The sequence below is a fragment of the Nomascus leucogenys genome, chromosome 22a, assembly GCF_006542625.1.
Source record: "Nomascus leucogenys isolate Asia chromosome 22a, Asia_NLE_v1, whole genome shotgun sequence".
Classification (NCBI taxonomy): Eukaryota; Metazoa; Chordata; class Mammalia; order Primates; family Hylobatidae; genus Nomascus; species Nomascus leucogenys.
Window position 1 is genome coordinate 50,700,588 of NC_044402.1, and position 61,479 is coordinate 50,762,066.

At 44.0% G+C, this 61,479-nt stretch overlaps 2 protein-coding genes, 1 long non-coding RNA gene and 1 pseudogene across 4 annotated transcripts; 3 read left to right on the plus strand and 1 right to left on the minus strand.

Annotated features, from left to right (window-relative positions):
- Positions 1-7,425: 7,425 nt before the first annotated feature.
- On the plus strand, positions 7,426-11,567 carry LOC105739032. Its single transcript, XR_001114888.2, has 3 exons — positions 7,426-7,604; positions 7,969-8,064; positions 9,047-11,567. It is a non-coding gene; the product is annotated as an uncharacterized LOC105739032 (long non-coding RNA).
- Positions 11,568-23,614: 12,047 nt separating this feature from the next.
- On the plus strand, positions 23,615-24,589 carry LOC100584297 (annotated as a pseudogene). The gene has a single exon (XR_004027994.1). The product of XR_004027994.1 is annotated as a protein lin-28 homolog A pseudogene (transcript).
- Positions 24,590-53,521: 28,932 nt separating this feature from the next.
- Positions 53,522-54,842, plus strand: LOC100584630 (putative olfactory receptor 2I1). Its single transcript, XM_003272005.4, is given in 2 exon segments — positions 53,522-53,541; positions 53,912-54,842. Coding segments are annotated over 2 exon segments (951 nt in total).
- Positions 54,843-56,280: 1,438 nt separating this feature from the next.
- On the minus strand, positions 56,281-60,597 carry UBD (ubiquitin D). The gene is made up of 2 exons (XM_003272006.3): positions 60,347-60,597; positions 56,281-57,019 (listed from the first exon to the last, which is right to left on the minus strand). Exons 1-2 carry the CDS (start codon positions 60,371-60,373, stop codon positions 56,549-56,551), a joined length of 498 nt encoding a protein of 165 aa, XP_003272054.1. The 5' UTR covers positions 60,374-60,597; the 3' UTR covers positions 56,281-56,548.
- Positions 60,598-61,479: the final 882 nt, after the last annotated feature.

A 61,479-nucleotide genomic window follows, 5' to 3' on the forward strand; every position in this document is an offset into this window, starting at 1 on the left:
CATGCAAGCCCTACAGAAGCAGGAGCTGTGTCCAGCATGTTCACCAGGGTATCTTCCAAGTGTATCACATGATACTAGGTGCTCCGTAGACACCTGCTCAATGTCATACAGGTTCTTGATCTTCTCTTCCAAATAAGGTAGAATAGTTATTTTTCATTTTACAGGTGAGAACATTCAAGTTGAAAAAAATGAAGAGAATATTTGATGTCCCGCAATACAGGGGAAAGCCGTTACTGCATCCCAGGAATGTTTGACCATAAAGCCCTTCCTTGCCCACTTGGCCAGGTATGTCCCATCATAGAGCCCCTCACCCCACTTGCAGGTTACCCTTCCAAAGTGCTGTTCCAAAAAAGCTCACCGAGACAAGGTGATATTGGAGAAGTGATAGACACATAGATCTATGGAAGACATTGGGAAGCTTGGGAATAAACCCACACAATTATGGCTAATTATTGACAAAGGAACAGCAGCAATTCAACAGAGAAAGGAAGGTCTTTTCAACAGGATCCTGTGTTTCATGAGTGCAGTTTCTTTTGATTATCATCTTCTCCCAGTTCTGAAGATAAGGTTTTAGAAGCTTTCAGTGTTTAAGATTTAGCAGGACTTGGTGTCCTTTTTAGATGCAGGAGTCAAAGCACTCAACAGAACAAGGACTTTAAAAGCAATACAGAACATTATATGGATGTTAATAACTTTAATTTTTTAAATCTCAGTTTTCCTAGGCAAATAAAAAACTTAGTGACATATGAATTGTTTCAATAAAATATAAAATCTGTTTGTTAGGCCAGTTACCAAAAGGCAAAAAACAAATAAAAGACCTTCTGCAACAATTGCTTTTCCCTAGCCTTCAAGTCAAAACTAATGAAAATGATACTTGAATTACTTAGATATAGGAAGGGTGTGTCTTGTGTCATAAGTGAAAATTTTCAGTTTCATAGAACAACTTCAAACCAAGAGCACAGAATGTTATATTGGAAGAAAATATTTCCTTTAGACCTTTAAGATAAAACACTTTTAGCATCATGTCACAGTAGCAGTTAGAACCTGAGGAAAAAAAATTATAGAAGCTGACAAGAAAGTTGGAGAGAGCTATTATCTCAGGACTTATGAAGGGGAGAGAAAGGTGCAAACAGTGAGATTCAATAAAAGTTGAAATCTGGGGTAAAAAAATTAAAATGTCTTGTAATTTGTTAAGAGTAAATTAATATCTTAAGAAAATTTTGTTCTTCTAGCCCATTCTTGAGTGGATTAGCGTATTTTTAATATACACTAAGTGCAAAAGCACAATCTCTAGAAAGACTAATTTCCTTTTAATTATAGCCAACTTGATCAAATAAATTCTTTTCTCATAAAGTCTCTTTTTACGAGCCTTACTATGACTTACACAAGCCACTTATGACGTGCCTAGACTTTATCCTAAACATCCTTCTTTCCTAAATAATCAATCATTTTATCTTTTTCTTTTTTTTTAAGATTTCTTTGTTGTTGCTGTTGTTGTTGCTGCTGTTGTTTCCTTGAGACAAGGTCTCTCTCTCTCTGTCACCCAGACTGGGGTGTAGTGGCATGATCACAGCTCACTGCAGCCTTGACCCACCCAGGCTCAAGCAATCCTCTCATTTCAACCTCCCAGGTAGCTGGGACTATAGATGTGCCCCAGCATGCTCAGTTAATTTTCTGTGTTTTTTGTATATACAGGGTTTTACCATGTTGCCCAGGCTGGTCTGGAACTCCCAGGCTCAAGCAATCTGCTCACCTCAGCCTTACAAAGTGCTAGGATTATATGCATGAGCCATTTGCACCCAGCCATTTTATTTTAGAACAAACATTTACCATGCAAGATTTTTTTCTCATATAAAATTTTCCTTTTAACCTTTCTTACCAAAATTATCTCTTTATATTTTTAACTTTCTTTATATCTCTCTTATTTTGTGGTTCCTTTTATCTTGTTTCATAACCTTTAAATAACCTTTGAATTCAACAAAAATTATTTTCCTTTAAATAAGAACATATTCTTAGCAAAATGTTTTTCTATAATTTTTTTAATTGTGAATGACCCAGACATTTAATAAACACCTGTTATGTAATATAACTTTAGATTCTAAATTATATTATGTTTATTTACAAGCATTTCTTCCATTACATTTACCTAATTGACTTATTTTTAATAGTTTACCTAGATTACTTATGAAAACTGTGATCATCATCATTTAAAGGTATTTTCCTGTTAATCATTTATATAGCCTGTGAATTTCAGGTATTTACTTAAGTAAGAAGCTTAAGGTTAAACAAATGAGTTTTTTGCTAATAACTCAGGATAAATGACTTATTTATCAAAAAAAATTACACAAGGATAATTATCTTTTGAGTTACATTTATAATTTTATAACCCTCATGTCAAATTTTGACACCTTATGTATGGTATTAGCATTTAATCAAGCTGACTTTTAACCACTGAGCTTTAAAAGTCCTTTAAAATCTCATTGCTGTAACCGAGTACACCCATTTTCCTGAGACATCAAGTATTTTTTTTCCTCTCCTTTTCTTGTTCCTTCAGTTCCCCACTTCCTACTTACGCTTTTAGGAATGCAAATATAGCCTTTTACCTCCCCATTACCGGACTCTCCCTACAGTGCAAGTTCATCTAACTACACGCTCAAACTGGAAAGTCAACTTGAGAATTAACAGTTGATTTATAAACCAATCATGCCCACTGTGGAACTCTCACTCTTTAGGGGGTTGTCTCAAGAGATAACAGCCTGCCCATGAAGGTGTCAGCAGTCACAAGCTGATTGCCCAGTAGATAAGGCACAAGAGCTAGCATGGACCCCCCCACCACCCTTGCTCACTTCCTCCCCCGCTTTTTAAAAGTGAAGCCATATGGAGGACACCTGCATTTCTTCCCCTAAGCTAGTTTTGGAAATAAATTACTTTCTTTATACCAGACTTCACTTTTGTTAATTGGACTCTGCAAGCAACAAGCGACTAACCTGCATTTTGGTTACATTACCATGTTTTAGGTGGGACAAACTTCTAATATTTCAAATGTAACACAAATATCAAACCAGAAAAGACTTTATTTAGGAACCAAACCCAGGCTGCCATGGTGGCAAAAGGGCAGAATCTTAGCTACTGAACTACAGCATGGGGCAACCACTATTGCTCTTTCAGTTTGGCTTGGCTAGCAAAGGGTTGTTTTGTTATGTAAATAAAGCCCTTCAGGTAATTGAAATCTTTCTTGTTTCGATGGCTGATTTTTCTTTTTTTTTTTTTTCTTTTTCCAGCTTCAGGAATTTAGCCAGTTCAGAGGTCTTGTTCCCCATAATTTAGAACTTTCCTTCAGGTTTGACCAAGTCAACTAGAGTGGTCAAACCCAATGGAAAAAAGACTAAAACAACAAAAACAGAACCAAACAAACAACAAAAAAAAGTAAAGCAAAACAAATGATTGCACAATTTATAAGATTACTGAGCACTCTAATGGTAAGGAGAAATCAAGACCAGCTGGTAGTTAATCTTAACTTTTAGTTATTAAGGAGAATTTCCAAGACAAACCCCATTTCAGCTACTTATGTAGGAATAAGGCCCAGGTTGAAGACTGCTCTCTATCATCCTAGAAGCAGGAAAAAACTCAAAACTCATCTTCCCTGTTTGAAGCAAGGTGAAACTCCAGAAAGGAGTTGCCTGCTTTCCATTATCATGATTCAGAAAAACTCATCTTTGTTGGATGCAAGTAAAACTCCAGAAAAGGAGTTGAACAGCAAAATAAACCTTAGATCTCAACAGCATTTTGAGAAATCAGGGATTCTCTGGAGATGGTACCTCCTAGGCCTCAGCAAATTGTCCTATTGGTTTTGTTACTGGCAGCAAATCCATACGGGTTTGCAGCAATCTCAGTGCTTGCCTTCTCAGAAGAAAGAATTCGACTGAGGGGCATAAGGCAGAGTGAAAGATTGAGGCAAGTTTTAGAGCCAAGAGTGAAAGTTTATTAAAAAGCTTTAGAGCAGGAACTAAAGTAAAGTCCACTTGAAAGAGGGCCGAGTGGGTGACTTGAGAGATCGAGTTAATGGCTTGATCTTTGACTTGGGGTTTCATACATTGGCATGCCTCTCGGGGGGCGGGGGGTGGAGTTTGCATCCCTTCTCCCTTGATTCTTCCCTTGGGGTGGGCTGTCCACGTGCACAGTGGCCTGCCAGCACTTGGAAGGGGCAACATACACATTGTGTTTACCAAAATTGTACAATGCTCACTTAAGGCATTCTTCCCTTACCAGCCGAGTGTTTCTGGAGAAAGGTTATATACTGGTTCAACTCTGCCATTTTGCCTGTTAGTGCACATGCTTAAACCCATTAGCCCAACTCCGGAGATCTTATTGGGAAGCTGCTGATTACCAACTTGAGGTGTTTCTATTGTGAGGCTGCCGTTCCCTGGCACCAGCTGCAACCAATTATTATTTTCAACAGGCAGTTTAACAACCTCCTGACCATCATCTGATAGTTGCCTGACATTCCTGGGCGAGGGTCCTTCTCCTGCCCTGTTCATGTCTGATTAATTACCTACTGTAACAGTTTGAACAATAAAGATAGCTCAAGGCCAGACATGGTGGTTCATGCCTGTAATCCCCGCACTTTGGGAGGCCTTGCAAGCCCAGAGGATTGCTTGAGCCCAGGAGTTCAAGACCAGCCTGGGCAACAAGGCAAAACCCTGTCTCTATGAAAATTACAAAAATTAGCCAGGTGTGGTGGCATAAGCCTGTAGTCCCAGCTACTCAGGAGGCTGAGGTGGAAGGATCACCTGAGCCCGGGAGGTGGAGGCTACAGTGAGAAGTGATCGTGCCACTGCACTTCAACCTGGGTGACAGAGTGAGACACTGTCTCAAAATTAAAACAGATAAAATAAAAACATAGCTTATACTGGTACCAAGCACCAATAGATTTGTCAAAGGTCAGGGTCACCTTCACTCAGAGTCTCTTCCATTGGCTGCCAACTTGTAAATGAAAAAGTATGTAAGATAGGTCTCAATCAGTTTAGAATTTTCATTTTGCCAACGTTAAGGACGCACGCAGGAAACAGGTATATGTGCCTTTCTCCAAGACGATTGTGAGGGCTTCAATATTTAAAGGTGAGAAGTGGGCTGGAGGGGAAAGAGGGTGTGGTTATCCACATGTTGCAAGAGAAAACAAGCAGGCAGGAAAACAGTCAATAATGGATTCATCTCACACTCAGTAATAGGCCCTTTACATAAGGTGAACATAAGACTAGCTACCTGAGGAGCTATTTAACCTTCTATCTGTAGCTATCTGCTGAGGAACAAAAGGAAAGACAGTTTTTTGCATGACTCAGCTTTCAGCTTAATTTCTTCCTTTTGGCATAGTGAATTGGAGTCCTTAGTTTTATTTTCCTTTTCCACCTCAAACCCCACAAGCTTTGCATTGTTGCAGATTGTTCCTCTCAGAATATTTTACAAGTTGGTGAAGTACCTAATGGACATTTCTTTTGTCATAAAGTGAGTTTGGATCCTGAAGAAGCCATCTTCTTAATCAGGCTTTGGGATCAAAATTCCCCCTCACCCGAACCCTGAACAGCACAGCAGACAGGGAAGGATTTACTGAGATGGCTGCTCCCACTCTCCAGCCCCCACTTTCCAGACCATTCCTGGCAGGAAGAGCTGCTGAGCAGGCTCCGTGGGCTGCCCACACAGGGTCTGAACCTAGCTGTCTTCCTGTGCCCAGCAGCCTGTGAGCCATCCCAGGCCCCTATGTGCAGTGGTCAGCACCCACAAGCCAGGCTTCATAGGGATTCAGTTCATGTGTGTTGCCCTGAGCCTGGCACAGTGGCCTCCCCAGCTTAGCTTCTGCAGTTTGGGTCAGGGTGGTCTTAACGGCCCTAACCTATGCCCTTTCTGGCCACACATGAGTTTGGATGAAGCAGGAGTCTCTTCCGTAGCTCCTTGTCAACTGAGATGTCCATGACTGGCTCAAGTGAACCGCAGTGTCAGGAGAGGGGCACGGAAGCTGCACTCTAAATTCCCTGGGACCTGTGGCAGGCCTCCCCGGTGACCTCTGCCTTCTCAGGAGACTTCTGCCCTCGTGTGTGACATTAGTTCTCCCCTCTCAAGTGACCTGTGCCTTCCTAGGTTACCTCAGCTCTCCCAGGTGACCTCTGCCTTTCCAGATGACTTCAGTCTTTTCAGGTGACCTCAGCCCTCCTAAGTGACATTAGTCCTCCCTGGTTATCTCTGCCCTTCCTGTGAATTCAGGTCTTCCAGGGGACCTCTGCTTTCCCAGATGTTCTCTGCCCTTTCAGGTGACATTAGTCCTCCTAGGGGATATTACCTCTCCCAAGTGACCTCTTCCCTTCCAAGTGACCTGTTTCCTCAGGTGACCTCAGCTCTGCCAGGGGACTTCTGCCTTTCCAAGTAACCTCTGCCCTCTTGGTGACATAGTGTGCTCAGGTGACATTAGCCCTCTCAGGTGACCTCAACCCTCCAAGGTGACATCAGCCTTGGTGAAGTCTTTCCATGATGACTGGCTTTTGCCAGAGGTAGGCTCCTGCGGGGAAATGAGCCATATCATGGCATGAGCCACTATCCTGCTCATGTTCCAGAATGAGGAGACATCTGGGTGCTGGCCCAGATGCTGGCCAATGAGAGGCTTGCCAAGCATGGTACGCTCCCAGGTGACCTCTGCCCTCTCAGGTGACACAGTCTTCCCATGTGACATTAGCCCACAGTGGACAGCTACCCACGAGGCATCACACAGCCAGGACAGGGGATGGCCACACTGGCTGGGTAATTGTGACTTACAGACAAGGCACCTTCTGTCCCCTGCTCATTTTGAGCCTCCAGGATATCCCCTGCTGAGAGTCCCACAGGAGCCTGTGACTGGCCAGGGACCCGACACCCCAAGTCAGAGGCCTCTTGTCCCCATCAGCAAACGGGATCACAGCTGCCCTGTGACCACCTTCTGCATCCTGGTGCCACAACCTTCTGGCCCTGACCTTATGCAGGGGACTCTTACAACCCTGCTGGTCCTTCCACCTCCCAGCTGGCCACCCTCCCAACCACCCTCCCTGCCCATGGCTAGACCAAGCCCAGATGACAGCTTCTCTCTGTCCTGTGTCCCCTGCCCTGACCCCACATCCAGGAGAAGGCCACGCACCCTCCAGCACCCCTGGTCACCCCACCAGCTCCCACCTGTCCTCACTGCTTCAAAGGCAGGCCTGCCCTTCTGGAACCATGGCCCAGGAAGACACTAAGCAGTGCCTCCAGCCAGGCCCCAGGGGCATTCCCACCCCTCCTCTCCTGGCCGAGACCACATGACGGGGTCACTGGATGGGAGAGTGAAAGGCCTTGGGGTCTGGAAGTAACCACCACTGCCCAACTGCCACTGCCCAACCCCTGCTGCCCAACTGCCACTGCCCAACTGCCACTGCCCAACTGCCACTGCCCAGCCTGATGGCTCCACATCTCAGGAGTAGGCTCTGATTCCTTGGGGCCCCAGGAACCTCTCAGGAGTCTACATCCCAAGATGTTCTAACTTCCAGAGTCTCCAAGCCCATCAAGAGCAAGTTTTGCTAAAAGTGTTCTGAGAGCTTATGAAGCACATGGTGAGTGGACAGTCCCTCAGCTCTTCCCCAGAGGCCCTGCGTCCCATGGGGTTAGCGGGGACAGGGGAAGCCTGGGGCTGGTGAGAGGCCAACTTCCAGCCAGGGCTTGATCTGGTTTTCAGTGGATTCAAAGTTTGGTCTCCTTTTCCTTACCTGGAAGGGACAGAGGCACTGGGACCAGGCCAAGCGCTGGCTGAGCCAGGGCTAAGGGAAGTACAGCCACTGGGGGCCCATGCCATGGGGAGGTGTTGGGGCACAGCCACCACTGTTCTACCTCTTGGGGAAGGGTCTGCAGTGGGGCCTGGAATACAGAGGTTTTCACGGAAGCCCAGGGTTCCCTGAACACTTCTACTCCTTCTGTCAGGACAAGGAAGAGTTGTGCATCCAGCTTTCCACCTTAAACTGGTTTCTGTGGTGCTTCATTGATGGGATAAGGATGCACAAGGAGACCCCAGGCCAGGTACATTCTTTTCCCCAGCCCAGGGGTCTGGCTTCCCCAGGAGGACCCAGCTCACCCCCACCCCACAGGAGGCACAGGCAGGTCTCTGCGGGGCACACAAGCCAGGACCTGTCTGATGGGAGCATCACACACCAGACACCAGGGAATTCTGGGCGGACCGGGCCAGGACCCATCTTGGAAGAGCCAGAGGAGCCAGAGAAGCCACAAGGCCTCAGGAAGCCCCTTATTCTGGGAGGCACATTTCTGCTGAGATGAGTCCATCCCCATGAAGAGCTGCTGGACTTTGTCTGACCCAGCCTTACGGAAGATGGAGCGGGTCTCTTCCCAAGCAGAGGGAGCCTCAGGAAGTCCAGACTGAGGCCCTGCTCAAGCCACCAGCCCCCAAGCTGGAAAGGCCAGGTCCTCCCACACCTGCTGTTCCCACAGACTTCCTTCATGCTCATCCTGAGGCTCTGGGATGTCTACCTCCTGGAAGGTGAGTGTGTGGTGACAACTATGGTATACATGGCCTTCATAGCACACATAATTAAGTCCCTGGGTCACCAATGGTGCCCAGAAGGAGCATGCAGGACAGACCCTGGATCCTATAGCCAGGACAGATCCCTGGCTTCTGGTGTGTGATGACCTGAGGGCAGCATCCACACTGTCCTCATGGCTCTCTGCTCCAGCCCAGAGGTAGGGCCAGACCAGGCCTGGTGGGCCGGGCAGGGAGTGGACCCAGGTACCAAACCCATTCCTGACACAACCCAGATGAAAGGCAAGAGTGTGTTGAGCACTTCCCTGCCCAGGCCTTCCTCCAGCTGTGGTTTTCTGTGAACATCTGGACCTCTGGGGCAGCCACAGTAGGATCCAGTGCTACCCAGTGGAAGGTGCCTGGGGCGGGAACAAGGTGCAGAAACTGACTCTCCCACAGACCCCTCCCAGCCTGATAGTCACCCTGTCCCTAGAACACCCCCTGAAGCTGTTCCTGTTTGGCCTGCAGCAGTTCCTTCAGGACACACTGTCCTAGGCCTGGGCCCTGGAGGAGGACGTGGTGATGAGGCACCCTGAGGCCTCCATGGGGGAACTCAGAAGCATGCACTGTGACCTGCACACCCAGGTGGGCTTCAGCACCAAGTCTCCTTCTGCACCTCCCTGTGGGGCATTAAATAGTGGGAAGTGCCCAGACCTCATCAGTCCTGCTCCCTGGGCCTTCCTCCAGCCCCTCCTCTCTCTCCTCCTCTAAGAAGCTTCTGAAAACAGGCTGTCTGGGCCTAGGGCAAAAGCTGACCTTGGGTTTACTGGACATGCCTCAGAGACAATGAGATGTAAGCAAGACTCTTCCAAGCCCCTCCCCTGTACCCTCCTGCTCTCACTCCTGAAAGCCCCAGAAGGACACTGGAGGGGTCAGATCCATCTGTGCAAGCCCACAACCACACCTGTGAGTACCAGCAGCCCTGGAGAGCAGCAGGGGCCCTTCACTCCTGAGCACCCCTCCAAGGGCCTAAAATCAGTGTCAGAGACCCTAAGAGGATTTGGGGAGAGGGCATAGCTGAAACCCCGGCCCAGAGCCAGATTGATTGCTCAGCTGAGTGTGGGAACAGTCCAGCCCTGGCATGGAGATCCCCCAGAGGAGTGGAGGGTGTCTCACCCACTGTGGAGATAAGCCCCCATATTGGGTGGCAAAGGGGCTAGGTAACAGTTAAGGCCCCATCCATCTGAGCCCTGAATCAAGGCTAAAGCCCAGGCTAAGCAGCCCGGGGGCAAGAGTGTGAGGCAGGAAGCCTGAGTCAGCCTGAACCCTGGGGGCTGTCCCTGGAGTGACTTGAAGTTCCCTGACAGCTTCCCCACTCTAGGATGCACACACACCTTGCTCTGGGAGCAGCAGCCTGCAGGAGTGTCCTCAGCATTAGACCAGGGGGACCACACGGGGACCCTGAGGACTGCAGGGATCCAGGTCTGTGGAGTCCAGCCTGGCAAAAGCAAGATGTTCTCAGTGGAGAAGCTGACCAAATCTGCTTTCCTTTCAGCCAAACCTGAGCAAACACCCCCAGCACCCAGGCCTCTGCAGACATCCCCCAGCATTGAGAACCCTCCCCAAGGGGATGGGCTGGTTCTCCCTGACCCACAGCCCACCTCCAGCAGCCCATGGGTGTAGCCCTCCTGAAACAGGAGCCTCATCCTCCCTCACCCTCACCTGGCTATGCTGTACCCAAGGCCAAAGCCCAGAGGCATAAGGGAGCTTCTACAGAGCCCAGGACAGCAGGCTGCTCTCTGGGGGCCCTGGGGACTCAGAGTGTGGCCAGCCCATCCCCAGCTCAGGATAGACCACAGGGTGCTTGGTGATTCCTGCACTGGAACTCCCTCTCTAAGCTCCCCATGAACCTGGACCTCAGAGGCCTGTGGTTTTCACAGTAGAGCTTGGATCAGAGATGCTAGGCCCCTGTCACTTCCGTATCTGCCCTGATACGGAACACCTCTAAGACCATAGAACTGGCCTAGCCCTCAATACTAGACACTGCCCAACCCCCTGATAGCCCAGAGGTAGAGCTAGAGACAACTCTCCTGCATGTGGTGCCTACATCTGATCACCCTTGGCAGACGGTGACCATCATGGCCCAGAAGGAGCCAGGGCAGCACTTGGCAAGCTGCCCCAAAGCCCCAGAGAGCTCCTTAGACATGGAAAGTCAATACTGTGGGGAAGCTGGACACTTGAAGGCCACTGGAGGGAAGGGTGGGCATGGCATCCCCACAGCCCAGGCCAGCCAGCAGCATGCCCTGCATCCATGGTCCCAACCTGTAGGGCAGAACCTCCCTCTCAACGCACAATTCCCAGACCCAGAGGGCCCTAGCCGAGACTCAACCTGAGCCCTGAAAGGGAAGGGGCACCAAGGGTGCCTTGGGGCCCCCAGCAGCAGCCAAGATACACAAGAGATGGAGCCCCCTGTGGCCCTGGCCAGAACTAGTATTTGGCTTAAGGTGGAGCAAAACCCCCTTGGAGCACTGCCTACATACCCGGGGCCTATGTGTGCTTGGCAAGGCCAAGCTGATGATGTTACCAAGCTCAAACTACCACTGGCCACCTTGGTGAGGGTGGAGCAGAAACACGTGGACCAGCCACCAACCTCATCCATTCAAGGAAGCAGAAATGGCCAGGATCCTGCAGGATAAGTGGCCACCACCAGACCACCAATGGGGCAGAGTTCTGAGGCCCAAGCAGATGGCACTGGGGCCCTGCTTCCAGGGTCCACAATCTGCTCCAGGACACAAGACTGAAGAAAACTAAGCAAATGAGAGTCCAGGAGGCTGGATCCCTCATCTGCCATTCTTGGCAGTTGCATTTTGTGGTCAGAAAAAGTCAGGAAACGGTGCTACTCACTGCAGGAGGCTCCAAGGTGGGACCAGAACTTCCAGCATAGATTCAACGATGCCTAAGAAAGCCTCTTTTTGGGGAAAAGGACCCCTTCCTTGGCCTCAAAGCCCCCACTTATTTTGATTAAAGCCCAATAAAGTCTTTGTTGTTATGTGCTGCCTGTTTTTGAGTTGCCCAGAGCTCTCTGCAGGAAGCCCTGGACATACTGGGGTGGATGGGAAATGAGGGTGGCACAGCACAGACCCTGACCAGCCTCTCACAGCCTCCCCCAGCCTCCCCATCCCAAAGGCCGCAGCAGGGCCAAGGACCAGAAAGGCCAAGGTTCCCACACAACTGTGAGGCCACACTGCACTGCAGCCTCCCACTCTCAGGCAGATGCCAGGGTTAAGACCATCCAGTAATTTCCTGTAATTCAAACTGCACCTGATAGGGACCCCCAGAGGGCTGGGAAGGGAGCAAAAGTTGGAGTTCCAGTGACATTGCTCATTCATGACAGTCTGTACAAAGCATCCCTGAGAGGATCTGCTGTCACCTGTGTCTACTGTCTCTGGGTGGCTTGTCTCCAGCAGCCCTCCCTTCCTTTCTTCCCTCCCTCCCTCCCCACATCCCTCCCTCCCTCTCTTCCTTCTTCCCTTGCTTCCCTCATCCTTTCCATCTCATTTCCTCTCAGCATCTGGCAATCCCAGGTCCTGAGCCTGTGCCAAGGCGGGACACAAAGGACACCACTGACAACAGGCCAGGTGACTAGAGGGGTCAGGGGAGCCTTGTGGAGTCAGAGTGGATGGGGAGGGGCTCATCTGTGCAGCCCAGGACTGCTGCCCCGGGAGCAGTCTAGAACAGTGCAGAAGTGTGTGTCCCTGTGTGTGCACATGTGCATGTGTATGTGTATGTGAGTGCGTGCCTGTGCACACCTGTTTACTCAGTTCTGCTCTAAGTCCATGTCCATGACCCCAGAAGATCCCAGGTATGTCCCTCACTGACGTCTGCTGAGATCAAGCACGGCCCCCGCTGGTAGTTATTGCACTGTGTAATCCCATCCTCAGGACCTCAGAGCAATAGAAACCAATGGACCCCTTTAGGCTTTTCTTTCCAATGGGACATAAAGAAGTTATATGGACAGAAGTCATATCCTGTTTTCTTTCCGTTGATTCTTTTACCACCTTTCTCCTCTTACTGATTTTGAATGAAGGGGGTTTTTCATGAGGGTAAGGTAACTGGCAAGAAATGAAGTAACAGCCAGATGCAGTGGCTCACGCCTGTAATCCCAAGATTGTGGAGGCCGAGGAGGGTGGGTTGCCTGAGTCCAGAAGTTCAAGACCAGCGTAGGCAACATGATGAAAGCCCATTTCTACCAAAACAAAAAAATTAGCCAGGTGCGGTGGCACACGCCTGTAGTTCCAGCTACTGGTGGGGCTGAGGTGGGAGAGTGGCGTAAGCCTGGAAGTCAGAGAGTGGAGATTGCAGTGAGCTGAGATCACGCCATTGCACTGCAGCCTGGGCAGCAGAGCAAGACCCTGTCTCAAAAAAAGAAAAAAAGAAAAGGAAAGAAATGAGATACCGAGAAACCAGCAAAGCTTCGCCTGGCTGTCTGGAGACAGCCCTTGTGTGGTCCCCAGCACACTTCACAGGTTCTAGGCTGGCCACCCTGTGGCCTCTGTACTGCGTATCTAGACCCAGGCTCTGTGGGAAGGGTACCTGGTCTGACAAACATCCCTCCATTTTTCTGGCTGCAGCTTGGGAATAGGCCCAGACAGCATGTCCAGGAGATACCAGACAACCTCACTATATCCTGTGAGACAGGCCCAGTAGGCCTTGAAGGAAGGGGTGAGCATGAAGCTGAGCACCCAGAGCCTGAGACCAACTGTCCCTCCCTGTGGCCTGGAGGAGGGGCCTGGCCTGTCGGTGTAGATGTGGGGAGAGAAGGGTCTGCAGACCCAGGAAGGGCCATTGGTAGGGGACTTTGAGCACCACTGGTTAGGGGACATGAATGACAGGGTGAGAGGCATCTCCCATTTCTGCCCTGAGCACAGCACCCCTTTGACTCCTGAGGGCCACGAGGAGTCCACTCCCCAAAGCTTTTTGTAGATCCTGCATATCAGTCCATCAGAGGTGAGATTTGCAAATACTTCCTCTGGCCTGGGGTTTGTCTTTTCATTCTCCCCACAGGGTCTTTCAGAGTGCACACATCATTTTGATGAAGTCCAATTGATCGTTTTTTTTCCTTTTATGCATCATGCTTTTGGTGCTTATCTAACAAATATTTATCTAATCCAAAGTCACACTAATATCTACCTTTTTCCTTATGCAAATTTTAAAGTTTTAGACCTTACATTTTGGTTTACGATACATTTTGAATAATGGTGCCATGTATGGATTGAAGTTTTTAATATGCATATCTAATTGTTCTAATAGTATTTGTTGCTAAGATTGTCTTTTCTCCACAGAATTTGCTGTACAATTTTTGAAAAACAATTAAACATATATGTGATGGTCTATTCTGGACTCTGTATTCTGTTCTATTGATCCGTTTGTCTAGCCTCTTACCAATACCATACCATCTGAATTTCTGAACCTTTACCGTAAGTCTTGAAGTTAGGTACTGTTAGCCATCTTACTTAATTATTCTTTTTTAGAGGGTTTTTTTTTTCTAATCTAGGTCCACTGCATTGCCACACACAGAAAAACGTGCCCTTGAGCATACATACATATGCAACACAAATATAAATATATGCACAGAACAACAAAGTGAAATTTATCCCAGGAATGCAAGGCTGCTTCAACATTAAAAATGGGCCAGTATAACCCACCATATTAACAGCACATGATTATTTCAGTATATTTGGAAAAAGCATTAGACAAAATCCAACAACCTTATAAAAACTTCCAGTCTATTTCTATTCCTAAAAACTAGGAATAGAAGTGAATTTTCTTAAACTGATAAAAGGCACCTACAAAAACCCTACAGTTGATTTTACTGGACGTTATTCTTAATGATGAAAGACTGGATGCTTTCACCCCAGAGGAAGGACTAGGTGAGGATGTCAGCTCTCACTACTTGTATTCAGCATCCTATGCAGAGTCCAGCAGTGCAAAGGGCTCCTTCCTTTAGTAGACTCAGATTTCCATCTGGAGTCATTATTCTCCTGCTAGATGGATGTCCTTTACCATTTCTCAATCTGTACATCTCCTGGTGATGATTTCTTTCATCTTTTGTCTATCTGAAAACCTCTTTATTCTGCCTTTTTACTGGAAAATATTTTGACTGTGTAAAGAATTCTAGGTTGGCATTTTTTTTCTTTAAAAAAAATACTTCCATACAACTTGAAATTTTCCAACAAGAAATCTGCTTTGTATCTTTGATTCTCCGTACATATATGTCTTTTTCTTCTGTAGCTGCTTGTAGGAGGACTCAGCTTCTCGTAGATAGACATGTATGATAAAGATGCAGTAACTACATCAAGTGTGGTATTGTCCATGGATGGATAAATAGACTGATGGAATAGAGCAGAGGGCCCAGAGACAGACCCATAAGAGTCCAACTGTGATCGATCACCAAGGAGGAGCGTGATGGTGAAGGACTGTGCTTGTTATAATGTGCTGGGGCCTTTGGATAACCACTGGCTAAGTGGGCCAAATGGTCTTTTGGCTTAGGCTGAACCGGGATAATAATAATGCTATCTATTCATAGCATTGTTAAAATTACCTGATTTTATATTTGCAAAGTAATTAGAGCAGTATTGAGGTAAAGGGAATCTTCAGTGAACATTTCCTCTAGTCATAGTTGTTTCCACCACTTGACTTCCTGCCCTATTCAGAGTCTTATATTTGCCAGGACTCAAGCACCTCCTTATGGGGCAGACTCAACAAGCTATGATTTGTAATTTGTAATTTCCAGTATTGGAGGTCGGGCCTGGTGGGAGGTGATTGAATCATGGAGGCAGATTTTCCCGTCAGTGCTGCTCTCATGATAGCAAGTGACTGCTCACCAGATCTGATTGTTTCAAAGTGTATAGCACCTCTCCCATTGCTCTCTTCCTGTTGCTCCTGCCATGTGAAGACGTGCCTGCTTCCCCTTCACCTTCTGCCATGATTGTAAGTTTCCTGAGGCCTCCCCAGCCATGCTTCCTGTACAGCCTGTCAAACTGTGAGCCAATTAATCCTCTTTTCTTTATAAATTACCCAGTCTCAGATATTTCTTTATAGCAGTGTAAGAATGGACCAATACAGGGCATCATGGTCAGTCCTGGGGAACAGCTTCCTGGAGTGGGAGGAGCTCAGTCCTGGTAACCTGCTGTTCCCTTGCCTGAGACCCCTTGTTTCCTCCACCTTCCATATCATTCAACAAAGCCCTTGGGAGAACAACCTTTAAGGACTCCCTGTGCCTCTTCCTTCGAAGGTAGCCAGCCAAGAAGTAGATGGCTGGTTGAGCCATACTGACTACCATGGACAGCAGCAACAGGAGGTCAAAGGCAAAGGTCAGGTATTCTTCTCCTGGCAGGTACACAAGGACAACTAAGGGCAAGCCCCAAACGAGGAAGCTGATGGCCACAAAGCGGACAATGTGGTAGATCCGGATGGGTGAACAGTTCTTCAGGCAGTACAGGCTCCTGATGGTCAAAGTCAGGCTGGAAATGCGCATCACAAGACAAATAAGCATGTGAAATATTATAAAGCCTGCCTGAAATTGGTCACATGCCAGGCCCTTCTCCCAGTACTCACAAACCTGGCTAACCACATGCAAAGAAAGGGCCGGGGCCCAGCTCAGGACGCTCATCACAGCAGAGGTGTGCTTTGGGCGGTGGCAGCACCAGGTGGGACAGAGGACACACAGAAAGCTCTCAATATTCATGGCCACCAGGAGACAGAGACCCACTGTGTCAGAGAAATAGGACACAGGCTCCAGAAACACGGCCATCTGCAATGTCACCTGGTGATACAGCACGAGGATTTTCTCCAACAGGATCAGAGTTACACAGGAGAGGTGGACCATATCAGCAGCGGCCAGGTTAAAGACGTAGGTCATGTAGGGGCTGCTCCTGACCTGGAAGCAGAAGAGCCAGCAGACCACACCATTGCCCACCAGCCCACAGAAGGCCACCAGCACTGTCAGGATGAAAACCACCGGTTTGCCCACCAACCACTCGCCTCCCGTATGACTCATGTTCACGTGTCCTAGGGCCTCTGTCCTGTTGTCCCAATCCAGCTTCCCAGAGAGCATTGAGAGAAGCTGGGCCATGGTGGGCTGCCTTGGCTGTCTGGGCACACCCTGCAAAGACAAATGTTGGTAACTTACCAGGCCTAGGAAGGAGAGTCAGGGTTGCCTTCTGACCTGCTGGGCTTCCCAAGAAGGTCGTGCTGGGCCTCCCAAGATTGGTGGGAATCTCACAGAGCAAAGTCAAGGAGAGGAATGAGTCTCCTGCAGGAGATCCATCCATCCCATATCCTCCACTGCAGGGTACCCTCTCCTGCTTGCCCCCATCCCTCTCTCCACCTCGTTCAGGTATTCTTGATGCTGTGCCCAACACCAGGTGTGTATCCATGCACCTAGGTGCCCATAAGGGAAAGAGGTGCATTTCTTTACCTTTGTTCTCCAACTCTCTCACTGACACAGACAGTTTTCATGGCGTGGTTTTGGTGGAGGCACCAGGCAATTCCTCTACCCTAAGGTTCTGAGATATTCTGAGTCCCACATGGGGCAGTTGCTTTTCAGTGCTCTAGGGAAGTCTACCCAACCTCTCTCCTGCTCACCTCCCCTCAACTCCTCACTTTCAGCACAAGGGCCTCCTGGTAGGACCTTTATGCTGTTCTGCTGCCTGGAAGGGCCTCTGCACATCTGTAAGCTTTGTATCCTCTTTCCAATCTTTGCCCCAGGATCAACTTCCAGAGAAGCTTCTGCTGATCATCCTGTTAACATTGCATTCATCACATGCTGAGTGTCTATGCAACTTTCTTACTTCTGCAGGAATCCCTCTGTGGGAATGGAAGATTTATCGGGTTTTTTATTCTCCTCACAATGTTGTTCACTAACTTCTCCGGCTCCTGGAACAGGGTTTGACATAGAGGAGTCACTTGGGTAGGGCACCTATGGAGAGCTTTATGCAGCTCAGTACACTTGGGGAAGTGCTGGTGACCTCTTCATGGAAGCAAACTTTGCTTCTGAATCATAGAAGCTTCTGGAACAAAGCTTGTTCCACAAACTGATTTTAAAAAAAGGCTTCTTGGGGTCCCGAGAGAGACTCACACCTGAACTCTGGGCTACGTCCACAATGTGGACTCTGAGCCAGATCTGCGGTCCTCCCTGGCCTCAGATAAGAGAGTCTAGGCCACGAGCACAGGGAGGGGAGGGACTGGGGCTGGACCCTTCCATTTCAAGAGAGCTGCCGACTGAAGGGGACTCCATCATCCCAGCAAGGAGCAGGCACTCTCCTCCACATTGCCAATCACAGGTCCTTCTTTGTAGAATCATGCGGGGAGGGTGATCAACTTATCCTGCTTTGCCTAGGACTTTCCCAGTTTAAGCTCTGAACATCTCTTGTCCTGAAAATCCTCATAGCCCTAGGAAAACCAAGGTGGTTTGTCACCCAACTTGAAAGTTAAACAGGAGAAGGTCAGTACCCCTTCTGGAATCCCACAGCTTGGTCAAACCCAGTGATCTGAGGAGTTCATGCTGAGACTGTGAGAGCTGACCTCTTGGTGGCAAATCCCAGCTCTTTTTCATAGTAGCTGACTCTTTTTTGCCTCAGCATCCCCATCTAAGTAAAGGCTGTTGCTATGGGATGAATTGTATTCTTCTAAATTCATATGTTGAACTATCCCAGTACCTCAGAATGTGACTGAATTTGGAGACAGGGACATTAAAGGGGTAATTATGTTTAGATGGGTCATTAGGGTAGGCCCTAATCCAATAGGAGTAGTGTCTTCATAAGTAAAGGAGATTAGGACACAGACACCCACAGAGGGATGACCATGAGAAGACACAGGGAGAAGGCAGCCATCTACAAGCTAAGGAGAGAGGCTTTGGAAAGAAATGATCCTGGCGATCTTTGGATCTCAGACTTTCAGCCTCCTAAAACGGAGAGAATGAACTTCTGTTGTTTAAGCCACTCAGCCTGTGATCTCTGTCATGGGAACCTGAACTGATGATCACATTTATGATGAAAAGTTTACAGACGGAATTATGGAAAGTCTCAGAACAGTGAGATCTACCTGGTCCTACAACCCTGAGCTGCTGAAGCTTCGCTTCTGAATCACAGAAGCTTCTAGAACAGAGCTTGTTCCACAAACTGATAAATGCCTGCGATATGCCTGGAAACATTCCACAGGTGACCTTGTGGCCTGCAGTCACATATTGGTGCATCAGTAGGGTTTAGGAGAATGCTAGGGACCAAGTGAGCCCAGTGTTTGAATCTTCCCTCCCTGCTGGGGTGACCTGCAGTTCTGTGCCTGGGCCAGGGTGTCAGAACTCGTGATGGTGACAGAAGCGAATCTGCAAACAGACCTCTGTGGCCCACTCCAGGCCACCAAGGCACCAAGCAGGAGCAGTTGGGCTCTGGTCCCCAACAAGGAAAGGAGATTTATAGATAAAAGAGTTTTGGGGGAGAGGTGACTTACCATTCAACAAAGAGAAAACACCCACTTTGGAGGCAGCATGTGGCTTCAGGGACAGAGCCAGGCTTCCCATCCCTGGGCTCACTGAGACCTAGCTCATGTCCAGAGACCACCACTGAGGCCAGTGACTAAGCAGCACATTCTTCCTCATCACACAGGAGGAGGACACAGCCCTCCTGGGGTGGGGAGGCTTCAGTGCCTGGTGCAGCCCCAGCACTGGGCACAGAGAGATCCTAGCACCTGGAAATGCCATTTCCAAGTCAGGTCATGAGCCAAGCTCCCCAAGGAGCATATACAACAAACAGGTTGGATCCTGGGATTTAGGGAGCCAGCTCTGATGGAAGTGCTCAGGTTGGTGCAAGTAACATTTGCATTGGGATTGAAGTACTTGCTCTGGTTCTGAGTTGAGAGCCCACCCTCCCCACTTAATCTTTATTTGAGGTGAAATTTACATAACACAAATTAAGTAATTTAAAGTGCACAGTTCTGCCTCACTTAGCACCTTCACAATGTTGTGCAACCACCACCTCTATCTAGTTCCAAAATATTTACATACCCCCACAAGAAAGCCTTTTACCTGTTAGCAGTTACTCCCCTTGTCTTCCTCCTCCCAGCTTTTGGCAACCTCATCTACCTTCCATTTCTGCACATTCACCTATTCCGGACATGTCCTATTAGTGGAATCAGACCCTCTGTGATCTTTTTGTCTGTTTCTTTCACTCAGCCTCTTGTTTTCATGGCTTATTCATGGGGTAGCATGCATCAGAACTTCATTCCTTGTGCTAGATACGAACTAAATATGAATATAGAAGCTGTAAAATCAGGAGATCCAAAAGGATTCTCCTAAAAGTCATAGACCACGCCTCAGTAATACAGTGGCTCAAATCCTGCCTTTAACAGCATAACACACCCTCTGCCCATTTACACAGCTAGGGCATTTGTGAACCAGGGGCCAGAGCGCAGTTGTGGCTCACCTGCTGGGACTACACTGGAACCCTGAACCCTGCTTTCTCCAAGAACCTGGTTTCTGTCCTGTCCCCATTTTCCTGAGAAATGCACCTTCCCCAGTGAAAAAATCATGAGGTTTCAAATTCCAGGAAAATGTGTTTCTGAGTTAAAATGGTTTGAAAATGAAAGAAGGAAGAGAGATCTTTTCTCATACCTGGGAAGTCTTGGATAGAATTGGTACCACGGAGGCCAGTGTCCCGAGAGATGAAAGTTCTGCCCACAGGTCAGGAAGCTCTCTAACGATGTCTGATTTGAACTGGGTCCTGACAAGAGGTTGTCAATTTCTCTGTGTCTGTTGGCTCTTCCTGTACTGGGGCAAATTGCAAATCAGGGCCCAGGCCTTTATCTGAAACATTGTATCTCAGCATCTCCTGATATCCCCCATCCCATTGACACTTTTAATTACTCCAATCTGAACAACAGCTTCCCTCAAAAAAGAAGGATCTTTAAAACAAGCTGTCGCCTGCCTCCCTGTGTGAATCTGCTAAAATGACATCCAGCCCAGCCCAGCCCATCTGAGACAGGCAGGAGAGGGAACTCTGGTGGGCATTTTGTCAATAAGCTTGAGCGTGCCAGGAACTTGAATGTGCTCCTTTCATTTTGCTGTAAATTGAATTGCATTTTTTTTGCAAAAGATATGGAAGTTCTTGTAAATCTATCTCAGAAACTTACACTGGATTCACCAAGCCTAGGGAGATTTGGCTGTGCTTTGTTGGAGTCAACATTTTTCGCCCTGGTTCACCCCACCACTGACTTGCTTTTTTTTTTTTTTTAAGATGGAGTTTCACTCTTGTTGCCCAGGCTGCAGTGCATGGTGCAATCTCGGCTCGCAGCAACCTCAGCCTCCTGGGTTCAAGTGATTCTCCTGCCTCAGCCTCCTGAGTAGCTGGGATTACAGGCACGCACCACGACACCTGGCTAATTTTGTATTTTTAATAGAGACAGGGTTTCTCCATGTTGGTCAGGCTGGTCTCGAACTCCCAACCTCAGGTGATCCACCCACCTTGGCCTCCCAAAGTGCTGGGATTACAGGGGTGAGCCAGCGTACCCGGCCTTGACTTGCTTTTATGAGGCAAGAAAAGACATGCCTCCTTGTTCCACTAATTTCAATCAATCAATAAGTCAATTAATTCATTTTCATTACATCTCTGTGAATCAACTGAGAGATACATTGAGAAGTCAAAACAATGCCCAACAACACAGCATCTTTATTCCTCCCTCCCCTAATGACCTGGGAAGCAGTTTGTGACCCCAAAGCACTTGCTTATATGTTATTCTCTCCAGTAATTGAATTTACTCCTCAAAATAATACGCACAGGCACCCATGGTCAACGCCTGTCTCCTGAAGCTTATAGCTTAATGGAGAGAACCCAGGAGTATGGTTCCTCCATGCAGACAGTCAGATTCCAAGGAGAAAGGAGGAAAAGGCCATCAAATGCCACATTCAGCCCCTTCTTCTGGATGCCCTACTCAGCAAAGTCACTTGTGGCTGATGCTGGTCAGAGAAACCCTTCCAAATGGGAACATGGGTGTAGGAAATATGTGCTTCTCACACTCCCAAAGGATCACAAATGGGGCCCTGTGTCTCTTAACTTCCTTATGTATAAAAGTATATACTCACTAGAATATGATTTTACAACATTTCCGTCATTCCTATGCAATGTGTTGGGAAGTGATCCTTTCTGATCTATATTTTGGAAGAGTTTGTATAGATTTGTATTATTTTTTTCTTTAAATGTTTGGTAGAATTCACCAGTGGAGACATCTGGGCCTGGGCCTTTTTTGTGGGAAGATATGCAATGACAATTTTAATGTCTTTACTTCTTATAGGCTTATACAGATTTTCTATTTCCTCTTGAGTCAATTTTGGTAATTAGTTTTTCTAGAAATTTATGCATTTCATCGAAGGTGTCTAATATGTTAGCATAAAGTTGTTCATAGGATTTCTTTATAATCCTTTAAATTTCTATAAAGTTGGTAGTGATGTGCCCAATTTCATTTCTGATTTTAGGAATTTGAGGCCATTTGTTTTTCTTGGCAAGCCTAGCTAAAGGTTTGTCAATTGTGTTGTTATTTTCCATGATTCAACTTTTGGTTTCATTACTTTTCTCTATAGTGTTTTATTTTCTATTCCATCTACTCTTGCTCTCATTTTTATTATTTGCTTTCTTCTGCTTGCTTTGGGGTTAGTTTTCTCTTCTTTTCCTTGCTTCTTACCATAGAAAGTTGAATTATTGATTAGAGGTATTTTTCTTTTCCAATGTAGGCATTTACAGCTGCAGATTTTCCTCTAAGCACTGCTTTATCTCCATCTCATAAATGTTGACATGTTATGGTTTCATTTCAATTCATGCATAATTATTTTTAATTTCCCCTGTGTTTTTTTTCTTTGACCTGTTATTTGTGGATTCCTGAAGTTTCCAACTGTTGGTGATTACTAATTCAATTCCACTGTGGTTGGAATACATACATTGTATTAGTTCAATTTTTTTTTAATTTATAGATAATTTGTGCCCTCCCATCTAGTCTATCCTGGAGAATGTTCCATGTGTGTTTCAAAAGCGTGTATAATTCATTTGTTGTTGTCAAGTAGGTCAAGTTGGTTGATAATGTTTCAGCCTCTGTATCCTTGCTGATTTTCTATCTAGTTGTTCTATCAATGATTGATAATGGAGTGCTGAAATCTTCAACTATTATTAATGATTTGTTTATCCCTTCAATTCTGTCATTTTCATGTTTTATGTATTTGGGGGATGTGTTGCTAATTGTGTATATGTTTATAATCCTTATATCCTCCTGATAAATTGAAATTTTATCATTATAGAATATGCCTCTTTATTTCTAGTAACGCTATTTTTCTCAAGGTCTACTTTGTCCAATATTAGTAGAGCTGTCTCAGCTCTTTTATCATAGTTTTCTACATGGTATACTTTTTTCCACCCTCTTTTTTTAACCTATTCATTTTTAAAATCTAAGATGCCTTTTGTAGACTGCATATACCAGACATTGGACATACTAGGTGAACATATTAGACGAACAATTTTAAACAAGTTCAAAGAACTAAAGGAAACCACGTCAAAAGAACTAAAGGAATGCATGAGAATGATATGTCACCAAATACAGAACATCAATAATGAGATGGAATGTTAAAAAAGAAATAAAATTCAATAATTGATAAATAAAATCATAGAAATAAAAACTTCACTAGATGGCCTCAATAACAGACTTGAGAAGGCAGAAGAAAGAATCAGTAAATTTAAAGATAGGTGGTGAAATTATCCAGTATGAGGAACATGAATTAAAAAGAAGAAAAATGAACAGAGTTTCAGACACCTGTGGGACACAATCCAGTGTACCAAAACACATATAAGGGAATTTTCAGGAGAGGATAGAATAAAAGGAACAGAAGGAATACTTAAAGAAATACTAGCCGAAAACCTCCAAATTCAATGAAAAAATGTTAATCTACACTTTCGCAAAGCTCAGCAAACTGAAAGTAAAACAAATTCAAAGCCTTCGGACTTCTCCGGGGCCAGCAGCCGCCAGACCAGGGGCCCAGAGCCACGGGCTCAGCCAACGACCATGGGCTCCGTGTCCAACCAGCAGTTTGCAGGTGGCTGCGCTTAGGCGGCAGAAGAGGCACCCGAGGAGGCGCCAGAGGATGCGGCCCGGGCGGCGGATGAGCCTCAGCTGCTGCATGGTGCGGGCATCTGTAAGTGGTTCAACGTGCGCCTGGGGTTCGGCTTCCTGTCCATGACCGCCCGCGCCAGGGTCGCGCTCGACCCCCCAGTGGACGTCTTTGTGCACCAGAGTAAGCTGCACATGGAGGCGTTCCGGAGCTTGAAGGAGGGTGAGGCAGTGGAGTTCACCTTTAAGAAGTCAGCCAAGGGTCTGGAATCCATCCGTGTCACCGGACCTGGTGGAGTATTTTGTATTGGGAGTGAGAGACGGCCAAAAGGGAAGAACATGCAGAAGCGCAGATCAAAAGGAGACAGATGCTACAACTGTGGAGGTCTAGACCATCATGCCAAGGAATGCAAACTGCCACCCCAGCCCAAGAAGTGCCACTTCTGCCAGAGCATCAGCCATATGGTAGCCTCATGTCCGCTGAAGGCCCAGCAGGGCCCTAGTGCACAGGGAAAGCCAACCTACTTTGGGGAGGAAGAAGAAGAAATCCACAGCCGTGCCCTGCTCCCGGAGGCGCGGAATTGAGCCACAATGGGTGGGGGCTATTCTTTTGCTATCAGGAAGTTTCGAGGAGCAGGCAGAGTGGAGAAAGTGGGAATAGGGTGCCTTGGGGCTAGTTGGCACTGCCATGTATCTCAGGCTTGGGTTCACACCATCACCCTTTCTTCCCTCTAGGTGGGGGGAAAGGGTGAGTCAAAGGAACTCCAACCATGCTCTGTCCAAATGCAAGTGAGGGTTCTGGGGGCAATCAGGAGGGGGGAATCACCCTACAACCTGCATACTTTGAGTCTCCATCCCCAGAATTTCCAGCTTTTGAAAGTGGCCTGGATAGGGAAGTTGTTTTCCTTTTAAAGAAGGATATTTAATAATTCCCATGCCACAGTGAAATGACTAAGACCAGATTCATGGAGCCAAGCCACTACATTCTGTGAAAGGGAATCTCTCAGGAGTAAGCAGTGTTTTTTTTCACAACTTGTATCCTCATACCCACTTTTGGGATAGGGTGCTGGCAACTGTCCCAAGCAATGGGTAATGATGATGGCAAAAAGGGTGTTTGGGGGAACAGCTACAGACCTGCTGCTCTATGCTCACCCCCGCCCCATTCTGGGCCAATGTGATTTTATTTATTTGCTCCCTTGATACTGCACCTTGGGTCCCACTTTCTCCAGGATGCCAACTGCACTAGCTGTGTGCGAATGACGTATCTTGTGCATTTTAACTTTTTTCCTCAATATAAATATTCTGGTTTTGTATTTTTGTATATTTTAATCTAAGGCCCTCATTTCCTGCACTGTGTTCTCAGGTACATGAGCAATCTCAGGGATAAGCCGGCAGCAGCTCCAGGTCTGCGCAGCAGGAATACTTTTTGTTGTTTTTGCCACTGTGGAGAGCAACTATTTGGAGTGCACAGCCTATTGAACTACCTCATTTTTGCCAATAAGAGCTGGCTTTTCTGCCATAGTGTCCTCTTGAAACCCCCTCTGCCTTGAAAATGTTTTATGGGAGACTAGGTTTTAACTGGGTTGCCCCATGACTTGATTGCCTTCTACTGGAAGATTGGGAATTAGTCTAAACAGGAAATGGTGGTACAGAGAGGCTAGGAGAGGCTGGGTCAGGTGAAAAGCCCAGAGAGCAAGCCAAGATTAGGTGAGGGTTGTCTAATCCTAGAGCACAGGACATGCTTTACATTTCCAGATCCATTCTTCATCAGATTACGTTAGGCCTACCGTGTACCACAGGGTGTGTGTGTGTTTGTAAAACTAGAGTTGCTAAGGATAAGTTTAAAGACCAATACCCCTGTACTTAATCCTGTGCTGTCGAGAGATGGATATATGAAGTAAGGTAAGATCCTTAACCTTTCAAAATTCTCGGGTTCCAGGGATACACATAAGCGAGGGCTTTGTGGTGCCTGGGGCCTGTGTCCTGCCCTGCTGCAGTAGTGATTAATAGTGTCATGGTAGATAAAGGAGAAAAAGGGGGTTTCGTTTACATGCTGTGAGATCACCGCAAACCTACCTCACTGTGTTGAAACGAGACAAATGCAATAGAACGCATTGGGTAGTGTGTGTCTGATTCTGGGTTCTTGTCTCCCCTAAATGCTGCCCCCCCACCCCGGTTATTGTATTTGTCTGGGCTTTGTAGGACTTCACTAAGTTGATTGCTAGGTGGCCTAGTTTGTGTAAATATAATGTATTGGTCTTTCTCCATGTTATTTGGGGGTTTTGTTTACAAACTTATTTTTGTATTGAGAGAAAAACAGCCAAAGCATCTTTGACAGAAGGCTCTGCACCAGGCAAAAAGATCTGAAACATTAGTTTGGGGGGCCCTCTTCTTAAAGTGGGGATCTTGAACCATCCTTTCTTTTGTATTCCCCTTCCCCTATTACCTATTAGACCAGATCTTCTGTCCTAAAATCTTGTCTTCTATCCCGCCCTCTTTTCTGTTCACCTCCAAAAGAAAACTTACACACCCACACACATACACATTTAATGCTTGGAGTGTCTCCACAACTCTTAAATGATGTATGCAAAAATCCTGAAGCTAGGAAAACACTCCATCCCTTGTTCCCAACCTCCTAAGTCAAGACCATTACCATGTCTTTCTTTCTTCTTTTTTTTTTTTTTTGTTGAGACGGAGTCTTGCTCTGTTGCCCAGGCTGGAGTGCAGTGGCGCGATCTCGGCTCACTGCAAGCTCCGCCTCCCGGGTTCCCGCCATTCTCCTGCCTCAGCCTCTCCGAGTAGCTGGGACTACAGGCGCCCGCCACCACGCCCAGCTAATTTTTTGTATTTTTAGTAGAGACGGGGTTTCACCGTGGTCTCGATCTCCTGACCTCGTGATCCGCCTGCCTCGGCCTCCCAAAGTGCTGGGATTACAAGCGTGAGCCACCGCGCCCGGCCTCTTTTTTTTTTTTTTTGAGATGGAGTCTTGCTCTGTCGCCCAGGCTGGAGTGCAGTGGCATGATCGGCTCACTGCAGCCTCCGCCTCTTGGGTTCGGGTGGTTCTCCTGCCTCAGCCTCCTGAGTAGCTGGGATTACAGGGGCCCGCCACGCCCAGCTAATTTTTGTGTTTTTAGTGGAGACGGGGTTTCACCGTGTTGTCCAGGCTGCTCTGGAACTCCTGACCTCAAGTGATCTGCCCGCCTTGGCCTCCCAGGGTGCTGGGATTGCAGGCGAGAGCCACCACACTGGGCTGACCATTTCTTGATGTATTCATGCCAAACACTTAAGACACTGCTGTAGCCCAAGCACGGTGGCTCACACCTGTGATCCCGGCACTTTGGGAGGCTGAGGTGGGTGGATCACAGGGTCAGGAGTTCAAAACCATCCTGGCCAGCACAGTGAAACCCCATCTCTGCTGAAATACAGAAAGATTGGCCGGGTGTAGTGGTGCATATCTGCGGTCTCAGCTATTCGGGAGGCTGGGGCGGGGGAATCGCTTGGGCCCGGGAGGTGGAGATTGCGTGAGCTGAGACAGCGCCACTGCACTCCAGCCTGGCTACAGAGCGGGACTCCGTCTGTAAAAAAAAAAAAAAGACACTACTGTATTTTGGATGGATCAAACGTACTTAATTTTGATTTCTAATCCTAAAGTAGAGAGATGCAATTGGGGGCCTTCCATGTAGAAAGTGGGGTCAGGAGGCCAAGAAAGGGAATATGAATGTATATCCAAGTCACTCAGGAACTTTTATGCAGGTGCTGGAAACTTATGTCAAAGTGGCCACAAGATTGTTTAATAGGAGATGAACCAATGTAACTCCATGTTTACTGCTAGAAACCAAAGCTTTGTGTAAAATCTTGAATTTACGGGGAGGTAGGGTAGGAATGCCTGTACCTGTCTATTTTTTTCCTGATCCCTTTGCCTCATTCCTGAACTGCAGAAGACTGAGCCCCTTTGGGCTTTGGTGACCCCATCACTGGGGTGCGTTTATTTGATGGTTGATTTTGCTGTACTGGGTACTTCCTTTCCCATTTTCTAATCCTTTTTTAACACATGCTGACTCTTCCCTTCCCTTCTCCTTTCCCTGGGAAAATACAATGAATAAATAAAGACTTATTGGTACTCAAAGTGTCAAAAAATAAAAATAAATAAATAAATAAATTCAAAGAGATCCACACACAGAAACATTATAATCAAACTGCCAAAAAACAAAGAAAGTATCTTGAGGACAAAAAGAGGGAAGTGACTTATCATGTACAAGAGATTCTCAGTAAGAATAAGAACTAATTTATCATGAAAAATTACAGAGTCAGGAGGCAATGAGATGACATATTCAAAGTAGCAAAAGTAAAATACTGTCAAGGAACAATTCTAAAGCCAGCAAAACTATTCTTCATAAATGAACTAGAAATTAAATATTCTCAGATTTTGGAAACTGAGAGAAGTTGTAATTACCAGACCTATCTTATGGGAAATTATAAAAGCAGTCTTGCAGGTTGACATGAAAGGACACTAGATAGCAACTCGAATCCCATGAAGAAATGAAGAACTCCAGTAAAGGTAACTACATGGGTAAATATAAAAGACAGTATAAATGCAATTTGTTTGCAATTTCCTCTCTCATATTATTCAAAAGACAAATACATTCCATGCTCATGGATACGAAGAATCAATATTGTGTAAATGGCCATCCTGCCCAAAGTAATTTATAGATTCAATGCTATCCCCATCAAGCTACCATTGACTTTCTTCACAGAATTAGAAAAAACTACCTTAAATTTCATATGGAAACAAAAAAAGAGCTTGTATAACCAAGACAATCCTAAATAAAAAGAACAAAGTGGGAGGCATCACCCTACCTGACCTCAAACTATACTACAAGTCTCCATTAACTGAAACAGCACAGTACTGGTACCAAAACAGATATATAGATCAATGGAACAGAACAGAGGCCTCAGAAATAACACTGCACATCTACAACCATCTGATCTTTGACAAACCTGACAAAAACAAGCAATGGGGAAATGATTCCCTATTTAATAAATGGTGCTGGGAAAACTGGCTAGCCATATGCAGAAAACGGAAACTGGACCCCTTCCTTAAACCTTATACAAAAACTAACTCAAGGTGGATTAAAGATTTAAATGTAAGACCTAAAACCATAAAAACCCTAGAAGAAAACCTAGGTAATACTATTCAGGACATAGGCATGGGCAGAGACTTCATGACTAGAACACCAAAAGCAATGGCAACAAAAGCCAAAATTGACAAATGGAATCTAATTAAACTAAAGAGCTTCTGCACAGAAAAAGAAACTATCATCAGAGTTAACAGGCAACCTACAGAATGGGAGAAAATTTTTGCAATCTATCCATCTGACGAAGGGCTAATATCCAGAATCTACAAAGAACTTAAACAAATTTACAAGAAAAAAACAACCCCATCAAAAAGTGGGTGAAGGATAAGAACAGATACTTCTCAAAAGAAGACATATATGCAGCCAACAAACATATGAAAAAAAGCTCATTATCACTGGTCGTTAGAGAAATGAAAATCAAAACCACAATGAGATACCAGCTCACACCAGATAGAATGGCAATCATTAAAAAGTCAGGAAACAACAGATGCTGGAGAGGATGTGGAGAAATAGGAATGCTCTTACACTGTTGGTGGGAGTGTAAATTGATTCAACCATTGTGAAAGACAGTGTGGAGATTCCTTAAGGATCTAGAACCAGAAATACCATTTGACCCAGCAATACCATTACTGGGTATATACCCAAAGGATTACAAATCATTCTGCTATAAAGACACATGCACACATATGTTTATTGCAGCACTAATCACAATAGCAGAGACTTGTAACCAACCCAAAAGACTATCAATGATAGACTGGATAAAGAAAATGTGGCACATATACACCATGGAATACTATGCAGCCATAAAAATTGATGAGTTCATGTCCTTTGCAGGGACATGGATGAAGCTGGAAACCATCATTCTCAGCAAACTAAAACAGGAACAGAAAATGAAACACCATATGTTCTCACTCATAATTGGGAGCTGAACAATGATAATACATGGACACAGGGAGGGGAACATCACACACTGGGGCCTGTTAGGGTGTGGGGGTCTAGGGGAGGGATAGCATTAGGAGAAATACCTAATGTAGATGACGGGTTGATGGGTGCAGCAAACCACCATGGCACGTGTATACCTATGTAACAATCCTGCACGTTCTGCACATGTACCCTAGAACTTAAAGTATAATAATAATAATAATAAATAATAATAATATGGTGTCATCAAATGCTTGACCTTCTCTTCCTTAGCATGAAGCATAAACACACGTACAAAAAGATCTATGTGACTCCCTTGGGGGGGCCAAGTTGGCCAACTAGAAACAGCTGCAGTCAGAGGCGCCCACCAAGAAAAATGAAAATGACAAGTGAATCCTGCACTGGCAAATGAGGTATCCAGTTTCTTTCACTGGGATTGACTAGGCAGCTGGTGAGACCCATGGAGAGTAAGGAAAGGCAGGGTGATGAGATGGCCCAACTAGGAGCCACATGGGGCTAAAGGAGCTCCGACTCCCACCCAAAGAAGGCAATGATGGTGCTACCCTGCCCAGGCAACTATGCTTTTCCCACAGATTTGTGCAACCTGAAGATCAGGAGATCTCCCTTGTGAGTGCATGCCGCCAGGGTTTTGGGTCCCAAGCACAAAGCTGTGCAGATTCTCAATGACCACTCAACTAGAGACTGCCTAAGACTACCGAGTTCCCAGGTGGAGGGGCAGCCATCATCACTGCAGTTGCCTGCTGCCTAAGATGACTGAGTTCCCAGGGAGAGGGGCGGCAGGCATCACTGCAGCAATAGTTTGCCATTTTTTTCCCTGCTGCTATCAGAGAAACTGAGCCCTTTGGACCCAGGAGGAATTCCCCACAGGGCAGCACAGCAGCTATGGCAGATCGTGGACTGCCTCTTTAGGCAGGACCCTGACCCATCCCTCTTCACCAGGTGGGACCTCCCTGCAGAAATTTCACCAACTCTAGCCAGGGAGTTAGGGACAAAACTCTGATGTCCCTAGGACTGAGCCCCTGTGGGGAGGGGTAGCCACGTTCTTCACAGGTCAGCAGACTTAGTCTTTCTCCCTGCTGGCTCTGAGGAATCCGGGAAATCCAGAAGAGTGGGATTCTCCCCAGCCTTCCATCCCAGGGATGAAGCCCACTTGATCATGGTGGATAAACTTTTTGATGTACTGCTGGATTCGGTTTGCCAGTATTTTATTGAAGATTTTCACATCGATGTTCATCGATTGGCCTGAAATTTTCACATCCCCTCTTCTGGATTTCCCTCTTCCAAGGGAAAGACAGAGCACTTTGTTTAGCAGGTCCAAGATCCCATGCTTCCTGACTGAGTGAGATCCCACCCAACAGGGGCCCTCAGACACCTTATACAGTTTCAATTTTCTGCATATGGCTATCCAGTTTTTTCAGCACCATTTATTAAACAGAGAATCCTTTCCCCATTGCTTGTTTTCACTGGGGTTGTCAAAGATCAGATGGTTGTAGATGTGTGGTCTTATTTCCGAGATCTCTCTTCTGTTGCATTGGTCTATGTGTCTGCTTTTGTACCAGTACCATGCTGTTTTGGTTACTGTAGCCTTGTAGTATATTTTGAGGTCAGGTAATGTGATGCTTCCAGCATTGTTCTTTTTACTTAGGATTGTCTTGGATATATAGTCTCTTTTTTGGTTCCATAAGATTTTTTTTTTTTTTTGAGATGGAGTCTTGCTCTGTCGCCCAGGTTGGTGTGTAATGGTGTGATCTTGGCTCACTGCCACTGTAACCTCCACCTCCTGGGAGAGGTGACTAATGAGAGTCAGCAAGTGCTGAAAATACCAGAGTGCACCTGCTGCTGTTCTGAAGCCACATCACCTGCCAGTCACAACACCAGACCTTTCAGGTTGGATATTTTCAGGATAGAAAGAACTTTTTCCAAAACTTCTGCCAACACTCAAACCAAGCTAATTAATATGGACTTTAAAAATCATCAGTGTTGGAATATAACAGCCAGGTGGCTCCAAATTTAAGTGAGCATCAAAATACTACTGGACATCACTGTCCAAAATAATAAAAAATACTAGAGCTGATCTTAGTACACAGTTTGATTTAAAGAGCCTCAGACGATGACTGTGGTTCCATTATAACCTCTTATCACTCTAACAATCTCGGTTTTGGAGACATTTGGAGGTACATAAGGACAGACGGACATTGTCTCTAGACCTGTAATTAAGCTAACTTTTAAAAAAGTCTCTGAGAAACATACCAAAATGTAAAGGGATGTTTTATCTAGGTAGTGGTATCGTGAGTTTTTTTAAGTTTTTTACACTTTTTGTATTTACAACTTTTCTATAATGAGCAGACATCCCATATGTAATCAGAAAAATATTAGTTTTATTTTTCAAAACTTTACAAAGCTACCTAGGAGAGAAAGAAAAACCCACTGTGTCTCCTTTATACTAATGGAATAAATCCAAATCAACTTCACACTCCAAATAACATCCTCCAAGGAAAGTGAATAGAGCTCAGGAAGTGCACAGTTCCACAACACACTATATCTCATAAATGCTTGCTAAATTAGCAAGAATTAGAACACAATGGGATCTGGATGTTAGGGATTTGTGGTATCACAGAGGAGGCACTCTAAAGGACTCAGGGATAGCTGTAAGGTACACACACATCCTGTAGGTGAGAAGCCACAGAAGGCAAAACTGGAGACTGATGCAGAATGACAGTTCCAGGGTAAGGTGTGCACAGGACAAATGCCTTCACAAGCAGGGACTGATGATGGGAATGGCAATGGCAAAAGTATGTGGCTGACAACAATAATTTCCCAATATGTTAACAATTGGATGCATATGTTGCTAAGAGGAGGTATGACTAAGGAAGAGAAAATTAAGAGTAAATTTGATTTCTCCCTCATCTACTCCCTTCTCTGAATACTAAATACTCACTAAACCCTCCATTCTGCTCAGTTTACACTTTGGATCCAGCCCTCTCACCTGCAAGAAAGGTTGGAATGAGCCCCAACCATAATGGTTGTACTAATTTACATTCCCACCAACAGTGTATGAGGGTTCACTTATCTCCACATCCTCACCAGCATTTGTTATTGCCTGTCTTTTGGGTAAAAGCCATTTTAACTGGGGTGAGATGATATCTCATTGTAGTTTTGATTTGCATTTAACTGATGTTTAATGATATTGAGCATTTTTTCATGTCTGTTTGCCATTTATCTGTCTTCTTTTGAGAAATATCTATTCAAATCTTTTGCTTATTTTTAAATGAGATTATTATATTTTTTTCCTATAGAATTGTTTGACCTCCTTATATATTTTGGTTATTAATCCCTTGTCAGCTGAGTAGTTTATAAATATTTTCTTATTCTGTGGGTTGTCTCTTTGTTTTGTTGATTGTTTCACTGTGCAGAAACTTTTTAACTTGATGTGATCTCATTGATCCATTTTTGTTTTGGTTGCCTGTGTTTCTAGGGCAATACTCAAGAAATTTTTGTCTGTATCAGTGCCCTGGAGAGTTTCCCCAATGTATTTTTGTAGTACTTCTGTAGTTTGAGGTCTTAGGTTTAAGTCTTTAATCCATTTTTATTTCATTTTATATGGTTAGAGATAGAGATCTAGTTTCATCTTCTGCATATGGATATCCAGTTTTCCTAGCACCATTTATTGAAGAGACTGTTTTTTCTCCAGTGTATGTTCTTGTCACCTTTGTCAAAAATGAGTTCATGGTAGGTGTATGGATTTGTTTCTGGGTTCTCTATTCTGTTCCATTGGACTGTGTGTCTCTTTTTATGCCAGTGCCATGTCATTTTGGTTACTATAGCTCTGTAGTATGAGAGTCAGGTAATGTGATTCCTCCAGCTTTGTTCTTTTTCCTTAGGATAGCTTTGGCTATTCTGGGTCTTTTGTGGCTCCATATAAGTTTTAGGGCTTTTTTTTCTGTTCTCATGAACAATGTCATTGGTATTTTGATAGGGATTGCATTGAATCTGTAGATTGCTTTGGGTACTATGGACATTTTAATAATACTGATTCTTTCAATTTATAAACTTGAAATAGCCAAAAATTTTTTGTGTGCTCCTCAGTTTCTTTTATCAATGTTTTATAGTTTCCATTATAGACATCTTTCACTTCTTTGATTAATTCTTAGGTATTTAATTTTATTTGCAACTACTGTAAATGTGATTATTTCTTTTTCAGATTGTTTGCTATTGGCATATAGAAATGCTACTGATTTTTATATGTTGATTTTGTATACTGCCACTTTACTGAATTTATCAGTTCTAAGAGTTTTTTGGTGGAGTCTTTAGGTTTTCCAAAATGTAAGATCACACTATCTGCAAACAACGATAATTTGACTTCTTCTTTTCCAATTTGGATGCCCTTTATTTCTTTCTCTGGTCTGATTGCTGTAGCTAGAACTTCCAGAACTGTGTTAAATAACAGTAATGAAGGTGGTCATTCTTGTCTTGTGCCAGAGCTTTCAGTTTTTTTCCATTCAGTGTGATACAAGCTGTGGGTCTGTTATATGTGGCTTTTATTATGTTAAGGTACATTCCTTCTCTACCAAGGTTGTTTAGAGCTTTTTATCATGAAGAGTAGTTGAATTTTATCAATTTTTTTCAGCATTGATTGAAAAGATCATATGGTTTTTGTCCTTCATTCTGTTGATATGATGTATAACATTGATTGACTTGTGTATGTTGAACCATCCTTGCATCCCTGGGATAAATCCCACTTAGTTATGAGGAATGATCTTTTAATGTATTGTTGAATTCTGTGTGCTAGTATTTTCTTGAGGATTTTTGCATCGATATTTATCAAAGATATTGGCCTGTAGTTTTTTTTTTATGTGTCTTTATGTGATTTTGGTATCAGACTAATTCTGACTCTATAGAGTGAGTTTAGAAGTATTCCCTCCTCCTCTATTTTCAGAATAGTTGAAGTAGGATTTGTATTAGTTCTTCTTTAAATGTTTGGTTGGATTCAGCTTTGAAATCACTGGTTCCTGGGCTTTTCTTTACCAGGAGATTTTTTTATTACAGCTTCAATCTCATTACTTGTTATTGGTCTTTTCAGGTTTTAGATTTCTTCATGGTTCAATCTTGGTAGGTTTTGTGTGTCTAGGAATTTCCCAATTTTCTCTAGATTTTCCAATTTGTTGGCGTACAGTTGCTGAGAGTAGCCACTAATGATCTTTTGAGTTTGTGCATTATCAGTTGTACTGTCTCCTTTCTCACCTCTTGATTGTATTTATTTGGGTCTTCTCTGTTCTTTTCTTAGTCTGGCTAAAGAGTTGTCCATTTTAGCTGGGCGTGGTGGCTCAAGCCTGTAATCCCAGCACTTTGGGAGGCCGAGGGGGGTGGATCCCGAGGTCAGGAGATGGAGACCATCCTGGCTAACACGGTGGAACCCCGTCTCCACACACACAAAAAAAAATACAAAAAAATTAGCCTGGCGTGGTGGCTTGCATCTGTAGTCCCAGCTACTCAGGAGGCTGAGGCAGGAGAATGGCATGAACCAGGGAGGCGGAGCTTGCAGTGAGCTGAGATCGCACCACTGCACTCCAGCCTGGGCAACAGAGCAAGAATCCATCTCAAAAAAAAAAAGAGTTGTCAATTTTATTGTTTCATTGATCTTTTGTGTTGTTTCCCTCATTTCAAATTTATTTATTTCTGCTCCGACCTTTTTTTTCTTCTACTAATTTTGGGTTTGTTTTTCTCTTGCTTTTCTTGTTCTTTAAGATTAATCATTAGGTTATTTGAAGTTTTTCTTCTTTTGGGATGTAGGCGCTTTTAGCTATAAATTTTCCTCTTAGTACTACTTTTGCTGTATCCCGTAACTTTTAGTATGTTGTGTTTCCATTATCATTTGTTTCAATAAATTTTTCAATTTGTTTTTTAATTTCTTCATTGACCCACTGTTCATTCAGGAGCATATTATTTAATTTCCATATGATCGTATAGTTTCCAAAATCCCTCTTGCTATTAATTTCTAGTTTTATTCCATTTTGGTCAGAGAAGATGCTTGATGTTATTTAATTTCTTAAATGTTTCAAGACTCATTTTCTGACTTTATATATGTTCTATCCTTGAAAATGATCCATGTGCTGAGAAAAATAATGTGTATTCTGCAGCTATTGGATAAAATGTCCTATAAATGTCTGCTAGTTCCATTTGTTCCATAGTGCAGATTGACTCTGATGTTTCTTTCTTGATTTTCTATCTGGAAATTCTGCCCAGTACTGAAAGTACTGAGGTCTCCTCCTATTATTGTATTGAGATCTATCTCTCTTTTTTTAGTTCTAATAATATTTGCTTTATATATATGGATGCTCCAGTGTTGGCAGCATATACAGACAATTGTTACATCTTCTGGTTGAATTAAATTATTTCAGACTGATACCAACTTAACGGTGATTGCATAAACAAACATCAAATAAATAAAAAGAAAACTAATAAAAACTCTACAATATAATTTATTTTATTATTATTATTATTATACTTTAAGTTTTGTGATACATGTGCAGAACGTGCCGGTTTGTTACATAGGTATACACGTGCCACAGTGGTTTGCTGAACCCATCAACCTATCACCTACATTAGGTATTTCTCCAATGCTGTCCCTCCTCTAGCCCCCTGTGCCCTGACAGGCCCCAGTGTGTGATATTCCCCTTCCTGTGTCCATGTGTTCTCATTGTTCAACTTCCACTTACGAGTGAGAACATTTGGTGTTTGGTTTTCTGTTCCTGCGTTAGTTGGCTGAGAATGATGGTTTCCAGCTTCATGCGTGTCCCTGCAAAGGACATGAACTCATCCATTTTAATGGCTGCATAGTATTCTATGGTGTATATGTGCCACATTTTCTTTATGCAGTCCATCAGTGATGGTCATTTCAGTTGGTTCCAAGTCTTTGCTATTGTGAACAGTGCTTCAATAAACATACATGTGCATGTGTCTTTATAGTAGAATGATTTATAAGCCTTTGGGTATATACCCAGTAATTGGACTGCTGGGTCAAATGGTATTTCTTGTTCTAGATCCTTGAGGAATCACCACACTGTCTTCCACAATGGTTGAACTAATTTACACTCCAACCAACAGTGTAAAAGTGTTATTTCTCTACATCCTCTTCAGCATCTGTTGTTTCCTGACTTTTTGATGATCACCATTCTAACTGGTGTGAGATGGTATCCCATTGTGGTTTTGATTTTCGTTTCTCTAATGACCAGTGATGATGAGCTTTTTTTTTTTTTTTTTTTAATTTATTTTTATTATCTTTAGGGTTTTAGGGTACATGTGCACAATGTGCAGGTTTGTTACATATGTATCCATGTGCCATGTTGATTTCCTGCACCATTAACTCGTTATTTAGCATTAGGTGTATCTCCTATGCTGTCCTCCCCCTCCCCCACCCCAACATCCCGGAGTGTGATGTTCCCTTCTGTGACCATGAGTTCTCATTGTTCATTCCCACTATGAGAGAACATGCGGTGTTTGGTTTTTGTCCTTGCGATAGTTTACTGAGAATGATGTTTTCCAGTTTCATCCATGTCCCTACAAAGGACACGAACTCATCATTTTTTATGGCTGCATAGTATTCCATGGTGTATATGTGCCACATTTTCTTAATCCAGTCTATCGTTGTTGGACATTTGGGTTGGTTCCAACTCTTTGCTATTGTGAATAGTGCCGCAATAAACATACGTGTGCATGTGTCTTTATAGCAGCATGATTTATAGTCCTTTGGGTATATACCCAGTAATGGGATGGCTGGGTCAAATGGTATTTCTAGTTCGAGATCCCTGAGGAATCTCCACACTGACTTCCACAATGGTTGAACTAGTTTACAGTCCCACCAACAGTGTAAAAGTGTTCCTATTTCTCCACATCCTCTCCAGCACCTGTTGTTTCCTGATTTTTTAATGATGGCCATTCTAACTGGTGTGAGATGGTATCTCACTGTGGTTTTGATTTGCATTTCTCTGATGGCCAGTGATGATGAGCATTTCTTCATGTGTTTTCTGGCTGCATAAATGTCTTCTTTTGAGAAGTGTCTGTTCATGTCCTCTGCCCACTTTTTGATGGGGTTGTTTGTTTTTTTCTTGTAAATTTGTTTGAGTTCATTATAGATTCTGGATATTAGCCCTTTGTCAGATGAGTAGGTTGCAAAAATTTTCTCCCATTTTGTAGGTTGCCTGTTCATTCTGATGATAGTTTCTTTTGCTGTGCAGAAGCTCTTTAGTTTAATGAGATCCCATTTGTCGATTTTGGCTTTTGTTGCCATTGCTTTTGGTGTTTTAGACATGAAGTCCTTGCCCACGCCTATGTCCTGAATGGTATTGCCTAGGTTTTCTTGTAGGATTTTAATGGTTTTAGGTCTAACATATAAGTCTTTAATCCATCTTGAATTAATTTTTGTATAAGGTGTAAGGAAGGGATCCAGTTGCAGCTTTCTACATATGGCTAGCCAGTTTTCCCAGCACCATTTATTAAATAGGGAATCCTTTCCCCATTTCTTGTTTTTGTCAGGTTTGTCAAAGATCAGATAGTTGTAGCTATGCGGCATCATTTCTGAGGGCTCTGTTCTGTTCCATTGATCTATGTCTCTGTTGTGGTACCAGTACCATGCTGTTTTGGTTACTGTAGCCTTGTAGTATAGTTTAAAGTCAGGTAGCGTGATGCCTCCAGCTTTGTTCTTTTGGCTTAGGATTGACTTGGCGATGCGGGCTCTTTTTTGGTTCCATATGAACTTTAAAGTAGTTTTTTCCAATTCTGTGAAGAAAGTCATTGGTAGCTTGATGGGGATGGCATTGAATCTATAAATTACCTTGGGCAGTATGGCCATTTTCACGATATTGATTCTTCCAACCCATGAACATGGAATGTTCTTCCATTTGTTTGTATCCTCTGTTATTTCATTGAGCAGTGGTTTGTAGTTCTCCTTGAAGAGGTCCTTCACATCCCTTGTAAGTTGGATTCCTAGGTATTTTATTCTCTTTGAAGCAATTGTGAATGGGAGTTCACTCATGATTTGGCTCTCTGTTTGTCTGTTATTGGTGTACAAGAATGCTTGTGATTTTTGTACATTAATTTTGTATCCTGAGACTTCGCTGAAGTTGCTAATCAGCTTAAGGAGATTTTGGGCTGAGACAATGGGGTTTTCTAGATATGCAATCATGTCATCTGCAAACAGGGACAATTTGACTTCCTCTTTTCCTAATTGAATACCTTTTATTTCCTTCTCCTGCCTGATTGCTCTGGCCAGAACTTCCAGCACTATGTTGAACAGGAGCGGTGAGAGAGGGCATCCCTGTCTTGTGCCAGTTTTCAGAGAGAATGCTTCCAGTTTTTGCCCATTCAGTATGATATTGGCTGTGGGTTTGTCGTAGATAGCTCTTATTATTTTGAGATACGTCCCATCAATACCTAATTTATTGAGAGTTTTTAGCATGAAGGGTTGTTGAATTTTGTCGAAGGCCTTTTCTGCATCTATTGAGATAATCATGTGGTTTTTGTCTTTGGTTCTGTTTATATGTTGGATTACATTTATTGATTTGCGTATGTTGAACCAGCCTTGCATCCCAGGGATGAAGCCCACTTGATCATGGTGGATAAGCTTTTTGATGTGCTGCTGGATTCGGTTTGCCAGTATTTTATTGAGGATTTTTGCATCAATGTTCATCAAGGATATTGGTCTGAAATTCTCTTTTTTGGTTATGTCTCTGCCAGGTTTTGGTATCAGGACGATGCTGGCTTCATAAAATGTGTTAGGGAGGATTCCCTCTTTTTCTATCGATTGGAATAGTTTCAGAAGGAATGGTACCAGTTCCTCCTTGTACCTCTGGTAGAATTCAGCTGTGAATCCATCAGGTCCTGGACTCTTTTTGGTTGGTACGCTATTGATTATTGCCACAATTTCAGAACCTGTTATTGGTCTATTCAGAGATTCAACTTCTTCCTGGTTTAGTCTTGGGAGGGTGTATTTGTCGAGGAATTTATCCATTTCTTCTAGATTTTCTAGTTTATTTGCATAGAGGTGTTTGTAGTATTCTCTGATGGTAGATTGTATTTCTGTGGGATTGGTGGTGATATCCCCTTTTTCGTTTTTTATTGCATCTATTTGATTCTTCTCTCTTTTCTTCTTTATTAGTCTTGCTAGCGGTCCATCAATTTTGTTGATCTTTTCAAAAAACCAGCTCCTGGATTCATTAATTTTTTGAAGGGTTTTTTGTGTCTCTATTTCCTTCAGTTCTGCTCTGATTTTAGTTATTTCTAGCCTTCTGCTAGCTTTTGAATGTGTTTGCTCTTGCTTTTCTAGTTCTTTTAATTGTGATGTTAGGGAGTCAATTTTGGATCTTTCCTGCTTTCTCTTGTGGGCATTTAGTGCTATAAATTTCCCTCTACACACTGCTTTGAATGTGTCCCAGAGATTCTGGTATGTTGTGTCTTTGTTCTCGTTGGTTTCAAAGAACATCTTTATTTCTGCCTTCATTTCATTATGTACCCAATAGTCATTCAGGAGCAGGTTGTTCAGTTTCCATGTAGTAGAGCGGTTTTGAGTGAGTTTCTTAATCCTGAGTTCTAGTTTGATTGCACTGTGGTCTGAGAGACAGTTTGTTATAATTTCTGTTCTTTTACATTTGCTGAGGAGAGCTTTACTTCCAACTATGTGGTCAATTTTGGAGTAGGTGTGGTGTGGTGCTGAAAAAAATGTATATTCTGTTGACTTGGGGTGGAGAGTTCTGTAGATGTCTATTAGGTCCACTTTATGTAGAGCTGAGTTCAATTCCTGGATATCCTTGTTAACTTTCTGTCTCGTTGATCTGTCTAATGCTGACAGTGGGGTGTTAAAATCTCCCATTATTATTGTGTGGGAGTTTAAGTCCCTTAGTAGGTCACTCAGGACTTGCTTTATGAATCTGGGTGCTCCTGTGTTGGGTGCATATATATTTAGGATAGTTAGCTCTTCTTGATGAATTGATCCCTTTACCATTATGTAATGGCCTTCTTTGTCTCTTTTGATCTTTGTTGGTTTAAAGTCTATTTTATCAGAGACTAGGATTGCAACCCCTGCCTTTTTTTGTTTTCCAGTTGCTTGATAGATCTTCCTCCATCCCTTTATTTTGAGTCTATGTGTGTCTCTGCACGTGAGATGGGTTTCCTGAATACAGCACACTGATGGGTCCTGACTCCTTATCCAGTTTGCCAGTCTGTGTCTTTTGATTGGAGCATTTAGCCCATTTACATTAAACGTTAATATTGTTATGTGTGAATCTGATCCTGTCATTATGATGTTAGTTGGTTATTTTGCTCGTTAGTTGCTATAGTTTCTTCCTAGTCTCGATGGTCTTTACAATTTGGCATGTTTTTGCAGTGGCTGGTACCGGTTGTTCCTTTCCATGTTTAGTGCTTCCTTCAGGAGCTCTTTTAGGGCAGGCCTGGTGGTGACAAAATCACTCAGCGTTTGCTTGTCTGTAAAGTGTTTTATTTCTCCTTCACTTATGAAGCTTAGTTTGGCGGGATAGGAGATTCTGGGTTGAAAATTCTTTTCTTTAAGAATGTTGAATATCGGCCCCCACTCTCTTCTGGCTTGTAGAGTTTCTGCTGAGAGATCAGCTGTTAGTCTGATGGGCTTCCCTTTGTGGGTAACCCGACCTTTCTCTCTGGCTGCCCTTAACATTTTTTCTTTCATTTCAACTTTGGTGAATCTGACAATAATGTGTCTTGGAGTTGCCCTTCTCGAGGAGTATCTTTGTGGCGTTCTCTGTATTTCCTGAATCTGAATGCTGGCCTGCCTTGCTAGATTGGGGAAGTTCTCCTGGATAATATCTTGCAGAGTGTTTTCCAACTTGGTTCCATTCTCCCCATCATTTTCAGGTACACCAATCAGACGTAGGTTTGGTCTTTTCACATAGTCCCAAATTTCTTGGAGGCTTTGTTCATTTCTTTTTGTCCTTTTTTCTCTAAACTTCCCTTCTCTCTTCATTTCATTCATTTCATCTTCCATCAGCGATACCCTTTCTTCCAGTTGATCGCATCTGCTACTGAGGCTTCTGCAATCTTCGCGTAGTTCTCGAAACTTGGCTTTCAGCTCCGTCGGCTCCTTGAAGCCCTTCTCTCCATTGGTTATTCTAGTTATCCATTCTTCTAATTTTTTTTCAAAGTTTTTAACTTCTTTGCTGTTGTTTTGAATTTCCTCTCGTAGCTCAGAGTAGTTTGATCGTCTGAAGCCTTCTTCTCTCAACTCATCAAAGTCATCCTCCATCCAGCTTTGTTCCGTTGCTGGTGAGGAACTGCGTTCCTTTGGAGGAGGAGAGGTGCTCTGTTTTTTAGAGTTTCCAGTTTTTTTGGTCTGTTTTTTCCCCATCTTTGTGGTTTTATCTACTTTTTGTCTTTGATGATGGTGATGTACAGATGGGTTTTTGGTGTGGATGTCCTTTCTGTTTGTTAGTTTTCCTTCTACCAGACAGGACCCTCAGCTGCAGGTCTGTTGGAGTTTACTAGAGGTGCACTCCAGACCCTGTTTGGCTGGGTGTCAGCAGCGGTGGCTGCAGAACAGCGGATTTTCGTGAGACCACAAATTCAGCTGTCTAATAGTTCCTCTGAAAGTTTTGTCTCAGAGAAGTACCGGGTTGAATGAGGTGTCAGTCTGTCCCTACTGGGGGGTGCCTCCCAGTTAGGCTGCTCAGGGGTGAGGGACCCACTTTAGGAGGCAGTCTGTCCGTTCTCAGATCTCCAGCTGCGTGCTGGGAGAACCACTACTCTCTTCAAAGCTGTCAGTCAGACAGGGACATTTAAGTCTGTGGAAGTTCTTGCAGAGTTTTTGTTTGTCTGTGCCCTGCCCCCCAGAGGTGGAGCCTACAGAGGCAGGCGGGCCTCCTTGAGCTGTGGTGGGCTCCACCCAGTTCGAGCTTCCTGGCTGCTTTGTTTACCTAAGCAAGCCTGGGCAATGGCGGGCGCCCCTCCCCCAGCCTCGCTGCCGCCTCGCAGCTTGATCTCAGACTGCTGTGCTAGCAATTAGCGAGCCTCCGTGGGCATAGGACCCTCCGAGCCAGGTGCGGACACAATCTCCTAGTGTGCCGTTTCCAGGCCCGTTGGAAAAGCGCAGTATTAGGATGGGACTGACCCGATATTCCAGGTGCCGTCTGCTTCCCCTTTCTTTGACTAGGAAGGGAACTCCCTGACCCCTTGCGCTTCCCGAGTGAGTCATGCCTCGCCCTGCTTCGCTCGCGCACAGTGCGCTTCACCGACTGTCCTGCACCCACTGTTAGCACTCCCTAGTGAGATGAAACCAGTACTCAAGCAGAAATGCAGAAATCACCCGTCTTCTGTGTCGCTGGGGCTGGGAGCTGGAGACCGGAGCTGTTCCTATTCGGCCATCTTCGAGCTTTTTTATATATGTTTGTTGGCTGCATAAATATCTTCTTTTGAGAAGTGTCTGTTCATATCCTTTGTCCACTTTTTGATGTGGTTGTTTGTTTTTTTCTTGTAAATTTGTTTAAGTTCTTTGTAGATTCTGGATATTAGCCATTTGTCAGATGGATAGATTGCAAAGATTTTCTCCCATTCTCTAGGCTGCCTGTTCACTCTGATGATAGTTTCTTTTTCTGTGCAGAAGCTCTTTAGTTCAATTAGATCCTATTTGTCAATTTTGGCTTTTGTTGCCATTGCTCTTGGTGTTTCAGTCATGAAGTCTTTGCCCATGCCTATGTCCCAAATAGTATTGACTAGGTTTTCTTCTAGGGTTTTTATGGTTTTAGGTCTTATGTTTAAATCTTTAATCCATCTTGAGTTAATTTTTGTATGAAGTGTAACAAAGGTGTCCAGTTTCAGTTTTCTGCATATGGTGCAAGTACTCCCTTCACTGCTCTGGCTGGTATCTCAGTATGTTGTGTGCCTCCCTCAGTGCTCTGGCTGTGAGCCCAGGTCAGCACTAGGACTTACCTAGGAGTTACAGTCATTGTGGCCTAGACTGCCTCTCCAGGTCACTTAAGGCCCCAGAGCACTCTGGCCTATGGTGACGAGGCTTGCAGGAATTCACATTCCAACCTCTAGGATGAGCAATTTCCCCCTAGCTAGGGCTGGTCCAAATGCTCCACCCATGGGTGGATGTCAGCTGAGTACAGCCTGGCTCTGCTTTCCAGGTAGGGTAAGCACAGGTACCCTGTGATAGGGTAGCACTGAGTTAAATGCAAAGCCTCGCAATCTCTGCGCTCTCCCTCTCCCAAGTGCACAGAATCTCCAGGCTTGGCAGAGGGGTGGTGTTGGCACTTCAAGACTGTCTTTCCTGCCCTCTCCCATGTCTCTTTCAGTGATATAAAGTTAAACCAGGTACTGTGATTGCTCACCTCATTTTTTGTTCTCATGTTGGTGCTTTTGGGTATAGCTACTTGTTAATATTTGGTACTCCCATGGTGGCGACAGTGTAGGCTTCCATTTTACCATTTTGCTCCGCCCTCTCCAGAACATCCAATACAGTTTAGTATGTAAATTATACCTAATAATGTAAATTTATTAAAATATCAAAACATATATCAGCTATAATAATATCTCACTCTATTTTAAAAGTACTTTCAATGTAATCAAATATGAGAAATATTAGCAATCCTAATATACAGGCACTGAGGACACAGCTAGAAACAAGATAAACCTTTATCTGCTCTTCTAGAATTCACATTCTAGTTGGGGAGAGAATAAACAAATAAATGTTACCAGTACATTGAAGAAGTACAATTCCAAAGAGTGGGATTCCAAAAGAAAACAACTATGCTTCATTCCTTCACACCAACTATGTGGGCAAACCAACTATGTGGATCACTTCCGACCCATTGGGTGAAATATTGGACAGGCCACTCAGACAATAGATGTACTCTGGTCACCTTTTGTCACAAAAGTTGACTTAAGTAAAAAAAATCACCAAAATTTTATAAAGGTCAATATTCTTCCTTCTTCTTTTTCTTTTTCTGTTTTTTTTTTTTTTCTTTGAGAGGAGTCTCACTCTGTCGCCCAGGCTGGAGTGCAGTGGCACCATCTCGGCTCACTGCAAGCTCCGCCTCCCAGGTTCTTGCCATTCTCCTGCCTCAGCCTCCCGAGTAGCTGGGACTACAGGCGCCCTACACCATGCCCGGCTAATTTGTGTGTGTGTGTGTGTATTTTTAGTAGAGGCAGGGTTTCACCATGTTAGCCAGGATGTTCTCGATCTCCTTACCTCATGATCCGCCCACCTTGGCCTCCCAGAGTGCTGGGATTACAGGCGTGAGCCACCGCGCCCGGCCTCTTCCTTCTTCTGACTAGGGCCTTGCTGTAGTGAGATTTGAGAGAAGTGTCTGCCTCTATTCCACTCCTCCACTCACTAGATTGCCTCTGTCTCCTTCACACTTGGATGTGAAAGGGAGATAAGTGTGGAGTAATAAGTTAAGGGGCATAAAAGGACTTACTTGGCCAGTACCTATGATTTGGCAGGTTTCCGCGCATGATGGCAAATATTTAATGCTAACTTCCTCTGGGCTTAGCAAATCCCAAACTAACACTTTTCCTTGGGAAGCATAGATGGGGTCTCCACATACCTCCCCACCATTCACAGTATCTCACCTCCCTTCTTGCCATGCCTTTTCTGGCTGGCCTCTCACTATCCCCTCCTAAGCCCCAGGGTTGGGGCCCCTACTCTTACTTGAGATGTGCTCTAAAAGATGATAAGGCGCCAGTCTTGGATAAGTGAGGGAGAAAGTATTCCAGCAATCCAAAGAGTTTGCCTTGTTTGAGAAAAAGAAAGGGAGCCTATGTGGCTGATTCATAGTAATCAAGAGGTAAAACAGCACGAGATGGAGCATGACCAGATACACAGCAGCTACAAGAAGTAGAACTTGGCAGGCCTGGCCCTGTGCCCACAGACATGGTGTTTTACATACACTTGGTGCAGACAGCTATATATACAGTGCAGCTTTAAAATAATAATAATAATTTAATTTAATTTTTCACCTGTAAATGGGCAGATATTTTATTTGAATAAGAATATTTAGCAATAGCTGAGAGGTGGCAGAGAAACATGTACACTGTACACAGCTGATAGAAGTGTACACAAACAAAACTCTTCTGAAAAGCTGTCATTTGCTGAGCTCCTACTCTGTGTCAGGGGTTTTAATACATCATATCTGATCCTCACAGTAAAGAATACTTGCATTAAGGCAGGTATTCTACTCAAATTACAGATGAGGATACTAATGCTTACAGATGTCAAATGCATTGTTCAAGGCCAGGCATCATGGCCAGTATCCAAGCCAGGTCTTTCTGTCTGCAAAGCATACACCCTTTCTGCTTTGTTGCCAGAGAGATAGATATGCAGATAGATGATAGATAGATGATTGATAGGTAGGTAAGGAGAGAGACAGAGAGAGAGAGACAGACAGAGACAGAGACAGAGAAAGAGACTTCACTAATTCTGAGGGCATATTTAATGCAATCTACTTCCAACACTCTTTCCTATAGAAAAAGATAAAAATACAGAAAAGTAATTCTGTCTCTTAAAATATTATTTTTATTACTGTTTAAGAAAATTAAGATAGCCTAGATATCAAAAAAGGCAATAGTTAAGAAAATTATAATAAATTTACATAATGGACTGCACATGTATCTTGTGGATACTACAGTGGCTAGTTCTTAGCAGATGATCAATAAATATAAATTATTTTTTCTATTTATAAGAAACCTTTAATAACATAGAAATTCTGTCATTATAATGGCCGATGGCTAAAGCAAAATGAAAACATAAATTTACAGAAACCATAATGCACTCAGCTATGTTAAAAATTGAAGGAAAGGGGTGCGAAAGGGAATATATTAAAAGATTGAAGGTGGTTAATAACAGTATTGGTTGACTGTATTATGGATAGGCTTTTTATCTTCTATGTACTTCTCCATATTTCCCAGTTTTCCATAATCAGTATATATTACTTTATTTCAAAAAATGTAAAAATGTAAGAACAATAGAAATTTTAAAATGAAGAACAATATATGAGAAAAGTCATGCATGCTGATGGAAACTATAAGGGGTCTGGGAAGTGAGAGGAGGCTCGGGAAGGCTTCCTGGAAGAGGTGGAGCTTGCGTTGAGCCTTGAGGGTGGAAGAGGGCTAAGATAGGGCAGAGAGGACAAGAAGGGCATTTTACTGATGCAAAGACAAATGGAAGTGCAAAGATATGGAATAGAAAATCATGGGCAGTCACCCAATCTGACCAGTAGTGTCATTTACACGAGGAGAAGGGGGACACCTGCTGGGCCTAAAAACTTGGGGCTGGATTGTTGGACGTCTCCATTGTCAGCTTTAGTTAGAGAAGAGCACAGGGGGTAGTTACATCCTTTGAGCCACTGCCCATCCCTCTTACAGAGGCAGGAGACATTTAGGTTAAATTCAAGGCAAATAAAAAATCTCTGAAAAGATTCTGAGGGAGGAGGAAAGGAAATAGAAAGGACCATGGGAAGTCTTCTGTGTGTTATTATATTATACAAGTTGTCTTCATTATGCCCCAAACACAGTTTAAGATGCATTGAATTCTGGCCTTTTGGCATGGGCACCATATCTGCCATGGACACTTCCACATCAACATCTTTGTTCAAATCAGCTCTCCTGGACTTTATTGGGAGCCTATCATGGTGAGACGAAGCCCCTGCTCCTCCTCTGAAAAGCCCTCTCCGCTTCTCCTACTGGTAATGCATGTCCCACCTGTGATCTTCACAGCACTCATTTGCCTTTCCTTCGTTGTTTACTGACTTGTGCCCTAAGTGCATTTTAAAGTAGTATTTTGCTTTGTTTTTAAGGAATTTAACTTGCCTTCTCAGATAGAGTACAAACTCCTATGGACCTTTTATTGTGTTTTTTTGTAACTCCAGTCCCAAACATCATGCTTCATAAAAAGCAATTGCTCAATAAGATAATAAGAACTACTACTCATGGAGTGCTTACCATGGGGCACGAGGCACATCGCATCCATTCTTTCAGTCATTCATTCCACAAATCCATTTACTGTCTGTTATGGACCAGGGAATGTTCTAGGCATTAGAGATACAGCAGTAAATGAAACAAAAGAAAAAAAAGGACCAAAATCCTTACTTTCAACTACCTTAGATTTTAATAAAACAGACAAAATTATTTTACTGATTATTTAAATAAGAAAAACAATGGAATCATTGGTATGTTAGATAATGATAAATGCTAATGAGAAAGTAATAAGCAAGGAAGGGGCTAGGAATAGTGAGGGAAGAAGTTTGTATCTCAGATAGCATGGCCAGAGGGACTTTCACTAAGAAGCTGACACTTAGGTAAATTTTCCAAAGGAAATAAGTGAAGTAGTCAAGAAGCAAGTAGTCTGAGGGAAAAGCATTCTGTGTATGAAGAAGAGCAAGAACAAAGGCCCTGGGGTGGAAGCAGCACTGTTGTGGTCATGGAAACAGCAAGGAGGCCAGTATGGCTGGAGTAGAGTGATTTATCAGAAAAGACGGCAGTGAGGTCAGAGGGATCTGATGAAGTCAAGCAGCAGTTCTCACCGTGGATGATTATGTCTCCCACTGGGACATTTGGCAATGTCTGGAGCTGGTTTTGATTGTCACAATTAGAGAGGAGGCACTACTGTCACCTAGTGGGTAGAGCCCTGAGATGGTGCTAAACATCCTCTAGTGCACAGGACAGCACCCCCAACAAAGGGTGATCCAGTCAAAATCGTCAGTAGTACTGAGGTGGAGGGCACTGATCTTTAGGTCTTGTGACTAGGCTTTTTCTTTCTGAGTAACATGGAAACTGCTGAAAGATTTTGAGATAAGAGGTGGTATGATCTGAGTTGTTCTAAATGGGTTACTCTGGCTTCCATGTTGAGAATATACTAAAGGTTAAGGGAAGAACCAGAGGATTATTTCAATCATCCAAGCAAGAGATGTTGACAAGGACAGACCAGAGTGGTGGTCCTAACAGTGATAACGACTTGTCAGTTTCACAACATATTTTTGCAGGTAGAGCCAATAGAATTTGTGGATAGATTATATGTGAGTGAGATGAAGAAGAGTCAGTATCACAAGATTTTTGTCTGAGAAACTAGAAGAATGGATTTTCATTACGGGAGATGAGAAAGGCTACAGAAGAAGCACATCGTGGGGGAGAGAGTGGGTAGTAAGGAGTTCAGTTTATGGCATGTTAAACCTGAGCTGTGTATTAGATACCAAAAGCTGCTGGTGGGTAGACAAGGTTAGGAGAAAAATCCAGACTGGAAATATAAATTTAGGAGTCATCAGCATATAGATGGTGTACAATGTCATAAGACTGGGTGAGGGAAGTGCATGCATATGAAAAAGGAAAGAGGACTGAACCCTGGGCACAGCAGGGAGAGGAGGAGAAATCAATAAAGGAGATTCAGAAGGAGCAGCTGGGAGACTTTGGTGATTTGAAGCTGTCAGTCAGCTCAGACTGCCATAACAAAATACCATAAACTGGGTGGCTTGAACAACAGAAGTTTATTTCTCACAGTTCTGGAGGCTGGGAAGTTCAAGATCAAGATGCAGGCTGATTTTGTTCCTGGTGATGGCTCTCCTCCTGGCTTGCAGACAACTCCCTACTTGCTGCCTCCTCACATGGCCTTTCCTCTTTTATAAGGAAACTAATCCTATTTGGCCCTCACCTTTGTGACCTCATTTAACTATAATTACCTCCTAAAATGCCCATTTCAAATACCATCATATTGAGGATTAGATCTTCAACATATGAATTTTGGAGGGAGACACAATTCAGTCCATAGCAGAAGTGAAAGGCATGTTCCAAAAAGGAAAGCTAAGTCCACTCTATTGAAAAGCTTCTAACTGGTCAAGTAATATGAGGACTGAAAACTACTATATCAATGTGGAGGTCAGTTTGTGGCCTTTGATGAAAGGTTTCCAGTGCAGAAGCCTTGTTGGAGCCAACCCAAAAGAGAATTCAAGGACTTGGATGGTAGCTAGGGGGAAGTGAAGTCAAGAGAAGATTATTTTTTGATGAGTGAAATCAAAATATGTTTATGTATTGATGGGGATGGTCCACTGGAAGGACAAATTATATTACAGGAAAGAGGGGAAAGACTAGAGTAATGTCCCTGAATAAGTGGAAAGGGATGGAATATAGTGGGCAAGTGGGGGTACTGGCATCAGACAGATGCAAAATAGTATATTCCTAGCAGTATCAGAAGAAAAGGTGGAGTCCTCTGTGTGAGCACAGATGCAAGCAGGTGAACAGATGGGTTAGTAAGAACTTCTCTTTTGATTGCTTTACATTTTTTCAGTAAAAAATGAAGTAAAATTTTTATCTGAGAAAGATATTATTTGAGAGAGAGGAGTATTGGGGATTTGAGCACAGACCAGGAAGTATGCATGAGTTACATAGGAGAGGAGAAAGTGAGTGGACTAGGGAAATATGATTATCCATGACATTAACCCCTTCCTCTTAAAGTAGTGGTCATGAATGTAAAGTGAAACCTCTCAGTGTGGCTATGGGCTTTTCTTCAGCCACAGTCAGCTGAACAAATACAGGGAGAGAGTAGGATTATAGCTGGATTTAAATAGGAAAGCAATTTAGCCAAAAGAGTCTAACAAGTGAAAAGGGAAGGAACATTGAGAGTATGCAAAGGAGTAATAGTGATTGACCAGACAGTCTAAGCTTGACAGAGAAGTGAAGATACAAGGGGTGTGAGGGGCCACGATGAATTCACAGACCTCTCACTGAGGAAGAAACTGAGAGGAAAGTGTAGAAAGATAATCTATGAGGATACTGAATTCACCAAGAATCATCACAGTACTGGAGAGAGTGAGAAGGGATCAGGCACAAAAATCTTCAAGGACGAAGGAGGAGCAAAGGGAAAGAGAATGAGGACAGCCACAAGCGGGGAGGTGGGCTTTGGAGCAAAGCTGATGACATAACAGTCAAAGCTACATTCAAAACTGAGAATGACTTCAACAAATCTACAAAATTCCTGACAGAAAGGGTTATTTTCCTTGTTTCAATGACATTGAGAGTCACTGAAGTGAAACAATTAGCTTAAGGTCACTCCATCAGAGAATGAAATTCTAAACCAGTTCCAATTGAATAGTAGAAATGATAATGAGAGGGAATTATGCTGCCTTTGGCCTTCACACACTGCCAGAGATACACTACCCTAAAGGGACTTTCCCTCCAGAATTTCCTCTTCCCCACTCTTGGGGACTCCTCTCCGGACATCTTCATGCAAAGTACTAATGATAGGAGTGGGACATCTATTCCCCAGAGCTCCATCCTCTCTTCTAAATAACAGGGAACATTGAGTCCCCTGTTTTTTCTCTAGTGAGACCACTCATCAGCATGATTCCTCCTTCTCTCTAACTGTGTCCTTTAGATCCAGGAGGGATATTTGCTACCACCACCAGCTAATGCTAAATTGCTACCAGCACAAGGCCCAGGTCCTCGTCTGGTCTATACCCCATTACAAGGTTCTCCAGGAACAGACATCACCACCTCTGCCTAGATCCTGAAATTTCACAAATGTAGGTTCTTTCTTACCCGTTCTTTTTATTCCTCTATTTACAAGCACAATGACACCCACCCCTTTTCTTCTTCCTGAGATACCTGGCTCTGATCTTAGGCACCCATTCCAGAAATCAACACAGCTATGCAATTGCATCTTTTATTAAATCCTCCCAACTCCATTTCAAATCCAGAGAATCCAGAGCAGGAGCAAGACACCAACCTATCATCCGGAAACTCAAGGTGTAAACATCAGTGCCAAAGATTAGTCATGAAGGTAAGTTGGGTGTTACAGTGCCCTACAACGAAATGGTCTTGTGCCGAGAGGCACATTCTGAAATACCAAGTGAAGTTTGATGACACGTTATATTATACATTTCACAACAGATTTGTCTTCTAGATGTGTGAGGGAGATGATGGGTTTATGTGTGCAGGTGCACACATGCCTATGTTTTGGGGAATTTGTGCACACATGTAACAAGAATGTTATCTGTGCAGTTTTATTATTGTGTGCCTGTTTTCATGGTGTGGCATATTTGAAGAGGAATGGTTTAGAGCTTGCCTGGCTAAACTGTTGTGTGTCCGTGTAATTACCGCATTGAAGAATTTGACCTTTTGTAACTCAACATCTCTAGCCACCATTGGTCTGTAAGCCTGAATGTCACCTCTCCTACTTTATTCCTCTCTGATATGACCCCAAATTATAAAATGATCTATAAATATAGGTCAGACTTTGCATGTCCTTTTATACTCCACAGTCTCTAGCACAGTGGATCCTGGTTGATCAAACAGGAAGGACCTCGAAGTTAGTCAAATATAAGTGGAAAACCTATTAAGCATTTACAAATGATGTGGCCTTGGGCAAGTAATTTAACTTCAATTACTCTCCTAACATACTCTATAAAATAAGGCTATTGCCTAATTTTCAAGTGAGTAAAGATTAGAGTTAATAAATGAAAAGAGATGTAAATGTTCATAGCAGTTATATCACTGCCTAGCATAAGAACACCTTAAAAACCTGTTTCTTAATTTGGGAAACAGATATGACGATAGTTAGCATTTATTAAAGGATGACAATAGTTAACAACTGCTATGTGCCAGGACTTGTTCTAACAGCTTTTCATATTTAGCCCACTTAACATATTTCTATTTTCATATGAGGAAACTGAGGCAGAGAGAGGCTAGGTAACATGCCCAAGGTTTTTCAGCTAGAAAATGGCAGAGCCAGGACTCAAACCCAGGCAGTCTGTCTGCTGAGCCCTGGTTCTTAATCACAACATTAATGCTTGCTCTGCCCAGTGAGGATAAAATGAGGGAAACATGAAATCAAACAGGATGTTTTGGTAGGGAACAGTGTTTTTTCCCCCTGAAAAATGAAAAATTAGGTTATTGTGATTTTGTAATTTAGAGCAGTGAATATGATGTGAAAAATAAGTTATCTATACAATAATTTATGTCAGGAGTCATGCAGCAGAAAGATTTCTATCCATCACATAAACTTTCATCCATCACATAAACCATATGTTTCTGTACCATTAAGACACTTGGTTCAACAAGACCCTTTGGAGAATGAGGTTCCTTTTGTTCCCTGGGGTTCTCTTTTTATTTTATTTTTTGATTAATATTTGATAGTAAAGCCAAGGAGTTGGGACAGGAAACTTAGATGTCATCTAGTTCAAACTCCTTGATTTACACGTGAAAAAATTGAGATAGAGGGAAATGAAGATTTCCCCATATCATATAACTGGCTAAAGGGAGCTATGTAGGTAAAACCAAGGTGTCCTGATGTTCTGGTCTACCAGAAAGTGTTCTTTTTTTCTACCCAACGGATTCCTGATTTAAAGGCTAGTATGCGTGTGATCTCCCTTCAGTGGGAGGGGCATGGACGTTGGGAGTAGTCTCTATTCACAACAAATTAAAAATCAGTAATCAGCAGTATAATGGGTTGTGTTAGAAAGTAAACAAAGGCCCAATAAAATATTTAAGAGTTTATTTGAGCAGTGATCCATGAATTGGGCAGCTCCAAGCCAGAAGTGGCTAGGGAGCTCCCCAGAGAGAACATGAGGAGGCTTTTTAGGACAAATAGATAAAAGCAAAGATAATATTTCATTGGTTACAGTTATACAGTTATACAGTTGCCTTATTTGGTCTATCCCATGAGGAAGTCCTAGTTACTAATTACGTTTTTGTTGGCTGCTTCTGATCGGTTGAGCTTAAGTTCTGTGTTTCTTTAATATAGGCATTTACAAGAAATACCACAAATAAAGTTTCAGACATGCTTGCAAATCAAGCAAGGTTAAGGTCACTTAGGAGGCCCAACTGGTTCTGTCTGCTCAAGGATTCTTCTGGCCTCGTCTCCATTTTACATGAACTGTTGCATAAATAAACACAGAGTACCTGAAATAACGGAGGCGATCATTCTGCCTACCGAGTGTTGGCCAGGCCAAGCTTGGAGTGTTGCTCTTATTCTTAGGGGTTTATTTTTAAGTAATCTCATCTGTAAATGGGATTACAATCCACAAACTGACCTTGTATATGCTTCCATTCCTTCTCCCAGCCCAGCCCCACACTCCAAGGTTTTCCCTTTGCTTATAAGGGGTAGTCACCCTTTTTATTTCGACCTTCCAAACATTCTGGGAGTTTTCCTCCTTTAGGCCAACTACAGCACAGAGGAGCGCTTTCTCCTGCTGGGTTTCTCCGACTGGCCTTCCCTGCAGCCGGTCCTCTTCGCCCTAGTCCTCCTGTGCTACCTCCTGACCTTGACTGGCAACTCGGCGGGGGAGCTGCTGGCGGTGCGCGACCCGCGCCTGCACACGTGCGTGTACTACTTCCTCTGCCACCTGGCCTTGGTAGATGCGGGCTTCACCACCAGAATGGTGCCGCCACTGCTGGCCAACCTGCGCGGACCAGCGCTCTGGCTGCCTCGCAGCCACTGCACGGCCCAGCTGTGCGCATCGCTGGCTCTGGGTTCGGCCGAGTGAGTCCTCCCGGCGGTGATGGGTCTGGACCGCGCGGCCGCAGTGTGCCGCCCGCTGCGCTACGCGGGGCTCACCTCCCCGCGCCTATGTCGCGCGCTGGCCAGCGCTTCCTGGCTAGGCGGCCTCACCAACTCCGTTGCGCAAACCGCGCTCCTGGCTGAGCGGCCGCTGTGCGCGCCCCGCCTGCTGGACCACTTCATCTGTGAGCTGCCGGCGTTGCTCAAGCTGGCCTGCGGAGGCGACGGAGACACTACCGAGAACCAGATGTTCGTCGCCCGCGTGGTCATCCTGCTGCTGCCGTTTGCCGTCATCCTGGCCTCCTACGGTGCCGTGGCCGGAGCTGTCTGCTGCATGCGGTTCAGCGGAGGCCGGAAGAGGGCGGTGGGCACGTGTGGGTCCCACCTGACAGCCGTCTGCCTGTTCTACGGCTCGGCCATCTACACCCACCTGCAGCCCGCTCAGCGCTACAACCAGGCACGGGGCAAGTTCGTATCGCTCTTCTACACCGTGGTCACACCTGCTCTCAACCAGTTCATCTACACCCTCAGGAATAAGGAAGTGAAGGGGGCAGCGAGGAGGCTGCTGCGGAGTCTGGAGAGAGGCCAGGCTGGGCAGTGAGTAGTTGGGGAGGGGAGAAAGTATTACACCAGAACCCAGGGATGGAAATACCCATTAGTGAGTCAGTTCAGACTTCAGGCTGTTCATTTTTGTATGATAATCTGCAAGATTTGTCCTAAGGTGTCCAATGGGGGAAATGTTTTCCTCCCGTGAGGAAATGTTTAGTTCTCGAGGGAAAATCCCTAAATCCTCTATATACACAGGTTTAAGGAAGGAAAACCTACCCCTCACGACTCCACGCGCAGGGAAGATGATGGACATGATGCTGCCTTTAGCTTCCTCCCTATCTGATGGAAGACCATGGAAGACCTCTTGGTCTCTGCAATCAGAAGTCTCAAGTTGACAAGAAAATCATAGTCCCTACCCTGCAGGAGAGGGTACATCCAGAAAAAGCGGCCATGGAGTCTGTTCTCGGAAATCAGTCCAACTTAGTGCAGACCTTGCCAGATGACCAGTGCCCTCCCCGGGGCATTTCACCCATAAATGTGATGAGGAAAGCCCATAAATGGTGGTGAATTTTGCTGAGTGGGGTTAAGACGGGAAACCCCCCTGCAGGAGTTGGTTCTTGAGCAAGTTTTAAAGAAACAAGGAACTAGGGTGCGTGTGGAAGAAGGCAGGCATGTCTCAGGCCGTGAAAAAAACTCACAGGTGATCAGTAGTGAGTCATGAGAGAGAGAGCAAGAAAGAGAGAGTCAGAGAGAGGAGTAAATGGGAGGAAGATGGAGGAAGGGACTCAAGTTCTCAAGACAGGAACAGGGATCTCCTCATGAAAAAAAGAAGAGAGGAAAATGCTCAATCAGCAGAACCTGAGCAGAATATTGAGGTCAACCCAGAAGCCAGCTCCTCACCCACCCTCACCCAGACTGGCGCCCTCATCCTGGAGAAGACCTGCTAGACCCTAAGGCAGGTAGGAGAGAGGGTGGTCCACAGTTCCCCAGCTTTAGAAACTTTGTTCGCTCCCAATGTCCATCTACCCCTAGGAATCCCCACTAGTTAAACAGAATCGCTAGATCCCTGTGGAAAATACCTTTCCTTGCCCACCATCATCCCCAGAAATAATAACTATTTTAGTTGGGTGTGGGACATAGAGAATAAAAGGGGGCATGGTGCCAGACTTCATTTCATACAAATAGTTTTAAAGGAGAAGAGGGGGGAAGGAGTTTAATTTAGTTTCTAAAATGTTTAGTAATTTGATTGTGATCATGTGAGAGCAACTAATTCATTTTATAAAAAATCATTTCACTATGCTCTATAAGTAGAAATTCAATTTGATTCAACCATTATTGAGTGATATAAATAAAGCACTGAACTTAACAAAGACAGAAATACAGAAATCAGTAGAACATGGATCCGAACCTAAAACTTACTCTCTTGTCATAAAGGAGATAGGAGTTTTTCCATAAATAACAAGGTATCAAGAAAGAATTAAATTCCAAGCTGGCTTTGAATGCTCTATTTTGCCTTAAAAATTTATTTACTAGTCTAAGTAATACATTATTAAAAATCATGCCACTTAATTAATTGTATTAGAATCAAAGAAACATAGAGTTAGACAATATTCTTCATCCTACCCATCCCACCCAAATCTTACTCTACTCATCTCATTCTCATTAATTTTGGGAAATCATCAAAGGATATGGTCGTTGAGTAAGAGATTAAAAGAAATAAGCTTTTTGACCCCTGCCAACACCCCATCCCCAGGGTGGTCACCCTCCAATGCAATAAGATGTCAGGAAGAGTAAGTTGCCCTTTCTGATGCCGTGATCTGCCATCATCTTCCCATCTTCCAGTCTCTTTCCATTGCAAGTCACAATCTGGGTCTTAGAGGTTACAAACGTCTTAGTCTCAATCATTGCTTTCACTTGTGCCACTGAGCTGGACCTTCGCACGTGGAGGAGGTGCCTCTGTCCCTCATCACGTGACTCCACAAGAAACAAGGGCAGCTCCTCATCACTGGGCTTCACCACTTTCAGGGTAAGGTGGATGGTCTTCTCTTTGTCAATGCCGTAAGAGGAGAGTCTTCTCCGTGGCTTTAGCATCTTGGAGCCCAGCAAAAGAACCTGGTCCTGCACAGGAACCTTGGTCTTAGACCGGACACGTTCTTTGATTTTTTTCACGCTGTCATCTGGGTTGGCATCAAAGGTCATTAAATCCCCTTCCTCAGAACACACATTCACCTGGGAAGTGAAAGCCACAAGACAGTTACCTAGGATGCCTGCCTCCCTTACACTTCTATTCCCCATCACAATGGCTCCCCCCCTTCCACTATCTATCTGGTCCTCCAGCTCCTGTTCAGTAGCCAGTGTCCCTCTCTTTCTTGGAACTTCTTTTTTGGAATTACCAAGTTACAACACAAATAAGAAAATTTGTCCCATTCCTTTATAATCACACCTTTTTTTTCGATCTTGAGAATGGAAAATAAAATCCTGAGCCCCCAACCAACTGAACGGACGCTCTTTTGCTCAGGGGAACCCTAGAGAAACTTTAAAAACTTAGTCATTGGGCCAAGGGTGGTGGCTTACACCTGTAATCCCAGAACTTTGGGAAGCTGAGGCGGGCTGATCACTTGAGGCTGGGAGTTCGAGACCAGCCTGGTCAACTTGGTGAAACTCCATCTCTACTAAAAATGTAAAAATTAGCCAGGAGTGGTGGCGAGTTCCTGTAATCCCAGCTACTCAGGAGGCTGAGGCATGAAAATCATTTGAATCCAGGAGGTAGAGGTTGCAGTGAGTGGAGATGGCACTACTGCACTCCAGCCAGGGCAACAGAGTCAGACTCTGTCTCAAAAATATAAATAAATAAAACATTTCAGTCATGATGGAACAGGAGGTTGGACATGCCTCATTATATCTTCTCCCTTTTGCAGTTTAGACACAACTGACACAACTTAGAGATTATAAGACTGAGAGAATGGATTCTTTGTGGCAATAAGATAGCAAATTATAAACAAGACCGAGGGCTATAACAGGCAATATAGTTAAGTCATGCATCCCTACACTTAAAGAATAAACTATGTTCTGCCACAAAGTATTTTCTTTTTTCTCTAGCAGCTAAACAAGCACAGGCCTTGAGAGGAACAATATTAAAACAATTACAGCTCACCCCGTGTTGTGGAACACAGGCTAACCAACCCGTGTTCCACAAGCCATAACTACAGTTTTAATTGGACAAAAGACTGATTTCAGTAATTTTCTCCTGATAAGAGACCACTGACCATGGACTGGTTCTGGCTAGTTTACAGAAGCTGCACATTTGAATGCCTTTGTGTCCCTGCTTCACCTTTTCATGTACAAGGCCCAACTCTAATGCAATTAAATGTTAAGTCTCCACTTCAGAGTGACCATGGGTGGTATGTAACATGCAAGCTTATTCAATATGCATGCATTAGGACCCCCTTCATGAATATTCATTGCCTCTTCTATAACCTATTGGATATGTATACTTAGCAAACCCCTTCGGCATAAATTCCTGTGTCACCTTTCCTCCTGCAAAGTGCTTGCTTTTGGTTTTCAATCAGAAGCAAAGCTTCCCAGCCTGTCAGAATGGCTACCTTGCAGACTATAACCTTTCATAAGAAATAAACTCCCCTTCTAAATTTATGAATTGCGTGATTTTTTTTAGTTGACAATCTTTTCATTTCATTTTTATGTGCATTTCAATGGATGTAAAAAACATACCTTTATCCATCTCAAAGTGTAATTAGTGATTTTCCACCTTATTTACCTGCCTCTCCTATCCAGATAAAGTTTGTCAAATGTCAAAAAGTAAATACAAGGCTTCAAAAGATGTACATCAGACTCTAAAAACAACTCTCAAAGAGAATTTCCAAAATATCACAGCCTCATGAAGATACTCATAGCCATAGGATACCCTCTGTCAATACTTCAGAAGGAAATCCTGGGTAGGACACATAATCACTGAACTGTTAGTTTCTTTTCAAATATCCCACTGCTTTATAATAATAACTTACATATTACCGTGACACTATGTTCAGTGTTTCTTGTTAATTTATATTTCTTGTGTTTTTATTTCTATCTAATGAGAGACAGGACTAGCTGGATTTCCTAGGCCAACTAAGAATCCCTAAGCCTAGCTGAGAAGGTGACTGCATCCACCTTTAAACACGGGGCTTGCAACTTAGCTCACACCTGACCAATCAGGTAGTAAAGAGAGCTCACTAAAATGCTAATTAGGCAAAAACAGGAGGTAAAGATATAGCCAATCATCTATTGCCTGAGAGCATGGCAGGAGGGACAATGATGGGGATATAAACACAGGCATTCGAGCCAGCAATGGCTACCCTCTTTGGGTCCCCTCCCTTTGTATGGGAGCTCTGTCTTCACTCTATTAAATCTTGCAGCTGCACTCTTCTGGTCCATGTTTCTTACTGCTCGAGCTGAGCTTTCGCTCGCCAGCCACCACTGCTGTTTGCCACCATCTCAGACCCGTGGCTGACTTCCATCCCTCCAGATCTGGCAGGGTGTCCGCTGTGCTCCTGAACCAGTGAGGCGCCCATTGCCGCTCCTGATCAGGCTAAAGGCTTACCATTGTTCTGCATGGCTAAGTGCCCGGGTTCATCCTAATCGAGCTGAACACTAGTCACTGGGTCCACAGTTCTCTTCCATGACCCATGGCTTCTAATAGAGCTATAACACTCACCACATGGCCCAAAATTCCATTCCTTGGAATCCGTGAGGCCAAGAACCCCAGGTCAGAGAACACGAGGCTTGCCACCATCTTCGAAGTGGCCCACTGCCATTTTGGAAGCAGCCCGCCACCATCTTGGGAGCTCTAGGAGCAAAGACCCCCTGGTAACACTAATATAGAATGTGATCTCCTTTGATTAGACTAGGGCGTCACTCACAGAAGGTAGGGACTATATCTAAGTCTTACTTCAATAGCTGGAAAATCCTAAAAGATGGGAAAACTCACCCCTAATGGCCACTTGAAAGCCTGAGAAGACCTCCCTCGTACTCCATTCAGAAATATTTTCCCAATCTAGTACTGCAGACGTTTCTTCACTGGAGGATCTGTGTTAAGCATTGCCTTAATTCCAGGTTCTCTCCATAGTGCATATTTTCTTATATAATGTAATGTGTTAGATCATTAACAACTTCACCAGATAAATGAGTTTTGTGAAGCTCTCCTTTGAGAGGAGAGGGAAGATTAAGTTTAAGAACCCTAAAACATGTTACCATCATTTCAAATCTCACCAGCCCTGTGGAACACAAAGCTCACCCCCACTTTTTCTTCTACCATTTATCCCTAAGAGTAGCTAGTCCAATGTTTTATTTAAAAAAGAACACAGAAGCCAGATAACCACCTTCTCTTCAGACAGTCCCTCTTCCCATTCTGCAAATGTCAATGCCAGCCTCTTCTCCTTAAGGATGCCTGCCCAGCCACCCAGAGCCCTGAGTACTGCCCATCCCCCGTTTCTAAGATCTCTCCCCAACTCTTGAAAGTGCTTTTCCTTTCCCCATCCCCTTTATCAAATCCCAACTTACACAGAAGCAGGAAGCATTGGGAGCCATATCTGCAGTCAAGGGGCCAGAAACCAGAGACAGCAAAAGGACTTTGCATGCAGCTTATATACCAGCGTTGAGTTGGAAATCCCCTGCCTGGATTGCTGTGTTTGTCCAGCTTTGCTGTGCCCTTTGTTCTTGCATGCTTTCATGAATTTTCTTTCACTTTTGCTGGGCAGGAGTTAATAGACAAAGAATTCTTTCTGATCACGTACTTCTCCCCTCAAGCAATCTATTTGCAAACCTCATTCCAAACATGGGATGGTCTTTCTGTGTTGAAAACTTTTCCCTTTTCTCAGGAAAGATCTTTGTCTGTTGAAGCCACCAGGATCTATACCCACAGCCCCAAACTAAGCTGCAGATCTCTATGTCTAGCCGTGTCTGTGTCTATGGGAATTCTCGTTCCTTGAATTTCCAGCATATCCTTGAACATCCCAATCTCTCTGCCATCTCCATGCCACTGAGCATGCCTTTTCCTCCAACTCTATCCCCACCACCATGAATTTATAAGAACACACGGTGTAAACAGCATCTTCACCAAAAAGCCTTCCCTAACTCTTTTCCTCCCCATCCTGGGTTATGTGTCCATCTTCTATCCTCTACACTTCCTTCAAATGCCTCTCAGAGCATGTTTCTTCAACAATAGCATCGTCTGCTTGTCTGTAATCTTTAGAAGACAGTAGGAATCTTGAGGGTCGTGATTGTGTCTTAATTAACTTGTATCTTTAGCACTGCTCCAGCATGCTGTCTGGCACAGGAAATAATTTATAAATGTTTACTAAATGCACAAATGAATTAATAAATGAATGAAAAGTAAGTAAATAACAAAGGAAAAGTAATATTTAGTGAGTACTTAAATTTCAAGAACTGCACAACATATTATTAAATGTTACCTTATTTACTGTTTCAGCATTTTAATGAAGTAAGTACAGGTGCTCTTTCACTTATGACGGGGTTACATCCCAGTAAACCCATTGTACACTGAAAATATCCAAAATCAGAAATGCATTTAATACACCTAACCCACCAAACATCATAGCTTAACTTAACCTGCCTTAAACATACACAGAACACTTACATTAGCATACAGTTGGACAAAGTTATCTAACAAAAAG

What these genes read in the sequence shown, in the direction of transcription:
- UBD (XM_003272006.3), bottom strand. Translation starts at nt 60,373, where the DNA reads ATGGCTCCCAATGCTTCCTGCTTCTGT. An exon ending in CCAATGCTTCCTGCTTCTGT is followed by an intron (nt 57,020 to 60,346) that starts GTAAGTTGGGAT and finishes TTCACTTCCCAG; the next exon opens with GTGAATGTGTGTTCTGAGGA.